At 45.2% G+C, this 69,943-nt stretch overlaps 3 protein-coding genes and 1 long non-coding RNA gene across 12 annotated transcripts; 3 read left to right on the top strand and 1 right to left on the bottom strand.

The window, feature by feature from the left end:
• Positions 1–4,794: 4,794 nt before the first annotated feature.
• HMGN5 (high mobility group nucleosome binding domain 5) lies at positions 4,795–15,056 on the bottom strand. 8 transcript variants are annotated; one of them, XM_030497920.1, is made up of 7 exons: positions 14,968–15,056; positions 14,080–14,131; positions 12,676–12,705; positions 12,148–12,177; positions 11,249–11,299; positions 6,812–6,955; positions 4,795–5,506 (listed from the first exon to the last, which is right to left on the bottom strand). In XM_030497920.1, the coding sequence occupies exons 2-7, from the start codon at positions 14,092–14,094 to the stop codon at positions 5,459–5,461; spliced, it is 318 nt and encodes a 105-aa protein (XP_030353780.1). In that variant the 5' UTR covers positions 14,095–14,131; positions 14,968–15,056; the 3' UTR covers positions 4,795–5,458. The 8 variants fall into 8 exon arrangements, with proteins under 8 accessions (XP_030353780.1, XP_030353783.1, XP_030353782.1 ...); XM_030497923.1 differs by lacking the exon at positions 14,968–15,056 and adding an exon at positions 14,804–14,964; XM_030497922.1 differs by lacking the exon at positions 14,968–15,056 and adding an exon at positions 14,378–14,747.
• On the top strand, positions 14,503–23,680 carry LOC115612972. The gene is made up of 3 exons (XR_003993216.1): positions 14,503–15,208; positions 18,173–19,736; positions 23,248–23,680. It is a non-coding gene; the product is annotated as an uncharacterized LOC115612972 (long non-coding RNA).
• Positions 23,681–25,575: 1,895 nt separating this feature from the next.
• On the top strand, positions 25,576–59,399 carry SH3BGRL (SH3 domain binding glutamate rich protein like). The gene is made up of 4 exons (XM_030497924.1): positions 25,576–26,036; positions 49,339–49,524; positions 52,766–52,846; positions 56,584–59,399. Exons 1-4 carry the CDS (start codon positions 25,992–25,994, stop codon positions 56,614–56,616), a joined length of 345 nt encoding a protein of 114 aa, XP_030353784.1. The 5' UTR covers positions 25,576–25,991; the 3' UTR covers positions 56,617–59,399.
• A 4,106-nt stretch (positions 59,400–63,505) lies between these two features.
• On the top strand, positions 63,506–67,447 carry LOC115612831 (protein CXorf21 homolog). Of its 2 annotated transcripts, none has more exons than XM_030497622.1 (2): positions 63,506–63,618; positions 65,751–67,447. In XM_030497622.1, exon 2 carries the CDS (start codon positions 65,828–65,830, stop codon positions 66,749–66,751), a length of 924 nt encoding a protein of 307 aa, XP_030353482.1. In that variant the 5' UTR covers positions 63,506–63,618; positions 65,751–65,827; the 3' UTR covers positions 66,752–67,447. The 2 variants fall into 2 exon arrangements, with proteins under 2 accessions (XP_030353482.1, XP_030353481.1); XM_030497621.1 differs by having other exon boundaries at positions 63,532–63,618; positions 65,783–67,447.
• Positions 67,448–69,943: the final 2,496 nt, after the last annotated feature.

The raw sequence follows: 69,943 nt of genomic DNA, 5'->3' as shown, positions 1-69,943 counted from the left end.
CCACTGCTGGGGATGCCAGCGCAGGGAGGGAGAAGTGGTCTTGACCACTCTGTTTTTAGGTTTCAGTGCAGCATTTTTGCCTGTGTTATTTATGCTTCTCTCCCCCTCCTTCTTTTAAGAACGTCTGGAAATGTTTAACATGCGTCCAATTGTATTAACATGCCTTTGAGGGCTTTATAGTGTCAGTTTGATTTCCACTCTTTTAGAAACAGAGCTTTCTAATTTGTGATTTAATTCCTTTTATATCACATAAGCACCTACTCCATTTCGCCGCTTTCAGGTGTTACGTCAGCCTGAAGTTCACGCTAACACATTTGGACATCACTTACATAGAATCACAGAATGGTTTGGGTTGGAAAGAACCTTACGATCATCCAGTTCCAACCCCCTGCCATGGGCAGGGACGTGTCACCCTGGACCATGTCGCCCGAGGCGTGTTTCCCTTTGACATGTTTCAAGCAATTCCCTCGCTGGTGCCACAGGAGAAAAGCAGCGTTGCATTCCTCTGCGATCCTCGCCCCTCGCTGTCCTCCTCCAGCAGCGCTGGCTCAGTCAGGGCAGATGAAGGCTGTGGGAGCAGCACACTGGTCCTCTCCTCATCCCCTCCTTGAGCCACCCCAAGCCCAATCCTAAGCACACTGCTTCAAAAGCATGGACGTGGCCAACGAGACACCACTGACTGCCATCACCCGGCTCCCTGCGCGCTGGTGACCAGCTCCCGTCTCTCAGGGGCACTGGGATGGTCTCTGGCCGGATGCCACGCTGACATTGTTCTCTCCAAAGGAGAGGCTTTTGGAGAGCCAGGCAGCGGCGGGGCCCAAGGGGTGTTCTCAGCTCTCTGGAGCCTGTCCAGAGCATCAGGTTTCAGAGCAGGGGCTCCCACACCAGCTGCATGGGGAAGGAACATCACCACTGGGACAATTAGAAAGAAGAGCCATCCGCTTCTATTCAGGGGATTCAATTTTCTTTCTGCTTCATCAGATTAACACCAGTGTAACTCCATTAACTACCAGGGAGTTGGTCTTGATCTGAAAATCAGACCTGTCGGATTTTCCGGCTCTTGCATGCTGTCACTTCAGTCAAAGGAGCAGAGGTGGATGCAAGATGTACCTAAAAACCTGCCTTGTATGTGGTACGGGGGGACTGGGTTGTTTTTTTCTTTCCCCCATTTACCCTTTTGTTTTAATCCCAAGTACCTCCCTGTGATTTTCCTTTTCTGCCATGCTTTTTCCCTTCTGTTGCTGCGCCAGCACATTGCTGATGGTGGACACCAGGAAAGAGTCTAGAGCCAATTCCTTTTATTTCAGACCTCACTTTCCAGGATGGTGATCCGTGTTTTTCAAAGCCTTTCATTGTTCTGACAAAACAATAAGCAAATGCTTGCCCAAGTTCTATTGAGGATCCAATAAGAACATGCATTATTGCAAGGAATGGGAAGTCTCAGCACTTTCTCTTAAACTTCAAAGGCATCTGAAGTTCCCTCATCCCCATGCTGAGCTAGGAGCCTGCACCAAGAGTTACATCGTGAGCTGTATTAATGCACCAAGCACTGCAAGAATGACAAAACAAAAATCCTAGTGAAGAGCCTTACTTGCCCAATGATTGCTACTAAATAAAGTCATTATGAGGAACCTCCTCAGCAGTAAGACGAGTCTGAAACACTAACATGATCCCCTCAGTGTGGCACTACAATGGGGTCGTTGTTCACTGTCAGCTCACTGTACTGATGTTGACACTATAGCTGTGCGCTGTCGGTGTTTCTATGTGACAGGGTAACGTGGCCCCAGGCACTGAATCCCACTGGAACCACTCTGCTCTCCTCTCACAGAATGGTTTGGGTTGGGAGGGACATTAAAGATCATCTAGTTCCAACCTGCTGCTCTCGACACCGTGGCATGTCCTGGGCCTGGCACTGGTCACTCAGGTGCCCAGCACTGGAATGCACGGCAGGCTGCACTCGCCTTGGGTTTTCTCTGCACGTAAGATGTGAGGATTTGCAGGGTTCCCAGGTAACAGCATCAGAAGTGCTGGCTGTCTGCTTGTTAAACAGCATGCAAGGTTTTCAAACTACTTCAAAAGAAGTATCTAAAACATTATAACCAGCAGTATTGCCTCCTTGCACCAGGTTTCACTGCAAAATCCAAGCCAACAGTTGCACCCATGTCTTGTCCAATAACTCATGAGCTACACAGGCATCTCACTATGGCAAGTTCTTGCCAACCTCATTGTAAATCTCTCCCCCTCAGCTAAAAACATCATTATGTCCCCTCAGAACCATCACTAGCTTTAGACTCATGAATCTCTTCACCACATCACATCTGCTAAGGTCCTGATTATTATGATTAATAACAATAATCAAGCTCCCACAGTGATTTTGCCTCCCAACCTTTCATAAACAGCACTGGAATGGGCAGACGTGTCCCACCCGCACCCAGGGCACTGCTGTGTGGCACCCAAGGATTGTGGGGAAGGTGGCTTCGCACATACTCCAACTGAACCCGAAAGTGGGTGCACCCAGCTGACTGGTCAGTGGAAAAGCATTCTCCCATCAAAACCTCTGCTTTTGGGACAACCATAAGCTAAGCAAAGCTCACAAGCGGACTTGGAGCTTGCCTTTGATTTAGTGTCTAGACATCAGGACCAACAGATGAGGAGGATTTGGCACAAGGCAGGAGATCTATTCAGTTGTGCAATTCGCTCAGTACCCCGTGGCTCAGAAAAGTTATGAATTTGAGCGAGGAGGTTTGTCTGAAAAGTTAAGCAATTTTCTGTACTTATTTGAAACAGGAGTCTGATTATAACAATAGTTATAGAATTAAGAACAACTCTCGCCTTGGCACCAGAAGAGGAAGAAATAAACAAAACCAAACACTCAATTGTATGTTTTGGTGTAACAACCTCCGGATCAAAATGGAGAAGTATGCCTTGACACACAGAACGACCTCAATTAGTGTATGAAGGGCTGGCGATACCTTGGCATATGGATGAGCCTTTCGATAAGAAGAAAATATCATCCATATTCATAGTGTCTGCTGTTATTTAAATAACAATGCTTGAACTGCTCGGTGACTAGAGCTAAAGAGAAATGGTTCAGTGGTACCAAGACTTGGAGAAGGAGCTCACCTTCCTTGCAGACCTGGAGCTGCTATTTCAAGCCCTTTTAGAGAAACCACTGGGGGCAGGGGGATACATGAGTATAAAACATTTCATTGCAATGTGCATTTTCTCCCTGAGGCAGTACAGGCCCACTGGTATTTCTCATCAGCTTCCAAACAGCATCCAGTCAGACCCTAAAAATGATTGTACCACGTATGCAGAACACGCTGCTGGGCTTGTGATTGTTCACTACTCAAAAGCAGGCTAAATCCAGTAAATCATTTTTAGATGTGAAAGTGTCGGGATGACATTTGAACTATTGTTGGATCATCTTCTAATGGGGACATTCTGAATCTCCCTGGTTTTACCCACACATCTCACCACGCTTCCACCAGGGAAGGGATTCCAGCTACTTCTCTCCATCAGCTTTCACTGCAGGAGAGACCAGAGCATGCCTGAAAGCCACTGCAGCTAGGGAATACCCTGCAAAGGAAAAGGCTCCTAAATACTCTCTCACCTTTGCTGCTGAGGGAGCTCTGGCCCAGTTAACCCTGGTGTGTTTAGAGCAGTTCTACCAAATGAAGGTGGTGCAGCAGGAATAAAAATCCCTGGTGCTTTAGGCCTTGAAAATTAAATCCATATTAAAGATCATCCAGTAGCTGATGCCCTGGGGTACTGATCCTGAAACACACATTTAATACAGGATGCTATGTGTTGAAATGCCTCGGTTTTGGATATCAGATGAAAATATGCAAGCTCTTGGAATTTCCTGTTTCTGGGCTGTGAAACAATTTAATGCAAAAGATAAGGTTTCTGCATTGCAGACATTTTTCTTCTTATGAAATATATAATGTATTATTTGGTCATCAGTGTGAAGAGACTTTATATAAAATGAGGCTTTAAGAGGAATATTTGAAGTGTCTTTGATAAAGTTGCATAGAATAGCCGTAGCAACAAAAATGAGACAAGGTAAAACCAATAGTAAAGCCCCACTTAACTACCTGCCAGCCTAGCTGTCATTTCCCACAATAATAAAGCTTGCACGGGTGGAAAGCACTTCTGTACACACGTTATCATGCTAGGAGAAGCTATGTGAGTCTAAGAAAGCATTTTGTGAGGAATACGTGGTTAAAGAATAAAACTATAAACAGCAGTTATGAAAGCATGGATGTTAACCAGGACTATGACCATTCCTACACCAACAGAAAACTATCCTGTACCAATAAGGGTTTAACGTGGTAGTCTCTGAGCTTCTGCAGTATTTCTAAGAGGAAAGAAGCCCCCTCAAATCACACCAATTAACAGGCACATAAAAGAAAAGCAAACGATGCCCTTCAGAGTTTACAGGAACGTCTCTACTGCTCAAGGCATGCTGGACCACACCAAGCATCCCACCTTGGCTTGAGCAAGTACTGGAGTTCACAAGCTCAGCCTTCACCTGGAAGCACTGGCTGCAGTTCCCGGGTGGTGTAACCTGGCTCATCCCCTCTGCCATTGCCTGTTCCCATGCCAGCTCCTGAGAGGAGCCACTTCCATAGCTGAGGAAAAGAGGGGCTCCAGCCCCAATCGTGCTGTGGCCCAAAGCGCTCTGGCTGCCCAGGTCCCCTCAGCCCTAAGCCCTGGACTACTGCAGCTCTTATGGAATTCGGCAGCATTCCAGCAGTACGTTTGCAGCACAAGCAACAAACCACAATCAGCTTTTGAGGAGTCTTTTTTATTAAGATAAATCCAGCAAAATTCCTAACAGTGGGTACATACAACCAACCTGCCCTTTTAAAAGAAATGTTTGTATTTCGTTTAAAAACATGATTACACTTTTATTTATTTTCTTTTTTTTTTTTTTTTTTTTTAAAACTGACAAAATAAAATTACATTTGGGAAACAACAGATTTCCAGCTCTTAGGTTTTTTGTTTTTTTTTTTTTCATGAAAATAGCTCACCTTCTTTATAAAAGCAACCCACAGAACCACTGGAATGTTTAACACGGTTATTTGTTTTGAGACCTCCCCACTTTAAGAAACCATACAACACATACAAGGGGAAAATTAAAATCTGGAGTCTGTAAGCATGACTTACACAAAAAAGGGACACACTGACAGAAGTCAAAAGCTACCACCACTTATTCTTTCCATGTACCATACAAACTATTACAATCACAAAATTTAAAAACAATGATTTTTTTTTTTTGTTTTGTTTGTTAGGGATTTAATTCCCAAGTAACCGAGATGAAGATGTTCCATAATTAAATTCATGCTAAAAAAACCTGCATTTATAAAATAGTTGATAAAAATATTCCTCTCTGTTAACAATACAGCATGGAGGTACGGATACCAAATGATGGAGATATAGGGCAGGGTTAACATTACTCGGACTTGGCTTCCTTATCATCAGATGCTTCAGCAGCTGGTGCCTATAAAAGTGTTTGGGAAGAATAGAAATATTATTGGTAATGCTAATCGGATTCCATTCTAACAAGCATCAAAGAGACTAGTTTGTTAGCACAGACACGGACAACATCTTGTGTAGATAGAAAACACACGGCTACTACAGCAAATATCAACACAACAACATGTCGGCTGAGAAATCTAAAAATTAACACTCAGATGAGTATTCATTAATATCTGAGTTAATTTTGGAATGTTAAGTGCCTCCAAAGAGGCAGAAGTTTAGAACGTATTTTAGATTAGGATCAGTCACACACCAGGGCAAGTTCAAGTCCTCATCTCTGTAAGTCACAGGGAAGTATAAGAATTACACATAAAACCATGATATTTGTCTACTGTCCAAACTTCAGGGAAACTGTTTCTCACCTGTTCTCTACAAAAACTGCTGTTACTTTTTAAGTCAACACATCCAAACTGCAAAGATCCTATCATAGATCCTTTAAAGTACATTACTCCCACATTAATTTTTAGCAAAGAAGCTAAAAAGAAGTTTAGTTTTAAAACTGAAAGAAGAAACAACCCGTTGACTGGATAACGATACTTAACACACGAAGAGAGACAACTGTCAGTCAAAAGCAACAGAGAACACAACAGGCTAGTCTGTGCCTACAGGGGCAAAGGGAGCCTGCAGCAAATGTTGCACTCCTACTATCAGCAAGAAATCTGCTAGGAAAAGGCCATCAGGAGCTGACTGAAGCTAGTAGCTAGTCCTAGCCGATGGCACCTCTTAGGTAAGCAGCTGATACAACAAGAACCTGTAAGAAAGAGGCTTGCAGATCAAGAGACAAGACTGAGTTTGTTTTGCAGATCTCTTGTTGAATTGTTCTGAGGCAAAGAATTGTTTTAAAGAATTGTGTAAAACTGAAAACCAGATTTCTGGCACAGTACCAACCTGTGCTGAGCAGAAGAGGCAATCCAACAGTCCAGAGAGTCTATGCATAGTCAGTTCAGGGTTAGACAGCAATCTTACTGAGCTCTATTGTTCCCCAAATATTCTGCATTGCTCTTGTGCCAACCCCGAGAGGGGCACTACCACAGCACAGGCCACCTGTGGAAGGGCTCTAGCATACAGCAAGACTGATTTTGAAGGAGAATGCTATTCTTTCAGGCTCTCCCTGAGAGATGCCCTGTGCAGATACTGCAGCTTGTCTGTCTGTACAGGACTGCAGTGAAACACACCACCTTCTGACAAGGAAGCCCAGCCGTTAGCTCCTGCAGCTCTATTACCAATACATCTGTGTTTAGTCCCACGTTTACTGTAGCTAAAGTACCTCATTAGTTTTGGTATCTCCGTTTTCAGAGTGGTTTTCTTCTTTAGCATCCTCTTGTTTAGTTTCATCTTTGCCTTTGGCTCCTTTTTTCCCTTTTGTTGCTGCCTTTTTGTCCTCCTTTTTATCATTTGCTGCCTTTTCTTTCTGTTAAGAAAACAGACCATGATACAGTTAACGCTACTTTCCACCATGTACATCTGCACGAGCACCTTCTCAGCTCCAAAACAGTCTACACAACCCCCTTCTACTCACTGAACTTCCTATTGACAAAGACGAGATCAAAGTTCCTAAGGAGAAGTGCTTTCCTTCTGTTCTGTCCTGAATGTGCTACTTGGAAGTAACTAATATAAAAGCAGCCATGGCTGGGGTTAAAAGAATTCCTATTTTAAATAGGCATTCAATTAAATTAGCTAAAAAATGTTGAACTGGCCTGTATTTCTGCTGTGCTGCTGAAAGGCATACCACAGAACAAAAAGAACATGTACAACTAGTGGAAATACCAGAATACTTCAGATGTGCTATTAATGCCTATTTAGAAAACTGTAACAAAGCTGTAGTCAAAGGACTTTCCCCCTTCCCTGCCAGAAATATTCCTTGTTATAATAAACCATTTGTGTGATCGACAAGTTGGGGGCTCAACAGCATCACTTCAGTAACAAGAACTTTGCATGTATTATCTAAGTGCGGATTCTCATACGTGGATCAGGCTAAATCAAAGCAAAACTTGATGCTACAACTTTGGTAGCAACAGTTTTCTATATGGCAAGGTCAGATCCCAACCACAGTATAGTAACGAGCACAACTCTCATCAGTTTCACTTCCAAGGTTCTGCCTCTTGCTGCCAGTAAGTAACTGCACTAAGCAAACCAGCTTAGTTCCTCACTTGATTAACCTAGTTCCAACAAAGGAACCATAAATATCTGCAAAGTTACTGCTCACAGGGAAGCGAAGATAACAGATTACTGAATATATATAGATCTACTCAGAAGATGGAGTAGCCTCTGTGACTAGAAGTTACAAAAAGTATACTTTCTTATTTCAACACCTTGCTTATTAGTGTACAAAATTAATTCATATTAAAAATTAGCTGCTTGTTAAAGGCTGAACTCAGGTATGGAGTATAATAAGGGGCAGAGTCACCTAATTCTTCCATGATACTGATGATTAAAAATTCACCAAAATTAACACCAAATCCTACAATAATGCAGCAAATTTAAGACGGGAGGTTAGCAGCACTCAAATGGGTGAGGGTCTCTTTCCAGTCTAACCTGCTCCCCAGGCTGACCTTGCTGAGGGATTTCAGTCCACCTGGGAAACTCTACTGCAATACAGTGTTAGGAGACCCCTTCTCCCAGGGCCTCATGCCCACTCCCAACAGGCCTCTCCTCATCCCTGGGGACTGACTTATCAGCAATATGGAGTGAATCCTTCCAAGAGAAGGAAGGGTCACCAGAGGAGGAAAGAAAAGAATATGCCTCCACTCACTCCTTTTCCCCTCCATTGGCTGAACAGTCCTCTGGTATTAGAGAGAGGCAGAAAAAAAGAGAACTATCACAGTAATATCAGCACCCAAGTATTCAGGTACTGTTTGGCAGTAAGATTTAAAACTGCAATACTCCTGTGGTGCTGGTTTGCTCTTTGTCACTTGAACAGACCTCATTAGACCTTTGAAGCACAAAAAAGGAGTCCACTGTGAAGGGTTCCTCCAGCAGCACCAGTATGCTCCATGCTCATGAGCACAGCTGTGTTAGTCACTTGCTCTTCCAATGTAAGCCATAAAGGTTTTGTAAAGGCTTAGGGGTGTTTGAAGAAGAGCATCTTTTCCCTTACCCCACCAAAAAAAGACAAAGCGTTACCAGAGCTAAAACTGTAATCCTCTGTAACCTGCTCTTTGCTGGTAAAGCCCTTTTTAAGAAAGCATTTGAGGAGAATCCACAGAAACTGGCTTCCATAGCTGGACTGACCAGAGAGAAAGTGTCTGGCAGCACACAGCTGTGAGTGAGGATCCCAGGATCTCTGCTCTGTTCTGCAAGATCCGAGGTTTCTGGGGACGTGTTAACAGTTACTCTGTAAGGGATCAAGTCCCCTTCCAGAGCTGAGTGAGTCCAGGAAAAAAAAATACCCAAGGAAACTATGTTGTTTTTCAATTTTCGAGCTCCTTCCATCCTCTCAGCTAGTTCTGAGCTAATACTATTGTATTAATTTTTCTATACAGATGGCAACATCAGTTCAGTAATAAGGTCACATGTTTTACAAAGTGACAAAACTTTTTTTCCCAGCCCTATGCTTTTCAATATGGCTGAGTTTAAAAGGTGGAATCTTTTCTGACACACAAAACATTTAAAGAACCTGGAGATTGTAAAGTAAAGCACTTAGGGGAAACTAAATTAAAGATGCCTGCACAATTCTTTCTACATAACCTTTTACACAGATACTGATCCAGTATTAGGAGCCCTAGAGAGCCAAAAATACAGCTCAACTGTCCTGACCTCAAACCAGCATGAAAGCCAATGCTTTCCAAGTCCAATGGGGGTACACTGTGTAGGGAAATGACCAAGGCAGCACTCCCAACAGAAGCAAACTGCCTATGAATGCAGAGTGAAACCGCATCATACTGCTTATGCAGTCAGGGACCAAACTAAGTTTTGACAGTCACAGTCCTTAACTTCAAAGAACCATAGAAAGGTTTGAGTTGGAAGAGACCTTAAGGATCATGTAGTTCCAACCCCCTGCCACGGACAGGGACACCTTCCACTAGAGCAGGTTGCTCCAAGCCCCTGTGTCCATCCTGGCCTTGAACACTGCCAGGGATGGGGCAGCCACAGCTTCTCTGGGCACCCTGTGCCAGCGCCTCAGCACCCTCACAGGGAACAGCTTCTTCCTCGTATCTAATCTAAATCTACCCTCTTTCAGTCTAAAGCCATTAACCCTTATTCTACCACTATTGCCTCTTATAAAATGAGTTCTGAATGCTTATTTTCCCAACTTTTAAGATTCAGTTTATCCAGCTTCTGTGTATAAACCCTGGGATGCTGCCATAAAAATAAAATTTAAAAAAATTTTAAAAAAGAAAATACCAACAACGTGCATTATGTGCAACTGCACCGACCTCTGCACAGGTCACCAGCAGAGGCTGAGGACTTTCAGATCCCCAAGCCAGCTCTCTGCCACTTGGGCTGGAAGAGCAACCACCTCTCTTCCTCCCAGGGGAGCAGCCACTAGAGGGAGATGCAATCCAGTGCGTGACAGCCACAGGAAAGCGGGGCAGCAGGGTTCCTGGATTCCCCGGTCCTCTGGAATGGGATCTAGAAATCTGGCTGCACCACAGAGACGCCAATGTGAAAAACTTGCTTTACACAGCACTGCGGTTACAGAGCTGAGACTTGGGGTCCCCAAAGAACAAGCAGGGTTCTCTGCCTTGTCCATGTCTCACGGCATCTCTGCTGCTCAGTATAGAAGGACTTGGAGGTGGAATAATCTTCATCACCTGGAAGTTTGCTGTGCCATATGCAATTGCAAGGGCTTTTAAATGTACAGAGCAAAGCTCCTGGTCCACAGCACATCAACCCCTTCTGCAACTATAGCATCTCCTGCACCTGTGCTTCACCCATATGACCCCCTGAAACCACAATGGAAAATGTATGATGGGAACAGGCTAAAAAGAACACTAAAGTGGGGTTTGGGGGATTTTGTTTGGGGTTGAGTTGTTTGGGTTTTGTTTGTTTGTTTTTTTTCCCAGCTGCAAAATCCTCAAACAATCTGAATATTGACAGATAGACCTAAAAAAAGCACTGCAAGCTGTGACTGCTGGGGAAGTTTGGCAGAAAGGGGGTATAAAGAAACACCTCATGGATTGCACAACTGTCCCCTTTTAAATTTCAAACTGTTCTTCCAAAGCAAAAAAGAGCTTTAAATAGTTTCTTTTTTAACTATACTGTCAGATATGCCAATATTTTTGACATTTCCAAATATATCATCTTAAGAAAACGGGCACGTAGAACTTTATCTCCAGTGATTAAAATCTGATAAACTGATAACTAGCTGAAAAATGTGCCTTTCAATGAAAACATGGTAAGAAACTGTAATTAAAAACATGATTTTGAATGCTTTCTCTATCTGACTCTCTGATCTCTATTCAAAGCATCGTTTTCCCAAAAATACGTTATATGAAACCTCAGAATGGCCTTGCCAGGCAAGCAGTAAAGCCTCATCAAAACTTATTTAAAGTCCATTCAGTTCACCCCATTCCTTCACCAGGAACTGGATAAAATTATCCTTACACCTTTCACGTTCTTTTAACTCACATAATTAAATCTTAAATCTTTAAAGAAAACGATGAACAAACAAAACGGTTAGTTGTGGATGTTTTTTCTACCTCTATAAACACTTTGAGAAAGAAAAGTACAACTTCAGTTAAGGGAGATCTTGAACACTTACCTTAGGTGCTGCCTTTTTGGGCTTTGGCTCCGGTTTAGGTGGAGCAGGTTTCTGCACAAAACATACACAAGAAACAGTCAGACAAATGCTATCAATGTTTTAGCAATACATTGGTAACTTCTGAAAACTATTCAAACAAAAAGAAGTTTAGAGCTGGCTGCTTCCTTCTGCATTATAAAGGAGAAAACATCAGAGACAGATCAGTGTGTTTTGCTATCCAAACCCATGTCTCCTCATCTGTGTTATGGTAGTCACGGTACAGATGCTGATAGTAGTAGTAAGTGGATCATTACTGTGTCTGGGTGTTACTGTCTGCTGTGAAGGCAAGTGTGTGTCAAAAATAAAGGTATTAACACTTGGACATAACTCTATGTATGAATGCACATCTTAGCTTTCACTAAAATTAAGTACCTCCTCTTTCAAATAGCAACTGTTTCCACTTGGCATTTCCAGGATGGCTTAAAAAAGGGCTGAGTGCACTGAGTGTCTGTAGAAAAGGATGCCAAGAACCTGTTTAAGGCTGTGACTTTGGGCTGAACCCACATGACAGATTTACACCCTCTAGGTCTCAGTTTACCCAACAGTTGGGTTTATAAAGGCATTGAGCAGATCACAAGTTTAAGGAGAGAGCAGGTAATTTATGGAGCTATGAGCAGGTAATTGCATGGAGACCTACAGAGAACAAATGCATCTTGACACATGTCTAAAGTAAACCTGTAATGCATTGATACTCAAGGACTAGAAACAGAGAACAAGAATTTTTACTTTTAAATATTGCAATACTCTAACCATGCCTTTCACAATATTGGTGGGGAAAAAATTAACGTTTTTTATAACTGTCCCCTAGAACTCAGCATCGTATGTGATGTAATATGAAAAGAGTAAATAAAGATACTTACAGCGGATAGTCTAGCTGACCTTCTCTTTGGCTGTGTAAAGAAAGATGTGTCACTAAAATTTAACAAGCATATACAGCAGTGCTTTCTCAGAACTGCAACCCAGAATAACATGGCACAGACACTACACCACGAAGCCCCATACAAATTCTAGAACTTATTAAATTACGATCATTATGGTGATGACTTCCACAAAGCGCAGCTTTGTTCAATAGTTTTCACTCAACGCTACCGCCCTTTTACCCCACTGTAAGTGATAAAGTTTCTTTACTTGCAGGAGTGGTACCATGAAGAGTCGTCACTGAGACACTGACTAAAGGGGACACGTTCCCACTGGACCCAATGGCCTCAGCCCAACGGAGCCACTGGCTGCAGTGGGGACACCCAGAGCCCACCTCAGGTGACAGGGCAATGGATGGGCACAGGCACCCCAAACCCACCCCTGCACAAGGTACGGGGACCTCAATTTATGTGGAGCACTACCCAAGTTCTTGGAGGAATGGGGACTAGCATGGAAGAAGCAGCTCCTACCTCCTCCTTTGCCTCGCCTTCAGCTGGAGCCTGCAAGGAAAGCGAGAGACTGAGGTGAGAAGGTGTCACCATCCCCTGTGGTCAGCTCCCTCACAGCCCTGAGGGGAGCCCAGGGGTGAGCAGGGAACCCCCAGTGCCACCCTGCAGCCATGAACCGCACCGCCTGGCTCCCTTCCCTGCTCCCACGGGGTGAAGAGATCGATATCTGGCGAAGGAGATCGATAACTGGCGAAAGAGATCGATAACTGGCGAAAGAGATCGATAACTGGCGAAGGAGATCGATAACTGGCGAAGGAGATCGATAACTGGCGAAGGAGATCGATGGCGGGCTCCCCCCCACACACCTCTCGGACTACAACTCCCACAATGCCTCGGGGCCGCCGGGCTCACGTCACCGCGCCGAGGCGTCGCCGCGTTTAAAAAGTTCCCGCCAAATTACCTGCCACAACAAGGTCGTCGCCGGCCCCGCGCAAGGACAATGCCGGACGCCCGGCACCGACGCGATCGCGACCGCCCGCGGGACCGAGCCGAAGCCCCGCAGGCGGGTGGGGAGCCCGGCGGGTGGGGGGCGGCCGCGCCACCGCCTCCTCCTTCTCCTCCTCCCTCAGCCGCGGGGCGTCGGGAGCGCCCAGCCCCGGTAGTGGCGGGTGGCGGCGTCGGTGCCCGCGGTTGAGGGGAGGAGTGAGGAGGGTCGGGGATGGGCGGCGGAGTGGGGGAACCAGTCGGTCGGTGTTGGCCTTGGAGCCAAAGTTCCTAATTATGGTGGTGAATCCCTTCCCCGCTTTCCTTCAAGGACAGTTTCAAATTCTGCGCCGCCTAATGGCTCCAAATTACCATTGCACAACCATCTGGTATGACAAGAAGTGGGAGGAAAAAAAAAAAAAAAAGGAGAACAAAGGCAAACGCAGGAGAAAGAGGCACCGTTTAAACCCAAATCCTCCCGGGGAAGGACCCGATCTACCCTAAAATACCCCCGGAGGTGCCCGGCAGGGCTGGGACCAAGGTTTGGGCGGTGGGTGAACGGCGGAGCCTCCCGCGCCGGGCTGTGCTCTCTCCACAGGGGCAGCGGCAGCACCATGGCTGTTTGTAATCCAGCATGGAGACACTGCTCAGCCTCCTCCTCGCTAGCGAAAACGGCCCGAAGTGAACTCGCGGCCTCCCATTGCCCGCCCCGGGTAGCCCTACACCCGCCGCAGCCTTCTCCTTCCCGTCCGCGCTCCGCTCTAGGACATGCACGGGAAATTAAAAATGCAAAAAAAAAAAAAAAAAAAAAAAGAGAGAGAGAAAAAAACTCCAAATCCACGCACACGCGCGCGCGCAAAACCCCGCGGATAATTCTGCGAACGCCGCTTTAATCGCTCCCCTTCTCTCTTCCCCCTATTTCGTTCTTATTTCCGTACTTACCTTTCTTTTGGGCATAGTTGCACCTTAATAGTTGATTGCAAAATATATAGATCTAGATAAGATATAAAAAAAAAATAATAAATGTAACCCCCGTAAAAAAAACCACAAAAAAACAAAAAAACTGTTTCAACCGTTCTGCAAAATCGAACAACAAAAAAAAAAAAAAAGGGGGAAAACAAAAAAAAAAAAAAGAAGATGTATAAAAGGGACCAAGAGTTAATTGCAGCAGAAACTGAACAAAAAAAAAATCCCCCCCTCTTTATTGCAAACAGTAAAATACACCAACACGCAACCAAACTGCATGAATGGGGAGCGCGAGATGGGCCCAGCCGCCGAGTGACGGCCGCGCCGGCCAATGGGAGGCCGAGCAGCGGCCCGGGGAGGCGGGGCCAGGGCGAGGAGGGGCGGGGCGGCGGCCGCGGCGCGAGCGACGCTGGCGGGCGGAGGGACGGCGGCTGTACGCTGTCTGCGCAGCGCCGCGGCCTAAAGCGCGCGGTGAATACGGCGCCGCCGGCGGTCCCGGCGCGGCCCGCGGCGGGAGCGCGGGGAGGCGGCGCGGAGCGCGGTCGGACACCGCTCTCCCTCCCCGGCCCGCCGCCTCCCCGAGTGGCCCCGCCGCGTCCTGCCCCGGCGGCCGCGGATTTCCCCTTCCCCCGCTTCTCGCCTCCGCCTCCTTCTCCGCGTTCCCCCCAGAGGCCGGGAAAGAAACTTCCCCGAAAGTTACCACAGGCCGCAGGACGACAACATGGCCGCCTCGGCGGCGGCCCTGTCCCTCCCGCCGCGCCGGGGGGCCGCCATGCCGCGGGGCGCTCGGCCTCGCCGCCCAGAGCAGGCGGCGGGGGAAGCCGGGCCAGCCCGCGGCGGGCAGCGCTGCCGGCTGTGCGGTACCTGTTGGAAGGGGCCGCCGCTCCCCTGGGTACCTCAGCCCCCGCGAAGGGGCTGCGGCCTTTGTCTGCCCCGGCCCCGCCGGGTAGAATCGCCGTGACCGCAGAGTGTAGCAGCCTCCGGGGCCGGGCTGCGGCTGAGCAGGGATTTTTGGGACCAGGTTGGGCCTTGAGGTGCCCTTTGGTCTGTCAGACCTCAGCTGAGGCGAGTGAGAGCTTCCTTGGAGCTGGGCCTAGAGTCTGAGGTAGGCCATAAAGTGAAGCCTCGGACTTTTGCAGGGATTAAGGAACATTCGCTTTTGTTTACGTCGTAGCCAAGTGTAATTTCTGTCAGGGTTTCTGCCATGTTTTGTGGAGGGAGAGCATAAGAAGTGTATTAATACCACCTTTAGGAGCAAAGCACTTGGTAGCTAAGACTTAAGGCAGGAGTTGCTGCTCTGAAATTTGACAATTCCTGCCAAAAGCCAGTCTAACCTCTTTCTAGAAACCTACCATAAAGGAGATTCTGCAGTCTTCCTACGCGGCGTATTTCAGCACACGACTGTCCTTAAACCACAAGGTTTTCCCCAGCATCTAAACTGTACTTTGATTGTGAATTTACGTTTCTTTGTCCAGTGTCCAGCAGATAAAAAGGACGATTAATAAGCATCAGTTTACACTTAGCTTTTTAGATCCTGTGTCATTGCACGTAATATTACCATATCCTCCCTTAAACTTCCTTTCTCTAGACTGAACAAATTCTCTTAGGTGTCATGACCTCATAGGCTGTATTTTCTAAACCTTTTTTCATTCTTTGCCCGCTCTGGACTCTTCAACTTTGCATTCTTCGTTACACCTCTATCCCATAAGCAGGTTAATCAGGTAACCTACCTCAGCGCGACATTTGCCAACTTTGCAATAGCCTCACCGTGTCAGTTCAGACTCTTTCTGATCCCCTGTAATCCCCAGATCCATTTCAGTGCTGCTTCTGAACAGCTGTTCCCCCTATTCTTGACAAATTCATGGTGACTTTCTGGTTTGTCACTTTTTACATTACCTCAAAGGGTTTATATGCCAATGGTTTATTACCTTCCTGGACTTTGGAGTTGGGCTGAGCTGTTTTCCATCCACAGGTCCACTTTTCTTTCCCTTTAGTCAATGTAGAACAATCAAACGCCATGATTTTTGACTGGCCTAAACACTGGGGAGGCTCTGCCAGCCTCAGTGTAACTGCATAACCAAATACAACCTAGTCTGTTCTTTCCTGCTGCTACCTGTTGCTATCGTCTTCCTAAAAAGGCTGTGTGGCAATTTGCCTTATTTGAAGGCTGAAGCGAAGGCACAACTTTTCTGTGTGTGTGTCTTCCTTTATTTGTTCCCCTTTTCTGCCAGTAATAAGATTTTGTTTTGTTTTGCTTTTCCTTCCAGTGTGTATCAATAGAACATGTTCCTTTATGAGTGGGTTTCTTTCTCTCCCATTACCTGTTAATGATGCCCCCTTCAAGTTCTTCTGTACTAATCAAGGTTTTAAACAGTGTTTTCAATGGTTTTCTCCATCTTATGGACTAAAAATTGTCTGAAACGCATTTCAAGTGCTCTTGGGCTTCTTTCAAGAGCCTGTGTCCAATAGCAGAAGTTCTTCATTACCAACAGGGTTTGTGCTGCTCTTGCTTTCGTCAGTGACCTTGAGAGGTTTCGCCTGTCTCCCTGCAGCTACTGTTTCATTCTTTCTATGTAGTGTGTGAAGCCTTTGTGAAACTTTTAAGGAAAAGGAACAGGAATTTGTTGAAGAGTCTGTCAACATCTTCTGAACAACTTGCTTGACAGGCAGTTTGGTTGAATGCTTGGATCAAAATGCACATGGCAAATGAAGCACAGATTTAAAATTCACTACCAATTTTTGCATTGTTTGCGGGAATGTCCTGCAGAGGTGGGAAGCCTGTTCCTGACATTGGAGGAAGTCTGTAGTACTTGATGAATGTTTTCCTTGATCACCTGCCTGACCTGAAGCAGATCAAGATACTCCTGAATAAAGGCAAAAGACACCAAAGTCACTCTTAGGTGACTGACTTCTAGCCTTCCCCAAATAGGCAGTTAGATACGTTGCTTGCTTATTCCTTTGTGCTAAAATTCACTCAAGTTTTGAACATTAGGAGATTCCACCACAGGATCTCGGAGCTCTCACAGCTCTTGCAGTCATGCTGTTCAGACCCAAGGCATTTTATTCCCTGATTCATTCATCTCTAATGCATGAAGACTTGGTTTTACTGAAGGGACAGTGATTGTGGTGTGCTTAAACACCGCTGTCTCTGGAATCAGAAGGGTCGATGAGACACGTGCTGGCAGCGCAGTGATGGCGCAGTGAGGCTGCCCTCGCTCCATGGGAAGTCTGCTGTGACGCCTCCTGTGAAACCAGAAGCAGGCAGGATGTGGGCTTTGGACACATCCAACCCTCAGCCTGGTTCATCTGACTGCATCAGGCCCACAATCATGAGTTCAGAGGCAAGGGAAATTGGGATTCTGTGTTTGTTCATAATCATGGCATGTACAACAAGTAATATTAATACATCATTGTTCTGTGGCAAAATATCACAAAACACATTTTCCTGTTATGCATTTGAAGTGCCTGTTGGCCTGATTTTACATAACTTTTGGGATGAGTGGATTATCGATCTGTAGATGATGTTTGTGCTTGGTTAATCTTATAGTTTGTCCTGGGTAATTTTATGGTTTGTCCTGAGTAAAAATTGATTTATGTGTCAAATTCAGTATTGATTGCAATGAAACAATCAATGCTTATTAATTTGGGAACATGAGGGTGTAACTCGGTTGGTTGGTTTAGGATTCTCATTGACTCTGTTCATTCATCTTTACTTCAATAAAATCTTTGGCTTAGCTACAGCTGCCTAGCTGGTCCCTGGTAGTAAAGGGATGATTGCAGGCACCAAAGTAAATGCAGACTTTTATTAAACAGATTAAACAGATAAAATACAGATTAGAAGAAGTTTCAATCCATTGCAGTCAGACAAACTGACTGTCAGCAGCAAGTTTGTCTTTTAGTTACTTCTTTCTTCTAGTTTTGGTTCTTTAGAAGAAACTGTAATTCGGAAAAGCAGTCAAAGCTAAGACTACTACTAAAAGGAAGCCAGAAAAAGCACAAAAGAAAAATGAGTAGTTTCATCAGCTGTTCAGTTGTCAACATGTCTTTTTATTTGCCTTTTCCTCCACAGTTCTTGCATGCTGTGTGCTGCTGTACAGGTCTCAAACGCGTGATGACTGCCCGCACGGTAACAGTCCTCTCTCTACAAAAATAGAGGATGTGAGAAGAGAAAGGCGAGTCAGAAGAGTGGCAGAAGTCATGTGTGTGGGTGAAGTGTTGCCAGTTCCTGGCCTTGCATGAAGCACTGTGTGGAGTCCTGTCCCCAAAACTACCTAGAACTGTGCCTGGGAGTGGGGTCAGAGGGATGCGCCTTTACTGCAAGGTCACACAGTGACAAAAACTGCGAATGCTGTACTGGGATGTGTAAATAATACAATGCTTAAACCAAGAATAACTTGCAGGGAGCTACAGGCAGGGTTTGTCTATCCAAAAGCAGATGCTTACATTTGAGTAAGTTGTCTGGGCACCCTGTCTTGTCCACAGGGAAAAGCAGGCACCTTCAGGGTCTGGTGCCCTCCGTTCTAGGACAGATGTTCATCTGGCATTATAAACCATAAAATATATTTCCTCACCTATCACAAGGGAGATTAACAGGTTCGGTGACTTCTCAACACAGAAATAAGTGGAAAAGTCTATTACCCTTATAACACAGGATTCACTCCATCCGCTAAAGAGCGATTAAGACAATGGAGGCTCAGTGGCAGAAACCACAACTGCAGTGGGAAATGTCCAGTGTCTCCATGTAGACCACAGAGCTGTTATGTCTGGGGCTGAAGGGTCAGACACTGTTAGCAACTTCTTATGGAGCAGCTGGTCAGGGAAGCCATGAAAGGAGAAGCAACTCTTGATTGAAGGCAGAGAACAGGACCTGACTACTCAGTCTCTGAATCAGTGACCATTACGTACTTAAGAGTCACCATGCTGATCAGAGCAACAAAAGCTAAAGAAATCTCCTGTTAATTTTGGAAAGGGGAACTCTGCAACAGCGAGAAGGCCTCTTGAAAAAAGCTGAAAGGAGTAGCTAAAAGAGTAAAAGGGGTTTATGCAACATGGAGCCAACTGAAAGGCATCTCATTGGAAGCTCTGACCAAATGCATATCCCCTGTCAAAGCATGTAAGAAGATCAAGTGTGGCTGAAAAAAAAATAGCTAAAAAAGTCAAACAGGGCAAAAGTCAGACAGGACAAGGGAGGCTATCAGAAGCAAGATGGCATTCCGCACAAAGTTGGACTTGGGTTCTAATGAGGAAAGCAGCAAGATCGTAAGTGAAATGTAAAGCTACTTGTGTAAAAAACAGTTTAACACACAACTTGCAAACAGATTTAAAAAGCAGAAGAAGTCATTTTTCAGTCTTGTCAGGAGCAGGAAGCCTGAGAGACGTTTTCTAGAACCAATCTGCTGTCAAGATGTAAAAGGAATATGCAGAAAAGACAATACTGGAGCAGAAAACCCAAATGACTTTTTTGCTTCTGCATTGATGGTGGAAGAGGCTGAGGAAGTTCCTGGACAGGAACTCACAAGCTCGCCTGAGGATTTGTCGTATGCTGAAGCATCAGTAAGGGTCACAATAAATCGACAAAGCAAGTAAGGAACCCCCAAGACCTCTGTGACAGTGAATGCATGGGCTTTCTCCAGGTATGTAAAAACTTCTCTTCAAACAGTGGCATGGTAGTTACCATATACTGATTTGCAGCTCCATTTCCCCTTCTTTCACCTTGCTCTGAGCTCACAGCAAGCAGGAACTGCAGGTTTCTTGCTGGTCAGTGTGAGGAAGGCAGGATTTAGTGTTCAGAGCACAGAACACTAAACACTGGGGTGGAGCTCAGTCCTGAGTCCTGAGGTCTCCAGCCCAGGTCCTGAGTCAGTGGGAGCCAAGGACCAGGCAAGGGTGTGGGCAGACTTCTGGATTGTGCCCTCTGCCTTTTAGGGCAGCAACTCTGCGAATGCCTAGTTCAACAAACTAGCCTAAATCGACATGAAAAGTGGCTATTCCTGTTATTCTGGCTGAAATCCTGGTATCCATAGTATTCCCTTCCATGAACTTCCCCCAGGTACTTCAGGGTAACTAAGTGCACTCCAGGAGCACACACAGGGCTTATCAGAGCTGGGCTGGGTGGTGGCTCGGAGCGGTAGGATGGATGGAGCGCAGAGAAAGGGAGAGACTGAATGCTAAGCAGGGACTTGTGCCCCTTTCTGGATGGAAGTCAGCGGAGGGACATGAAGGTGTTGGGACAGGGAACAGTGACAATCCCCACGCTGTCTGCTGTAGCTAAGCCGGGTAACACTGTTGTCAATAATCCTGTTTCAGCCTGCCTGGCTGTGCAGGCAGCAGCAGGGAGCCACAGCAGGATGTGGGGTCTGGCTGCTGACAGCCAGCACTGACTGAGCAGGCAGCCCTGGCAGGAGCATAACCACTGCTGCCACTCTACTGCCAGTGCAACCGTACTGCTGGAGCAGAAACACAGAGCCACTGGCCCTTGGACTAGCGGGCACCTCTGGCTTCAGTTTAGGTGGGATTTTATGCATAAGTTGTAGTCTGCTGAAAGTATCTGAAATTGGCCCGGTCTTTGTCTCGGATAAGGCTTGGCACACCTGCCCAGATCAATGCTGGCAGGTACTGGATGCAACAGGAACAAACCTGTAACGTGAAACAGCCTGTGCAAAGGCCCCACATGACAACACAGCTGCTCCAGTGCACTGGTGCATACCTGGAATCACCTTTCAGCTTAGTTTCATCCAAATGCCATCAAACGAGCCCGCTGCAAGGCTAGTCCGGGACTCTAGCACATCACTGCATAGGCCATATTGCTGGGAGGTTCCCTCAGAGCGTGCTGTCAATCCCCACCAGAGCACTGGTACCCTGAGACCCTGAAGTGGGTACTGTTCAGCAGCTAGAAAGCCCCGGGCAACTTTGATTCTGTAAATGCTGAACTGTTAGAACAGTATCACGTTATTATGAGGATTAAAATCATAGAATGATTTGGGTTTGAAGGGACCTTAAAGCTCATCCAGTTCCAACCCCCTGCCACGGGCGGGGAGACCTTCCACTAGAGCAGCTTGCTCCAAGCCCCGTCCAACCTGGCTTTCTGCCTTTATCTGCAAGCTGAGAACCAAGCTGAGGGCTCTAGTCTGCAGCCCCGGCACGCAGGCCGCTCCTCCGGCATCAGCCCTGCGCTCTGTCGCCCCAGGCAAAGTCCAGCCTTGTCGCAGGGCTCGGCAGGCGCGGGGGGACTGCTGGAAGCTGCTGTAACCCCAGGCTTCCCGGTTCACCGGCGCTGCCTCCTCCTCCTCCTGACGCCGAGCCGGGCCAGCAGGGGGCGCGCCGCGGCAGGCAGCGCGCGGCCCGATGGGCAGCGCCGGGGGGGACCCTGAGACCCCTGTGACCCTTCACGCTCCTGGTGCTGGTGCCGAGGGACGCAGCTCGGATGGTGACTGCCCGGCACCAGGCAGCGCCCCTGCGAGCGACAGGCACAGAGTAACAGGCTGGGTTGGGCTGTAAGGGACCTTAACGCTCAGCCAGTTCCCACCCCCTGCCACGGGCAGGGACACCTTCCACTAGAGCAGGTTGCTCCAAGCCCCTGTGTCCAGCCTGGCCTTGAACACTGCCAGGGATGGGGCAGCCACAGCTTCTCTGGGCACCCTGTGCCAGCGCCTCAGCACCCTCACAGGGAAGAGCTTCTGCCTAATGTCTAATCTAAATCTCCCCTCTGTCAGGTTAAAGCCATTCCCCCTTGTCCTCTCCCATCCCTACATTCCTTGTCCAAAGCCCCTCTCCAGGTTTCTTGTCAGCCCCTTTAGGCACTGGGAGCTGCTCTAAAGTCTCCCCAGAGCCTTCTCTTCTCCAGGCTGAACAACCCCAGCTCTCTCAGCCTGCCTCCATAGCAGAGGTGCTCCAGCCTTCGCATCATCTTTGTGGCCTCCTCTGGACTCGCTTAAGCAGGTCCACATCCTTCTTGTGTTTTTGCCCCAGAGCTGGACACAGGACTAGCTGCAGGTGGGGTCTCACGAGGGTGCGGTAGAGGGGAAGAATCCCCTCCCTCGACCTGCTGCTCATACTGCTGGTGATGCAGCCCTGGACACAGTTGGCTTTCTGGGTTGCAATCCAAGAGCAGTGTTGGTTTATATTGTGATTTATGTCATACAGGCACACTTCTCTACCTTACAGGGACTGCAGCATAACTCCATTAGTTCCATTGTAACCAACAGATGGAAGGCAATAACATGGAGGGCTGTATTGCGTGCAGTGTGGTTACTTCCTCATGCAAACCAACTGCCATGTGTCTTGAACAATTACATATAAACCCAAGGAAATCTGGCCTTGCTTTGTCTCCAGATGAGAAGGAGGAGGAGAAGCAGGTCTCCTGGACTGTCCCACCCCCTTCTACAAACATGTTGGAGCAGGGGAGTGGAGTTTCCACCCACCATAAATCACCAGTGCGCTGGCACGGGCTGCAGCAGGACACGGCTCTGGCAGAGCGTGGGTGAAGTCTGAAGACCTGATCTGGCCCACAGTTTGCGTCCTCGCTCCAATTATTGCAAGCTTGATCGGCTGGGATCGGACATGAAGAATGGATTTCTTACTTCCTTTTGAGAGTGCTGAGCTGACATCTCTTACCCATCACAGGTTCCTCCATTTCGGGAGTGCAGGCAGGTCCAGATCATCTTTTCTAGCAACAGTACAAGCACAGTCAGAGAACAAAACCTGGAGCAGGCTTATGTTACTAGAGAAATACTTGCGGCTGAATTCTAGATGTATTTCTCTTCATGTTTACAAAGAAGCCGTAGAGCATTTGGAGCACATGTGCTTCCTGACCTTTTGTACAGGAGGTGTTTTGCAGTTGATTACTGTGGTGCCTTTCACTGTGAGTTTCTACTACGTTTATTTTTTGCAAATGGCTTCATTTGCCAGTACTTAGAAGCCTCCATCCTTGTCCGCGGGTGAAATAAAAAGCAAGTAGATCTTTGCCATTACTGGCAACATTTTTATCTGAAATCTCTGGGTGACTCCAGAGTGACCATCTATTGGGAAGGATCCCTTACACTCTGCTGCCACTGAAGTCGGTGCCAGTGCTGATACTTAATAGCGCTGCTTTGTAATATATAAAATAATATAAACCAAAATCCAACTGTTTTGTTTTCTTTCTAGTGGCAGTAATAAAGGATGCAGCCTGACAAGATGGCCTTGTACAAACACACACTAAGCAGCAAGTGCACAGAGGAGTCGAGGAGACAGTAATCATCATGGACTATTATATACGGACTGTTTTGTTGTCTGAACAAGAACAGGAGATTTTCCTCTTTGCGGCATAATATCAATTTGTTAATTGTGTTTGAGGTTTTGATCTACCTTGAGAAGGCTAATTAAACACTTCACAAATGTTCAACAGCGAAAGCAAAAATAATACCAAGGATTTTACATGAGTAGCCTGGGAACAGAAAACATAGTGCTTTTCTGCCAACAGAGTAGAAAATTTACTATTATGAGTCAAGAAAGCCTTGTAGTTTCAATAATACCCAATTCATGTATTGCTCTTAACTTAATAAATCTTCTTTCATGAAGATAAAATGCTTTCTAAAGTGCACTTTTGAGACTAATGATTATATCAGGGTTTTTAGTTGGCAGAAAGGCTCCAGAAGAATTTTAACTCCAAGGAGCTGAGGTGCATTACGAGGAGAGGAGGAGAGCTGGCCAGAGAGCAGGCAGCCAGCCAGCGCCATGATGAGTGAGCCCAAAGTTCAAATAAACCTCACGATCCTGTTCTCCACCTGCATATTTTCATCCTCTCTGATAAGCAGTGGTTTCTGCCTCTGGTGTTGCTTGTCTTGAATCTGATTACAGACTGGCACATAGTGATGTGCTTTGGAGGAAAGGGGAATTACCAGGGCATTTTTCAAGCAGCTGTGAAGGCGGCTGTACAAACACATGTGAAGAAACATTCCCTGAAGAATTTTAATCTCCTGGACTTAACTTGGCTTGTTTTAAGGAGATTAAAAAGTACACAATTTATTTTTATTCAATTTTGAGATTCCCTGAACTGAGGGATTTCTTTTTCTTTTGTGTACCATCATCCAAAGTAAATTTTGGTTTATTGCTTTCTCAAAACACACATCCTCCTCATGACAGTCTCAAAGATTCAGATAAGTAGAAAGCTGGAGAGGGACATTTAGAAGGGTGTGTAGTGACAGGACAAGGGGGAATGGCTTTAAGCTAGACAAGGGGAGATTTAGATTAGACATTAGGCAGAAGCTCTTCCCTGTGAGGGTGCTGAGGCGCTGGCACAGGGTGCCCAGAGAAGCTGTGGCTGCCCCATCCCTGGCAGTGTTCAAGGCCAGGCTGGACACAGGGGCTTGGAGCAACCTGCTCTAGTGGAAGGTGTCCCTGCCCGTGGCAGGGGGTTGGAACTGGATGAGCTTTAAGGTCCCTTCCAACCCAAACCAGTCTGGGATCCTGTGATTCTATAAGTATCATAAGTAATATCAAAATCAGGCATCATATAATCCTCAAAATAGTTCTCTTTAATCTCCTATTAGAAATTAATAAACCAAACATAGGCCACTTAATAGACTTTTAAACTTTTTTCAGTAATTTCTGTGCTTAGAAGAACCGCCTGATAATTTGAAACCAGAAGGCTTCTTTTGTGTGAAAAAAATAATTTCGGAAATACCTCCCTCCTTTTTGCCATGAGCAGAACAAACATCTCTCATCTTAACTTGTAGGTGGTAAAATTTCAGCTTGCTATGTTTATCACTGTGAGTATTTCCCATTTTCTGCGAAGTTGCTGTCAGAATGCATAGTAAAATATGTATAGGGTAATATCTGGAGTACAAGAGGCAAGTGGAAGACAGGTGCTAAATATAAATTTCCCTAAATAACATGTCGCCATGACTATAACAATTAAGAACTCTTTGAGGCCTCATCCAGTGGTCCCAATGAATACAAGTGATGCTGTGGGATTGCAGCAGTGATGGCTGGCACCAGCCCTTTGCAGAGCCCGTGTCCTGCATTAACCAAGCACAGCAACAAGTCCCTGGCCATGGCACAGACAAGAGGTGGCCAGGGAAGGGACACGGAGGGGCAGCTCCTATCACCGGTGCCGATACGTGATTCTTTGGTGTTTTATTTGTCCTGAAGATCCTTAAAATAATCATGGGAAGTCAAAGCATTCAGTTGGATGCCAGTCTGTGTTTTAGCATGGACACATCACTTGGGCAGTTAACTTTCACGCTGGAATGAATTAGAAAAGGAAAATCTGAATTCTGAATGTCATTGCCCAGTAACATCTACCCATCCCAGGCTCCTGCCACCCCTCCGAGCGACCAGCCAAGGGAAGGGGCACCCGTGGGCCGCCTCCAGCCTCCCGCACCAAGGGCGAGGCAGGCAGCGGGGCACCCCGCGCCACTGAAGGAGATGGCGTGTTTCCAGGGGCTGCTGAGGGATGGGGGGAGCGGTAACGGCGGAGCCCGGCCCCTGCCCGCCTGCGGGGGCCTCCCAACCGCTCCTCTCCCCCTTCCCTCAGGCGCCGGGCCCCCGCGTCGCCTCAGCGGGGCTTCCCGCCGCCACGTCTCGCGTGGTTCATCGAGAACTCGCCTCGCCCCTTTCTTTCTTTCTCTCTTTCTTTCTTTCTTTCTGCCTTCTTTTTTTTTCTAACCATTTTTCCCCTCTTCCGGGCCGGGCGGCGCTGACTGCCGGCCCCGCAGCCCAGTGAGCGCGGCGGGGCGGGGCGAGCCCCGGACAGGCCTCCCGCCGCCTCCCGCCCTCCCGCCGCCGCTGCCTCAGCCCCAGCCCCAGCCCCAGCCCCAGCCCCAGCCCCAGCCCGCGCCTCGCTGCGCCTCCCGCACACACCCACCCGCCCGGCTCCGCATCCCGTCGCCGCCGCCTCGTCTCCCAGCATGGTCATCAAGGTTTACATCGCCTCCTCCTCCGGCTCCACGGCGGTAAGGGGCACCCCGGGAAAGTTGCACTGGGCGGGGGGCCGGGTGTGGGCTCCCCTCGGTCCCCGCCGGGCAGCCTGAGGAGGGGCTGGGGCGGGCGGGCTTCGCCGCGCTCGGAGGGAGCTCTGCGTGTGTGTGTCTGTGTGTGCCGCCGGCCGTCGGGAAGAGAATGTCATTTCCTTCGCGGATCCGCGGCTTCTGTGGGGCTCCCACACGGCGGCCGGGCCCCGGGGGTTGCGTTCGTGCCCCTCGTCCTGTGCCGGGAATCAACGCCAACCGTGTTTGGGGTTCCTGTTGGGGCTTATATTTATTTTTATTGGTTTTTTTGTCTCTTGTTCTTGAAGTTTATTTCTAAATGGTGTCACCCATCGTGTCAGTATTTGGTTTTGATGACTTTATTCCCTTTACATCCACTTATACATGGTGGCAGGCATGTGCGGCCACTCTCTGTAGGTAGTAACTGTAGATTCTTGCCCTGTGGGAATACCGGGTTTCGCTTCTTATGGCCCCGGTAGGCAGAGCTTGGTCAGGGGACTGCATTTTTCAAAAGGTAAATAAAGTAGCAAACAAAAATACTTGGGGGTTCATGCCTAAGTTCAGATGTAGCTCGGAGCGGTGGTGTCCTCAAGACTGTCTGATTTCTGTTTGAGCTGTGTCAAAGATGCTCCAAGTCTAAAATCCAGAGGATTTTGTTGCACTTAGTATGAATGTGCTCGAGAACTACCAAATGCCAGAGATATAGAAAATGCCAGCTATTGCAGTTAATGGTCAGTGACTTTTACTGCGAGCAGATCAAAAGACTGAGCTGTGGCTCTGTGATGACTTTTCATGCCACTGCTATGCTGTGTACATCAGGTGTAGGTTCCGAAACTTTCAGAGGATGGTGATGTACAGAAGAACACTCCCCCCCAAAAAAAATTCTCCTTCTCTGATTCAGTGCAGTCACTGATCTACAGTCTTCAACAGATAAAATACCATGTTGGTAAGCTTTGCTGTTGGATGGTTGTGATGCTGAAACCCCTTGTTTAGCTCTGGTGACAGAGGCTGAGCCCTACAGTGACAGAGTGCAGATGGCAGAGGAGTGTGTGCCTCGGGTGTCCCTGCTGTTGCTCTCTTCCCGAGTCTATGTCACCAACGTGCTGATGGTGAAAAGCAGATGATTATCTGATGCTCATCTGGGAAGTGTCTTGAAATCCCAAGTAGTTCATTCATGAGGGGGGGTCCAAAGGGATTTCTGCTGGGTTTATACAAAACGATCATCTGGTGGGAAAGAAATGGTCATTAGCAAATTGAAAAAGTAATTCTTTCTTTCTAATACAGCTGTTAATAGGTTTCAAGTTGGCTGATTCAGTTGCTATGGATTTTTATCAGTGACCTCTTAATGGCAGTTATTGATTTCTGTCTGTGTGGTGATGCTAAGCTCTGCGGGTGCAACCACTGATCTCAATCCTGACGACGTTTCCCTGTTTTTAAATTAGGCTTTTAATTATTAGCTTGGTGGTTTCTGCGATGCTGTCTCGTCCGTGTGTGGATTGTATACGTTGCAAGGCTGGATTATGATTTACTGCTGCCTTTTAGGCTCCTTTGTGCGTCCTTGACGGTGGAATTTGAATATAGCGTTGGCGTAGTCTGTTTTTGTGGAATTTGAGTGTAACATGCATATAATTGCCAGTTTTATGACGTCTGTGTGTACATATATATACACACATATATACTCGTGCCTGTGTCTGGTGCAGCTCAAGAAATCTTGTGGTAACGAGCAGGACTTGCACGTTCTCGGTTTACTGAGTACACCGAGGGTGTTTCTGTTGGCAGGGCTCAGCCGAGTACCTCACTGGGTGGCTGTTTTCTTTCTGGTATAAGAATTTAAATCAGTATTTCAACCTAAAGTAAGACAGAGAGGCGCCTATCCACAGGGAAATGTGCTCGATGGAAGTGAGTCATTTTCATGGGTCTTAAGCCATTGGTGAGACAGGCTTTGCTTGGAGGACCAGAGGAGCCTTTCCGGGTGCTCAGTTTGAAATAACCCACTCCAGGAATGGAAAATCCACATCAGAGGAGGTTGCTACAGAGAGATGGAACAGAGTCAAAGCTGTTTCCAGCAAAGTAACTGAACTGGCTAACATCAGCCCTCTAAGGGCTCTCACTCCTGCTAAGTTGGCTTTGTACTGCCAGTGACACCCAGCACTGTGTATTTTGGTTTTTAAAAGGTTAATTTGCTTGAGTAGAAGTAAACCAGAAATAAGTATAAAATCTCTTCCTTCCTAGAATACGATTGCCCCATTTCTGTAAGTTGGTGAAGCTTTTGTGAGACTCCAGAAACATTGCCTCCCACTGAAGGGAGAAGGGGTTGAGATTGCTTCACACCTCACAGCCTGGGGCTGTAAGTCTTGGAGGGTGCCCAAATTTTGTGGTCTTTTATTGGCTAAGTCGTACTTTGTTATGTGGTATAATTTGCCACATCACAGTATATAAAATGTTTCCCCAGGGCATTGTTCTCCATAGGTTTGTGTTCAGTAGCGTGTATCTGTGAGAAAAAAGTATCCAAAGAAGCTCATGTCTAAGCAGGGGCATTTTACAAGTATCTTTCAAGGGATTTCTGGTGAAGTTCACTTGATTCCCATGTAAATGCATCATTCAGGGCCTGGGCATGGCTTTTACAGGGGAAAGTGTGACTGCTGAGCTGCCCCTTGACTGGCTCAGTGTTTTCTTTGGTGTGTTTCACTGGCTGCAAAGTCCTGTGTTTGTACTTGGTCATGAGGTTTGCTTTATGCTCTATATAGTGGAGGTAAAGGTGACTTTGTGTTTGGGTGGTTCACTGCCATAGGTCTCAGAAGCAGAGATAACTGAATATCCTGGAAGTTTATAATTAAGGAATTATATTGCGGCCTTGGTCTGGCCTCCTATTTGAGTTTCACCCCAGAAGTCATCATGTGATAGTTACAGCACCAGTTTCCTGCTGTATTTGGAAGTCTCGTATGGAAAGTTGCCCTTTCTCTTTAATCTTTCTCAGCGTGAATGTTGTACTGGCAAGTCATGGGCCAAGGCATGGGGTGATTTGTAATTATGAAGGTAAACTGTAGACACCAAACCTGGAAATATGCATTTGTAGCTTCTGTCCAGGAGAGTCTCTGCATGACGTACAGTTGTAGTGAACAGTGTTAGTATGAGGCAGTGTTGGAGGCTAGGAACGTAAAATGACAGACCAAATGCCGCATTCAGAAGCACCCAAGCGTTGACTCGAGCAAGGACTGCACAGGCTGTGAGAGTGATTTGGCTGGAGGCTTCTATTCAAATCCTTCAAGAGACTTAAGGAAGAGAGGCCAAAGAGTAATTAGACTCTCGCTCCTGGAAGAAAAAGGGTACAAAGAAGGAATAAGCTGAATTGCACAAGTCCAGTCTGTGATTTTCTCCATTAGCGTTTAGGTATTCGTTGCTTTTTGGGTAAGAGATTGCTCCAGCTTCCCTGCAGCATCAGAAGCTCTTGTGTGTGTCTTCCTGGAGGCAGCTGGGTTCCCAGTTTTATTGATCTCCTGTGGAAAGGAGCCAGCTGTTAAAATTCTTCTCGCTTTTACGAGTGTGCATTTGTTGCCAGCAACTGCACTGGTCTCGCCTATGGACTTTGAGAGAATTGTGTTCATTCATCCAGCGTCCTCTTGCAAGCTCCAGGAGTAAGGATGAAACCTGGAGGCTACGGCTATGGAAGTGAAGTGCCAGCACTGGAGATGGTGGGCCGAGCTCTCCTCTGTGCCCCTGCCAGTGCTGCGGGCTGTGGAGACTCCAGCATCCAACCCTGGTGTCCAGATGCTCCTCAGAGCCAGGCACTTCGCCTCTGTGATCTACAGCCCATGCTTCCATCTCTCCAGGCTCTCCCCCTCACTTGTTTGGATGGCCCCATGGGTGGTTTTCCTTCCTCGCCTCCTACTGTGACTGCAGACATGGGAAAAATAAGAGGTGATTTCCAGAATCGGTGTCAGAGTCCCTATGTTACACATCAGGCTCGCTGCTGTTTAGGGCTGGTGTTAGAGAGGAAAGGAAATTTTAGTTTATTTTTTCTCTCATAAAGTTGGGGTTGTGAAGGGTTTTCTGTTTTTCTTGTATTGTTTCCTTGCTTGGGAAAGGATCTAGGTCTTCTCCCTGCCCACCAGGAAATACAGAGGAAAGTAGGCTGTAGTTTGGAGAATGAACATTTGCTTGTAATTACTCTTTTCTTTTCCCCCACGTAATCCTGTAAGGCACCAGAACACTTTCTGGTGCTGCTGGGGATATATAGCCAGTGGCAAATGCTTTCTAGAGCATTATGGGTTGCACCTGAGGGAGAACGGTTTTGGGGAAGATGTGCTGGAAACAAGCAGAACTGCACATAACCACCAGCTCTTGTCCCTATTCAGCAGCTCAGGGCTTTGGGAGGGCTGGTGAAGCCACTTCATCCTTCGAAAGCAGTCCCACTGCTGAAAACATGGAGAGGCAGATATCGTACAAATAAAAAATAAAGTTATCTTTTGCATTTAAATCCCTCGAGGGCAAATATTGCCATCTGAAAACAAGAGTGCAGTCTGCCTGCTTTCTGTTTTGGTGGTGGTTGAGGTTTTTGAGCACTGTTATTTTCCTGTGTGACCTCCCGGCAATGGAGGCTGCAGCAGGAGGGGCCTCTGTGCTGAGCCTTGCTGAGGGCACAGGCAGCTATGGCTGGGTGGTCCTTTGCATCCCGTGGTTTATGGGTGTGTTTAATGAACGTGCCTTGTGCTGCAGTCGTGTCCAAGGCTGCAAATGTGTTGTCAAAGCCCGGATGCGTGTGGTCACAGTTGTCATCCCGGAAACCCCGAGCAGTGGCAGCAGATGTTGTGGAGCTGCTAAAGAACTTCCTCCAGTCCAAACGGCGATGAATATCGGTGCAGTTCATATGAGAAGAAAACACTGATGTGAATCTTTTATGAATAGTCTTGTCATATGATGCAAGTTTAGGTAAAACCAGGTATTATGAGGAAAATAAGCTGCATCTGTAGTTTTAAAAGCAATCTCGCAAGTGTTTATGTACTTTTGTGATACTTAGCTCATGCAGTTTATATACTGTGGGTGAAAACTGACTTGTTTTCAAGGCTTGGTATTGATATTTTAAATCCATCTCTTGTGTAAACATAGATGCATCAAGTACTTTTTTGGCTACCCAGTTAAGGAAACTTAATTTCTCTCCATAAAATGGTATGAATTGTTCTGAATTAGAGCTCTTGGGGTGGAAGACTAAATACATAACACAAATCTAGCAAGGCATTTAGCTAGGATACATTCCATCTGCCTCATGGGTTGGGGTTTTTCCTTTAAGTCATTGTTCCAAACTGTAGACAAGTCAAATATTTCTCTTAAAATATTACATTGAAATTTTTAATAGAGCCAAAGATTAAACTGCCTACAGTTGTTGCAATAGTTCTAATATATAAAAACAAAAACCATTCTACTGTGCTTAAATAAGAAGCTTTCTGACAGCATGAGAAATTACACTCCACAGTTAAGACTGGGAAAAGCTTTCTGCTGAGAATTTCTGTAGATTGTATATGCAGGTGTGACAGTGTTTGCTTTGAGATGGTCCATCAGGATTATGTCTTTCTCATGCTCTGCTTGAGGAGAAAAGGCTGACACGGGGAAGAAGCCGTCAGCTTGCACCGGCTTTGCTTGAACCCTGAACCGCAGCACTTCTTGAGATATGATCCATCCAGTGTTATGTCAGAGCACTTGTGCTTTTTTTAATAAATATTTGTAAAGTTGAGCAAGGAACTTTTCTTGTCCTGAGGCATGAAAGTTACACTTGGAAAATTCCTGAAAAAGGTCAGTGAGTTGGTATGTGTGTAACAAGCAGAGGATGTAAACCCCAAGTCTCTGCAAGGTTATTCTTATTTGAGGAATTGGAGAGAAAAGAGACAAATGGATATGAACAAACATTGATAGATTTCAGCTGTTCAAGCTCAAAACAGAACTAGAATATTCCCCTATATGATAAAAAGAAGAGCTAAGGAGGTGTCATTGTCATAGCTGGAGACAGATGAGCTCTGCTTTCATGCTCCCCAGCCCTGAATTGCTGCTTTGGAACCACTGATGTTAGTTCCTGGGACTAACCAGTGATCTGGAAACCTGAACCAAATCCACAACTTGTATTAATATTATGCTATTCAGACATGAAAATACAGTGTTAACAGCATTTGTTTAACCCCAGCCATATTCAGGGGAGACCTTCAGTTTATGCTTCAATATAAAGTACTTTTGTTGGTCAGATATCTAATCAAGCCTGGAAGAGTTTTGTGATGCTTATCCACTATTATTTGTCCCAGAAAAAAAGCCTCCATCCAGGAGCACGTCCTTTGAAGGACTGCATCTCCAGCTGACTATTAAGGCCCTTTTCTGAAATTTGGAAAACAGTAAAGTGAGACAGAAGAAAATCTGGAGGGTTAACATCAGGCTGTGGACTGACTGAAGTTGATGCTATTTGGATACAGCTGAAGTAGTCTTTGCACCTTGACTTACAGCTTCTTCCTGTTGGACTTGGTTTCCCCAGTGAGAAGTGGATGTGGTGATTTGATTTCTTTAATTAGCTTCCTGAAGCTTAGTTTTATTGGGGCTCTCTTTCCATGCATGAACTATTACCTGTCGAGAGACCTAATGTTTGAATTGCTGTGGTGGGGTAGTGAAGAAAGGAGCCAAAGGTAGCAGTGGTTTAAAAAGGGATCTTGGGGAAATCTGGAAGCTATGAGTTATCTTCTTGTGCTGGGCAAATTGATGTTATTCTTTGTTAGACTTCTTCCCAGTGGATGGGTGGACAAAGACAGAGCAGGGGAAGAATCAATACACTGTTGGAGAAGAAAGCTGTGCCTCACAGCTGATTTACCTGGAGCAGCCATTGAGCATAGGAACAAGGGTGATCTCTTAATACTGAAACGCTGGACTCATAGAAAGTTTTGGATAAGCTTTGGCCAAGTTAAAAATCTATTTATTTATTTAAAAAGAAACTAAGCTACTGTGGGATAAGAGGAAGGGATTTTTTTCTTTCTTTTTTGCTTGTACAGTTGATTACACATCAGTTATAAAAATGGATAAGAATCAAGACTTTGGAACATATATGCAGCTTTTCCAATATGCAGAAGTTACAAGAAAATCCTACAGAGATCTGTGCTGACACAAGGCTGTTGGTGAGGTTGTGCAGTGTGACAGCAGCTGTAGCTGTCCCAGGTGGGAAACTAGGAAGAAACAATCATCCTCCTGTGCAAGAATGAGGTTTAAGCTAGCTGATAACGTTAAGCAGGGAGGTTTTGGAGCCATACTAGGTAATTCTGCAGAAATATCTTATTGGTAGCCATAAAAGACAAAGAAAATGTCAGGAATTTTTAGGATGGGAGAGGGCAAGGGGAAAAAAACCCTACTGCTGTATGAATCTGTGGTGCATCTTTAATAGACTGGGATTGTTGACTTTAAGTGATATAAAGAAGTGAGAAGATACATTAAATAGGGTGAGGTCATCATTGTAGGAGGAACAACCAAACAAGGTAGAATTTTGCAACTGAGAAAGAAAGAGCTGAAAGGTCTGAGAAGCGGTGAAATCCTGTCAGGCATATAGGAGAACACATAGGAAGTCATTATTCATCACTTTTCCTAATGCAGTGATTGTGGGGAGCAAGTGAGACTAGCAGGTGGCAGGTTCAGAATAAATGGAGTGCTTTCTTTGACAACCTGTAGTTTAATAGAGAAACTTGCTACCGGAGAACATAATGTATACCAAAAATTGCATGGCTTAGGACGTAGTGAGACAAATTAAGGGGGAAAGTCTATTAAGGGCTATTAAACATAATTACTACACCTCTGACTCAGAACTGCGGATTATTGGAGTCTGGGAATGTATAATGCGGTGTGGCCCTGCACGCTCAGTCTGTTGATGTGCTCTTTCCTGGGATCTGTGGCCGGTGGAGACAGGATACTCAGGTAGACAAGTGTTGGATCTGACCCAGTAAAGCTGTGCTTCTGTTCTTGGGTGAAACTGGCTCTGCTCCCAAAATTATCGTATAAGTTTTCATTCAAAAATTTCAGAATGTGTTGTCCAGGAAAAATGTTTGATGGAAAAGAATGTATCTGTGTGTTTGGGATGGGCTGGTTTGTTTTTAATGTGGTGGTTATTACAAACGCCTGCAGTTGTAAGAAGGCTCTGAACTTTTAGATGTAACTAGAATTTTCCTCTGAAGTGCAAACAGATTCTGTAGCTGGTTTATATTCAGACGTACCAGTGTGACTGAAATCTTACCTCTCTCTGCAAACTCTCTGATGCTGGGAGAGACTGCAAATAAGAGAGGAACTTTAACTGTATTTGTCCCTTGTATCTTAGAAACAGGGGCGGGAGGAGCAGAAGTTATAATAATAATTTTCCTCTTGGTTTCCTTCTGAACAACTGCAGCTCAGTTCAGGAGCCGAGGACAAGGCTGTGATAGATGTTTGTATGAAGCTCTTTGTTATGCTGGTAGTCTCAAAACTTTCTGCTGAGAGATAAACACTGAAATCTCAAGGTTTGGACATTGAGGAAGACTTTGCATAGGGAAGACTTGCCATTAGATCTCCTGTTTTACATATAATGAAATGTACCATGGGATGCAGGTGGTGATTGGGATGTTTGTAACTGCGGCAGTCAGCATGAAGCAAGCTCTGCCGGGTGACACGCAGCCTCTCCCTCTGAGGTTTGAGCTGGATGCTGTGCTTGGGTGTGACTGGGGAAAGGTTTCCATTAACCAAAGCTGCAATGTGACAGTTTTCCTGGGCTCCTGGCCGGGCAGGGAGACATGAATGAGAGCTTGAAGGAATGAGCATCGCTGTTCTTCATGCGCCAGTCGTGATCTGAGCATCTCTTACATGTGAAACATAAGCATTGGGTGATACGGACAGCAGGTGATTCCAAAACCAACATGGTTTTGTAGCATGAACTGCAGATGCTGACATACATCATGTTTAGACCTAGCTAATAAGGTGGGTGTATCAGAAACCCCTCCTGCCTTTGGGATAGGTCAAAATAAACTGGCAAAGCCCAGTGTAAGCAGCATCTGGGGAAAATAATAATACTTCTCACACATACCCACATTTTTATGAGGATAGCAGTTTCCAGGCAGGTTTAAACAGCACATCTGTATTCGCCTCATGGGATCAGCCTTTGGCTGTGCTAGTGTCACTGGGAGTTTTGCCATGGACTACAGCATGACAAGATTTTACTCCTTAGGAAATACTTAATGCTGCTTCTCCAAGATCATTCCTGTGCACATACTGCAAATATACTCAGCCAGAGCAGCAGCTGCAGAGCAACTGGCAGAACTGGAGAAGAGCAGGATAACCCTGTGAATGAATTGAAAATATATCCCAAAACATTCTCACTGGGCATGGTAAGAAATGAAGTTCAAGTGAAGTTGCTTTATGGATAATAGATGTGGGCAGGAAATACAATATATGTGGGTAGAAATAAAGATAAAAAGGGGCAGGTCTGCAAACTTACTTGGTAGTGACCTGATAATCCTGATTAAGAACTGGAAATTCCTTTCCACCCTGTAATGCAGATAAGCGTGTCTCATGGTTCTGGTGGCTAAGTCCATGAAACCTTTGTGCTTGAGCAGTCTTTCTCTAAATTTCTGTTTCCTTTCATCCCATTAAAACGTACCAGGAAGTAGCTGTGAGAGGCTCCATTTCATCCGCAGAGGACTGAAGTTTGAGTTGTGCATGCTGTGGAAAGATCAACTTAAAAAAAGCCATCTTTGGGAATGCTCCTTCCAGGAATTTACACCTGTATAAACTGAGGAGCAGCTGGACAGACAGCTATGTCTTCCATATAATGATTTGGGATCAAAATTAGCAGCTTGGAAGGTGTTAGGATAGCCATCACCTCACACTGCCAGCCATCAAGCATTAGGCTGAGACTGAAGAACATTAGGGGAATGAAGCTATTTTGGCTGCTCGCCCAGGACTGGAGAACTCCATCCTACAGCAAATAAACAGCTGGGGGACTTAATATTTTTAAAGCTAAAATGCAGTGTGAATTTGTCATAGTCTCTGGTTGTGGTAAGCAGATGCTAGCTTACCAAGAAGGAAGGGAGGCAGAAGGAAGCCTGTGGTTTAAAAAAGACAGACACAAGGCAGGTGGCATGGTGACAAGAGTGATATAAAAACCTCGAGAAGCCAGTGGGGGTTTGCAAAGTGGCCTCCAGATCAGGCTCTGTCAGTGGCTGTGCCTGCCACCGAGGCATGGGCAGCATCTGCATTAGTGCTCCTGATGTGGGGTGGAAGGTGGCACTTCCCTTTGAGGGCAGTGATGTTCCCATGTTGATGGGAAGGACCTTCCCATGTTGGAAAATACTCATTTTTTTAAATTCCTGTAAAGAGTGACTTCAGGATGTGTCCTGAGGAGTCCTCTTGGGAGAAACCTCCAGGTATTGGCCTTCCTGGCTGCTGCAAGCACCAGTTGGCCACTCCTGTACTGCTTCAGCTCTACTGCAAGTATTAGAAACTGCAGTGTGGCCAATTCTTGTGAGCTTTCTATTTATCTCCCTTTCCCCCTTCCCCCTTTAAAGACACAGTTTCTGAAGTTACAATATTTTGTCCAAGTCTGCACTGAAAGAAAGAGGGGACCTGGGGCTCCCAGGTTGATATTGCGCTTGAAATGATACCCAAGAAAATTACCCAGTCAGAAAGCTGGTCTATTATCTATTGTCTGGTAAATCTTTCATCTCTGGGATGCTTTGGTGTGGCTGTACTGACCTGCTGTTGTATCTCGGTTCAGCCTGACTCTTTTTGGAAAGAGGAGGAAAACTTGTATTTAATCCATAGCTTTTCTCTTAATTCCCTCTTCCTTTATATTGTGATATTTAGTTATTTTAGTTCAGGAAATAAAAGCTTTCTTCTCTCAAAAAATTTATTTGGTTTAGTTTTAGAATAGCAGTCATCAAAAAGACTTTAGCGAAATAATGTCTGTGGTGTACGAGTTCTTCAAAGAAAGTAATACAGGTCAGAATCACCTGCATGTAGCGTAAGATCCCTGAAGTCATGCTATATTTCTTCTTAAAGCAGTTCTTTATTTAAAGACAATAAATGCCAATATAAAGGCAGTGAAACAACTATTAATGCTGTAAACTTTTAGTCTTGCCAGTTAATTTAGTCTCTCTGTGTGCTAAACCATAGAGGAAATAAACCTTTTTATTGCAAACCACAGGAGCCTCGTGCAATACTTGTCTGTGCTTTTAACTCCTCTCCTAGCCAGAGTTCATCTCTCACCAGACAAACAAAGCAAAACAGGTTTTTCCTTTCCGCTCTCTCTGCCATGCAGGGCTCCTCATCCACAGATTCTGACAAAGAATTACATTAGCAGCTGTTCAATAAACACCCCAAATGTAGCCCCCTGAATTTTATAGTGCTCCCTCAGTAAATACCAGCCAAGTGCTGTGCTGAGTGTGGAGGATGAAGTTTCAGGGTGGAACGAGGTAGGACCTGTGCTGCTCTGTTTTAATTAGTGTAACATGACAGCCAGCAGTTCTCACAGGGTGTAGCTGCTGCCAGCATTGTGTGGATGGGCTACTATGACCTGTCCTGGAGCCCTCTATGGAAATCAAGATAAAAGAGGAATAATTCTTTTGGCTTTCAGAGAGAGACTGGCTGAAAAAAACAGACTCAGAACCTGAAACAGTGGTGAGGTCCAGACTTTCAGGACTTAAGCCCTTTTTAAAGCATCTGGAGCAAGTAGTCAGGTTTTCAGTGGCACTCTAAGGGCCTTTCCCCCCATTTTGCTCAGCCACATTGAGAACTCTTGAATATCTAGGAATATGTCATCATGTTCCAGAGAGTTTTCTGCATCTCAGGTGATGCTGAGCCTGATTGTCTTGTTGGAGAGAAGTCTTCTGTGTGTTAAATTGTGTTCTAGCCAGTGTGTAAAGCCTGTATGTGAGGCTGGGCTGTGGTGTATTTGCTACTGTTTGTAGAAACACCCAGAAATGATCTCAAACCCAAATAACAGAGTAAATAAGCAGTGATTTGAAAAAATGATGATTCCTGCTGGCTAGCAGCTTAGGAGAGGAAGTTCTGAGAGGCGAAGGGTGCATTCAGAATTGTTCAAGGAGTCTGTGACAGAGGTAGCTTAGGCTCACGGGCTTTTTTTGTTCTTCCACATAGCAAAACCTTCTGTTTCCCAAGACTGTTTTGTGTTGCCTCAGATAAGAGAGTGCAGCTAAGGCAGTAGAGGCACTGGCAATACACTGGCCAGTCATGCCAGGAGAAAAGGTTGTTGCTGGAGGCCACCCTCTGTTCAGGTCCTCTCTGGGTTGCCCATTGAGCATCCCAGGTCTGAAGGACGGGGTGAGCACAAACAACTTTACCTTCTGTCCTGGCCAACACAGCTGGCACTGCCTGGAAAAGGGGGCGTGAAGTGGTGATGGAGAGCCCGGTGCTGGCTGGTGCGTGGGGAGCGGGTGGCTGCGGGTTGCTCCCAGGTCCAGCCATGGTGGGGACATCTCCTCCTTGTGCGGATGGACTGGTGCAGGCACTCAGTACTAGCACTAACCCGAATGGATTCATTGATGTTCAAGGAGGAATGTTACACAAGGTTTCTTGAAGCTTGCAGTTCTCTGCTGCTCTGCCCGAGTTGTGCCAGACAGTTAACTCTGACCATCAGTTACGATTAAGGAGGGAAAGTTCAGAAGCTGTGACAACAGGTTTGTTGTTAGATTTCTGTTTTCCTGCTAACCATAAACCTTGCTTAGATAACTGGAGTTTTGGGAGATGCTCTGGCCAATACACCATTCATTTCAGACCCTGGGGCAGATTTTGTTAAGCTGGCACTGGGTTTTGCACTTCTTCCTCCTGGGTAATTTTGGAAGCCTGGTGGTCGCTGCAGGATAATGCAATGTGCGTTTGGTTCCTTCGTCTGCTTTTCCTGCCACTCTCATGTTTGTGATGTTCAGGAGTTATATTAGTTTTGTACCGGTTTATACTGGTGCAAACCTGTTTGTTTTTAATTAACCGGGTGCAGAGTTTGGATGCAATGACTGGGTGCACGTTAGACATCTAGGGAAAGAGAGCCTGCCAAGCTCCAAGTCTGCTGCAGAAAACAACTGTGCGTAATAAATGAAGAGTTCATATTCTGCTGCTGCTTATGCTTTGTTAACGGATAACCGAGATAATGGAGCCTGTATTCCCGCAGTAGGAAGCTGCCTCTCTGTTGGTTTTGGACCAGACAGGCAGTTTTCAGGCTTATTGAAAGTCAAATGGCACAAAACAGACTTAGAAAATCGCCACGGGTCAATTTATTTTGTGTTGTAATGGTGGTGTTTTCCTTTTGATTATGACAGTTCCGGGTGCTGCTGTGGTTTGTGGGTGGTTTCGGTGCACATAAAGCTATGGCTTTGCATTACATCAACATTTCTTTACATTCTCATCTAAAGCAAGGTAAGGAGAGGCTTAGGTCTGGAAGCTTGGTTTTGCAAGATACATTTATTTTGGCTAACTTCAGTAGTCTAGGCACAAAAGAAACTACAAAAAAACCCTGATATGTGAATATTTGCACTTGCAAGTCCTTCCTGTTGCTGGATGAAATAAAGGCCCAAGATGGAAATGGCCAGAGGCCATGGTTTGATACATGCTGTCAGTTGGAATACCAACTGCTGGGAGAGGTGTCCTGCATCCCCTGGCTGGTTTCCTTCCCTGCCTTTCCTTGTGATGCCACGAGTATCCTCATGTTGGCACAGTGAGCTGGGTTGAGGCTCCCCAAAACAATAGTGCTGTGCAACTGGAAGAGTTGGTCCAGCTCTGACCTCCATATAGCCATGCCAGGGCAAGACCTGCTCAGAGACAGGCCTTTGGAGTTCAAGGCAAAGGTCTCTTTCCATAACCCTGGTTTAGGCAGGTTGAACGTATATAGTCCCAGTGATGACTGTGCTTCCCTAAGGGTCATTCCTGGATAACCATCCCTGGACCCGGTGCTGAAGGGGAGCAGCCTGGACAGAGTGAGCCTCTGTGCAAGGGTGGGCAGGTTCTGGATGCTGGAGAGGCCTGGGCTCAAGCTGCTGCCAGCCAGGGCTCAGAGACACCAGGCTGCTTCCAGTACAAGGTTCATCCTTAATCAAACAGTGCTCCTGGTGGGGCTGTTTGCAGAAACCACGTGAAGGGAGGGGAGAATTGTGCTGCAGTCACTCCTCCTGGGGCCGCCGGGGCCTGGAGCGCAGCATGAGCAGGGAGTTCAGCAGCAATCAGGCACCCACCTTGTTTTAAATCAAGCACAGATTCTTCCTTTTGAGAGAAGACAAGTGTAAGTCTGACACCTCCCCAGATCTGAAACACTTTGCCCTGTGCTTAGCAGTTGGAAGCTTTTGTTTGCATTCACTGTTTCTCGCTGTTCAGGCTATTAGGTTGTCTACAGAAAGCAGGCATGTAGAGAGGTTTGGTGCCTCTTCTAGTGACAGCTCTGGTGCCGTCAGCCCATTCTTGCAACTTCTTGGGGTTTAATTCCATTTTCATGTACTGGAACAAAATCTGAAGTTTATTAAATGGTACTTTTATACATGGTCATCAGGTGTTGCCAATGATAAGATGTTCTGTGTTAGAAACCTGGTAACACTGCAATAGTCCTTGATAAGCAGGTATAAAAGGGTGAATAGATTCACTTCCTGTGACCCCAGTGCTTGGATATTATTTGTGAAAAGCAGAATTTGACTTAAGCTGTGATAATATGCTGATGTTTAAGGTGCCTTCATAGAAGGTAAACTTGAAGCACATTAAAAAGCAATCAAGGCTTCATTAGGCAGTGCTGCTACTGCTGTTTGCCAGAAGCTGGGAAGATATAAATAAGGAAATGTTACTTGTCCTCATACTTGACTAATGGATAAAGGAATCTGCTTTTGGCCACTGCTGGAGGAAAGTAGCTAAACAGAGACTGGATGCAATGCAGCAAGTCAGTTCTGACCTATTTATGGCCTTTTAGTATCTTTCTTATTAGAATTTGACTGTAATAGAGCTTTGGTAAAATTGGCTGCACTGCATGTCTGACACAGAACTAGTGACATTCAGAAATCTTGCTGCAACATTAAACTGGAGTCCTGTGTACATTTAAATGAAAGAATCAATACCCTTTGAGTCAGAATATTTTTGACTGTTCATACCATGCAACACTGACAACGGTGGACTCCTTACAGATTTGCTTGTCAGCTGCTTGTGTGGTTATGCCCACGACATGATTAAAGGGTTGCATAACATACTCCAGCCTTGAATTTTGCTAGCAGATGTCTAATTTTGCAGATACCAAGTGACAAGTACCCCAAATCACCATGTAGTGTAACTGTAAAGAGTTTTTGGAATCCTATTTCTGAGCAGTTGCTTTCCATGACCGTTGACTCCTGACGCATGCTGTTCTCAGTGCTGTACTTACACCTCCAGCTGTAGTTGCCTGGATCTCCCCTGGGTGGGAGTAATGCTGCTCTCTGTGCATCCAGGGGTGATGGAAACCAGGTGCTAGTGGTATTTACACCATTATCTTTCCTAAGTGCGTATCACTTCATGAGGTGCAGAAGTCCTTGTCTTGAGCATACACAATGTGCACTGTCCCACCGTTCACATACGCACGTGCACGGCTCATGGTCATAGTGTGAAGGCAGCATCCAGCTGGGTGCTGAGTGCTGGAAGAGGAGAAGAGCTGGAAGAGGAGGAAGGAGTGGGCAGCTTAGCAGCCTTTCAGAGGCCGTGAGCCTGCGTGGGTTACTTCAAATCTCAGTGCTGTTTCACAGCCTAAGTGAATGTGTGAGAGCCTATATTTAGTATTTTCTTGTGCTTCTCAGCAGAATTAGGCTGAGGTTAGTTTTGTAAATTAGTATCTTCCAAATGGTGATGATATTACTTTATTCTTTCCTTTGGAGCAATAGAGAAGAGGTTTCCTATTTTGTCTGAACCAATTCCTTGAAGTTCAGTAGCAAGGCAGTGACACAGCAATTGGGAACCTGCTCTGCAGGCTGCTTTACTGGGCTGTACCAAACGGAGGAGCCAGGCCTGTGTCACTGGCCAAACTTCCCAAAGCAGGCTGAGGGGACTAAAAGGCAAACTCCCACTGGGGATTTCATTCTCTTCTCAGATTGTGTCAAAGAGTAAATGAATAGTGAGTGGGAGCTGGGTCCGAAGGGTCGTTGGCTCTGCTGAGAATCCTGATCCCCAGACTTCAGTACAAGGAGGTGACATTAATTTTCATCCTTGGTTCTTCTGGTGGGAAATAACTTGTTGAATGCACTGGGATCTTTAGAGTTGGGTTTTGTTGGTGTGGGACTTAAGAAATTTTTAAGCCTTGGGTTATTGTATGAGTGCACTTACAATGGCGTTATAATCCATGAAAGCAGCTTTTCTTTTTGTTCTCATGAATCAACTTTTCCATTTATGTAACTTTCTATGTTTTCTGGAGCAAGTTGTGGTCTTGTTTTGGGAAGTAGAGACTTTGTCCTTTGTTCTAGCTATATTCTTGGCTGGTGCTGCAAAACCTGATCTGTGATGTGGTACCTTATGCCTGGATAATGCCCTGCTGCAGTCGGACCACGTGCTTCCAGGCGTGATGCAACCACCAGGTTAGGTTGTAAAAACCTTTCAGAAGCCTGGATTTTCCCCCCATCCTCATCTTGAGAGGTCCTTCCTTTCACCCCAGGACCTTTTCCTGCTTTTAAAAAGTATCTTCCAGAACCACATGTGAGCAACAGGAATCTGGTCACTGCTCTCCCTGCGAGCTGGAGCCCGGTCCCTCCTGCCCTGGCTTTCAGGCTGCACAGGACACTCATGCAGCCGGGGTCAGTGAGCGCCTGGTGGGGAGAACCATGGCCAAATAAACAACTTTTCAGCTGTTGGGGGCAAACCACATGAAGACAGGGCTGCTGTAGCAGCTATGCAGGATACATGGTGATATGCCATGGGCCATCCCAAAGGGCCCTGGAGGGAGAGAGTAAGTACATATGGAGTCCATCTGGATGCTGCCTGATTTCTGCAAAACAAAAAAACAGGCAGCATAAGTAAAGCCTGAGCTGTTCCAGCCTCCTGTGTTTGATTTAGGTCACATAAGTTCATGGTGGTTTTGCTGTGTTTGTCCTCGATCTCATTCCTTACAGACCAGAAACCAGGCAGTGAGTGAGAGAATGATGATGTTACTACATGTAATGCTTGGCAGAACAAAGAAGTGGTTCTCTAATGATAATTGCCCAGACCTAAAAATAGGTAGATGTTCTAGCAGGCAGGCAGAAGTAAGAATGAGACATGAATTGCTGGGAGACACCTCAGAGGTGGCCTGCAAAGCTCTGACCAAGCAGGTCGTTGCTGTAAGTGCCAACAAGTTTCCCACCTTTTGACTAACATTTATAGAAGATGGTGGCCACCAGCACCACCAGAATTGGCACCTCTGAATTTTATGCCAACATAGGGGGAGAAATAATCTGACTTGTTCATATGAATAACCCAATATTAGAATAAAACCTGATGGAGACTAGGACCAAGCCTACTTGGAGGTGTTTTGTCTCTGAAGGGAGCCTGTTGTAATGTCCTGGTGGTGGAGAACAAGCTGGAGGGGCCTTCAGGAATCCGTGACATTTCACTGCATAGCTGAGCTGCCGCGCTGTGTAACTCCTACATATTATACTGCACTGGGAGGTGAAATTTCAGCATTTTGCAGCTAATTTGCAAGTATTACCTTCTGCATTAGCAACGCAGGGGAGGAAGGCAGCATCCTTTCAGAAATTAGATGAGAAATGTAAAAACAATTAAAAAAACCCCCCATCTTTTTATTAATTCCCCAAAGTGGCTGTGAGCTGCTGTCCTGTTCACCAGCCACAGCAGCAGAGGTGGTCAAGTCCTGAAGCCACAGCGCACAGCTCAGCCTGCAGGATGCCCTGCAGCAAGTTAATTTGGCTTGGCAGCAGCACAGCATTCCTCGTGCTGCCCCGCTCCCTCCAAAGAAAACCACTTTCTGGGTATTTTCCCCTCGGCTGCAGCAGGAGTTTGCTGCAGTTTTCTCCCACTGCGCTTTTCTCGTTCTCTGTTTAAATTTGAGCTTATCTATCTTTTAAAAGGTACTGAACCGTTTGAAGAAGTGATGGTTCTGGCTACAAATAGCAGCATCATCTGGGGATTTGAACTTCTTCACCTTTCTGCACAAAGCAGATATCCCCTCTGATTTAAAGAGTTGCCTCCCTGTGATGAAGCAGCTTGTCTAAAATAATCAGTGGCTTAAAACACAACAGGTTTAAAGATGTAGTTGGTTTTTCTTATCTAGAACCCAGAAGTCTGGAATTGGAAATGGTAAAACCCTTTAAAGCTGGTTTTGTCTTTAAACCGAGAAGTGTGCAAGGTCTGAATCCACTGTGAGGGGTTGCTTCTGTCTTGTCCTTGTTGCTGCTCCTGGTTGTGAGGTTGGGAGCGGCAGCTCAGGCTATGCGTTCAGCAAGAGCTGGGTGCTATAAGCAATGATACAACCATGGCTTGGGAACTTTACAGGAAATGTCTTTAAAGTTCTTTAAAGTCCTTACAACAATGTATGAGCCATTTAATCACATCTTTTTGGGGATAAAAACAAAACTGTGTTTTTTTCCCTGCATGGAGGTCACTGGATGCAGAGAAATGGCAAAGAAAACCCCATGCCAGTGCTGGAACAGCAGAGCTGCAGCTGCATTACTGGCATGGGGAAGTTTCTTGTGTGATCAAAACAGCAGCACTCAGACTATAAACTTGCTTTGGGTTCCAGTGGTCCATAAATAGCTTTCCAAAAAACATGTCTATTGTCCAAAAAGGAATTTATTTATAAACTGAAAAAATAACAAGACTTAAAAAAAACCCCAAACCACTCTTGGCCAGCAGTGTAAACTAGATTGTTCTTTTGTATGTGCATGCCTGTGTATACCAAAAAAGATAGAAACTTCTTTGAACTTCATTACAATAAAATGTTTAACACAACTGTTTCCTTGCAGCGGGGTAGTGCTGAGAGGCTGCCTGTTGAGCAGCCAGTTTACAGCCCTGGCCAGAGCTGGGGATGGAGTATTGCTGCTCGCTGGACCAGGGTCCTGCAGCATTGCCCCTGCCTCCTTTCTGCTTGTTATCTTTTAGTTGTGGGGCCTTGTTTGTTTGTGGTTTTTTGTCCCAGTGAGTGAGGATTTGGAGGAGAAAAAAATACTGATTCTAAAATGTTGCAACATTTTCTGGAAAGTTTTCTGCCCACTTTTGGCTTAAAGCTCCATTTTTGACAGCAGTTTGTTGGAAAACATCACCTGTCTCTACTCCTTGCAGCCCTGATGCGGTTTCTCTTGTGTTACTGGCATCATGTGCTGATGCGAGTCAGATCTTAGAACAGTACATTTAACTTGTGATGTGTGTTCAAGTAAGAGACAATACTTGTTCATAATTCTAAACTACTTACTTTCATCCTGTTATTCTGTGCACATGCTCTCTTGAGAGCTTAATGTTTCACGACTGGCTTGTAACTGGAAAGGAAGAGAATCTTTATACACAAAGATACCTTAAAAAGCAAAAAGTCTGCTGGAATCATCAGCTTCTGATGTTACTTATGCGGATTTTGTATGCAGAAGATTGCAGCTTGGTGGTGAGACTTCGCTTAACCACTGATAACTTGCTATAAGCTATTTCTGTCTGGAACAGACCATGAAGGCCAAACCAAAGTGAAAATAGATCTGTTTGGTTTAATGCTTCCTTTCAACATTATCCTAGGAACGTCAGCAAAAAGTATAACGTTTCCACTCGCTTGAGTAATTTTAGCTGGTTTTCCCCAGGAATGGCCTGAGAAGCATGAGTCGGTGCGTTCAGGCTGAGAAACCCGGTGTGTGTTCCTGGGGCTGGATCTGTGAACAGAACTTGAGGGCATTTGTGTTTCTCCGAGCAGCACAGCCGTGAGCTCCAGCACATGCAGCCCTTTCTTTCAGCAGCACTGACATCTGCTGCTCCCCACCCCAGCCTTTCTCCTTCCATCCCTTTCTCTCCATCCCGCCTCCACCCCAGGATCTTCCCTCCGTCTCCATCCATCCATTCTGCCTGTTTCCATCTGCTCCTGCACGCAGCCACTTTCCTTCCTTGTGGTTGTCGACCCATCCCTGTCCTTGTGTCCTCTGTTGTTCCTATGCTTTTGTGTCTATCCACGACTGCTCATGCCGCAGGGCCGTGCCTCAGCAGCATTGCTCTCTGCTCCCCAGCTCCTGCAGTGGCTGTCGCATGTTCCTGGCATTCCGCTGGTGCTCTCTGCCCTGCAGAATGTGTCAGGAGCACTCGGTATAAACAAGACTTTTCGTGTTTGCAAACTGCAGTTAGCTGAAGCTTATAAACCAAAATAGCTTTAGACATAACAGTTGTTTGCACAGGACGAGGTGCGGTATCTGGAAGGGCGCTGGCCAGTGTCCATGCCTGGTTAGGCAACTGGGAGAAGTTTTTTTGGGAAGCGAGTGCTGCGTGTTGACAGGCGCATCCTGAAGCAAGGCTCCTCACTCCTTCCCAAACATGGGCAGCAGGAACCATCTCCCAGGCTCTTGTCCTGAGGAGAGCGTATGCCCTTTTGAGTGAGACAAAGTACCCTGAAGCAGCAGCAGGCGTCTCTTGCTCTATTTTAGGCACTTCCCTCCCTGTGGTATTCCCCTTCCTGAGATGAACAGAAGTTATCTAAACAAAATCCCATAAAATAATGCGATCTGGCAGCTCGGAGTCTGCTCTGTCTGGTGGTTGGTGCCATGTTTCTCTGAAGCATTTAATGCTCTTGCGTAAGTGCTTGTCACTGTGGTCGGAAGACTTGTCTGAGGAGCTGGGAAAAGACATCACCTCTTAATCTTCCAACTTGGGTTTTTTTTTCTTTGGCCAGAAAACTAGGGTTTCAAACTGATACTGCTCATGCATCAACACCAGCTCCTCACTTTTCTTCATAGTGCTTTTAGAGATTCACCTCCTTTGACCACAGACAGACCGAGAGCAGCACAGCAACCATATGGCCATGCTTGCCTTCCACACAGTGCCTTTTCCAGCAGAAAAGAAATCCATTTCCAGCTTTGCTAGCTCTTCATAAACAAGCAGAGAAGGGCTATTATCTGCTCTAATAGCCCTTCAGAGCCATGATCATGAACTTGGGATCTGGTTGTGTTACCTGTAGCTGAAGATACAACCCAGAGACTGTCCTTGCTCTGTGAAGCTGGGAGAATGAGCAAAAATAGAGCAAAATGGGCAATGTGGCAGTGTATAGAGAGATGTTTGGCATATGTCTGTCTCAGAGGAAAACTCTCTTTTAAGTTCATTATATGAAATAATGGCAACGTAGGGTAGCCAGAGGCGTTTTCTTCATGCTGAAGAAACTTGATCTTAAAGGCCGAGATAGTACAGCCTGGTCAGATTGAGGGCTGCATGGAAGGACTGGGTATGCAGAGTCTGCCTGTGAAGGGGTTGCACTGTGAGACTGAGCTGAAATGCTGTAGGGAATGTGAGGATGTGTGTATAGCTCGGAGGCAATCGAATAGTAGAAATGATTTCAAGAATAAAGAGACCTCAGGAGATGAAAATGGTAATAACTGTCAAACAGAGTGTTTTACATGGCAGAATGTACACTTTAATAGTAGATTGGGTAAAAACTTGGTTTTCTTTTTTTTCTTAAAAATCTGGGAGAACTCAAAGTGTGTTCTCGCTAAGCAGCAGATTTGGGACAAGTACCTGAGAGTGGTGAAAACTCACTGGATCTGTAATTTAGAAATGGTTAATGAAAATGTCACTAGTCCAGGGTAAAAAACCCCACATTTATTACCAGGTCAGATGCAGCCATGAGGGGAGAGGAGGGGCAGCCACGAGGGGAGATCACAAGGGGAGAGGAGGGGCAGCCATGAGGGGAGATCACAAGGGGAGAGGAGGGGCAGCCATGAGGAGAGCTCATGAGGGGAGAGGAGGGGCAGCCATGAGGGGTGAGTCGCAGTTGTGAGGAGAGAGCAGCAGCAATGAAGTCAATGGATGCTTAAAGACTGCCAAGGCACAGCCGGGCTGTGCTCTCCCAAGCTTCATCCTTCCAGGGCTGCACTCATCCTGCACCAGCACCCTGCAGCCTCCCCACAGCTCCTGGTCCAGCTCTGGGGCCATGTGAGCTGGGGCTCCAGCTCTGGCTCCGTATTTGGCTCTCGGCTGCTGCGCCCTGACCCTGGCGCTGCTCAGGGAGGTTTCCCTTTGCCGTATATGGAGAGGCTGCTGGGAATGCTGCTGCGGACCTGAATTAGCAGCAGTACAACATCTGTACGAAGCACTGCTTTTGCTGCACTGAGCTCATTGGGTTAGAGCCAGGCCTTGGACTGGGTTTGTAGGGAAGGGAATAATTTGAAGAGACCAAATTTCCCATTAAATCCCATTTTTTTTTTTTTTGTGGTTTGCCAGGATGCACATGGTTATAATTTCCTTTATGGTGGGATAGTCATGCAAAGGAAGAACAGAGCATAAGCAGAACATCTCTGTATCAGGAAGTCAATAATTCATATTTGGCAGTAAATAAAAACCACCTCTCCTGTAAAAAGCCAGCAAAATCTTTGCCACACAGATCCTGCTTTTCCCTTGGGTGCTGTATGAGTATGCAGAGGGCAGGCTGCATCAGGTGTGGAATCTTGTCCAGCCTGTGCAGTCAGCACCCCCAGACTTCTCCTTCAGATGAGCAAGGAGAGGGCTTGTGGGGTCACAGCTCTCCAGGGACCGTACCTTCCACCAATGAAACCCAGAACGTAGCAGAAGAGGGTCGTCTGGCTTTTTTGTCCCAAGAAACATAAGCCAAAATTGCTTTGGGGTCTTACTGCCAGTGAGAACTCAATGAGATCTCTAACAGGGAGTCGCCGCAGTGAGGTGGGACTCTGGTCTCTAGGAGGGTGGGTTCAGCCTGTGCTTCCAGGGGCACAAAGGAAGCAGATTATGCCTCAAATGGGCCTCCAGCAAACTTTACTGCACCTGAAAAAGTAACATTCCCCTGACTTAATTGTAAAGCCCGGCCAACACAGCCTCTGTGAAGGGACTGCTCCCACCTTTGCTGTCCGTTAGAGACTTTTAAGATTCACAGTGTCCACATGTCCATAGACCTCAGCCTGTTCAGATATACAGGAGCCCAAGTCAAGCCTCAGATACAACTCTTTAGAAGAAATTTTTATTGCAAGAGTTTTCTTGTCATTTCAATTTTCAACCTGTTTTGCACCCCCTTGTTTCTGCATTGAACCCTGGAATTGCATAATCCACAGCAAAAAAATGGTTCGACTGATTTCATTTGCTTTCTCTCTCCTTTTCTCTTTTGTGACAGATTAAAAAGCAGCAACAAGATGTGTTAGGTTTCTTGGAAGCCAACAAAATTGAATTTGAGGAAAAGGATATTGCTGCCAATGAGGAGAATCGGAAATGGATGCGCGAGAACGTCCCTGAAGACAGCCGGCCAGCAAGTGGGAACCCCCTGCCCCCCCGGCTCTTCAACGACAGCCGGTACCTCGGGGTAAGGAATGGCTCCAGGTCCCCCTGTCTTCTCCTCCCTCCCGGTCCTCTTGCTCGCTCCCAGTCCTGTGCTTCGCTGTTGTCATCAGCAGGGAAGGACTTGGCCAGCTGTACGTTCAGGCGTGCATGCTGTGAGGGGCATGGAAGGTGTCAGACATTCATCCCTCCTCTTGGGCTTGTAATAACTGATTCCAGGTCCACCATAGAGGAGAGATTAAAGCTTGGATCTCCTGATTCTTAGGTCATTATGCTACTTACTGGAATGAGTCTACCACCGCCTTGCAGTGTATATATATCCTCCCCTCCCTGTGTTTTTTTCTCTTCTCTTATGGCTCTGAAAGTTTACAGGGTTTTTTAATTCTCATGTTCACCATGATGGTGAACTAACACTTCACAGAGATCTGGCACTGTTGCACCAACCTTATGTTCTGTAGCAAGTTCAGAGGTCTGTTCTGACTGCGTGGGGTTTGCCCATATGTGTGGATCCCAGAAAACTCTGTAGTCTCTTCATCTTCCAAAAGAAGTGCTCCTATGAAGTGATGTCTGCCGTGATCTTAAATCAGTTTTCTGATCCTCTTACCAGTTTTTGTGTACTGCTTGCAAAATGAAGGCTCTTGCAGCCCGCTTACTCCAGTGCCTTGAACAGATTAAACTCATGTTGTAAATACAATTCCTACTTCTAATTATTTTAGTGCTTGATCAAAAGTAAGTTGCCCTGCAGCACTTCTACTCAGCAGGCCATGCTTGAATGATTATTAGATTAACTGTTAGTTTTATTTTTTAAACTTAATATCTTCTGAAAAGAGCTCACAGTATGAGATTCTCTGGTGCTTTGTGTTGGATTTCTAAATCATTCTGCAGTCTGGTTCTGACCTGCGAAGTCTAAGTCAGAACCTGCCAGTTCTCGACCTTTGTGAGGCAATTTTGTGGCTACTGAAAAATTACTCTCAAAGTACCAGGAAATTTTTTCTTGCTTGTAATAAAAGCAGAACTTGAAACAGTATCCACAGTGAGCTAAGCACTGCTCGGCGCTCAAAATTTTACTGACTGTGCTTGTGACATGGAAGAAGGTTGGTTTGAAGTGACAAATGTAATGATCAGTAGTTGTCTGCAGCAGAAAGCTGAGAAGGAGCTAGTCTCAGAGAGCTGAAAATCTCTGTTCCTTTACCTCTCTTTAAAAACAAACAAAAAGAAGAGGCAAATATTTCTGTAGCAGTAGGAAGTCCAGTTGCAACAGTATCGCCTTTCTTCCTTGGTGTACCAGAGCTTTAGGGATGCAAGCAGATCACTGTATGGTTGTCCTTTACCAGTGCAGTGTTGCCAGATTTCTGCTGCATCGCTGCAGCTGTGCAGCAGAATTGGGCTTTACCATGCAGTGATGTGGGACAGCAAGAAAAAAGCTGTATGCACCTAGATCTGGATGCCTGCTTGTCAGAGGTGCTTCCCCAACTGCAACCCACAACAGTTCTGAATACAGGAGTTTTGGGAATGGGGGTTTAGATGCTTTAGACCAGTTCTTGCTATGGGTTTATTTCATCCCCCTAATTTTGGTTGGTGCCACTTTGAACTTTTTGGATTTCAGTCAGTTTGTGTAGCTGGGTTCAAATTACTACAGTTTAGCTTTCAGGAAGGCCAAAGTTAATTCTGTACCCGCAGACTTGAACCTCTTTGTCTTTATCTGATCCATCTCAAGCATGAACTTCCCTGTATGTTTCATCTGATGCAGCATAGCTGGCAGAGGAATGAGCAAATTGGCTTTTATTGGCCTGCGCACAGCAGAAAGGCTGTAACTGTTGGTGCTGTGCAGGCTGGCATGAGCCCTGCTCCTTAGTCACAGGCATTCCTTTCCTGGGAGATGCTACAAAGCAGACTGCTGGACTATGCACTAGCAAGATAAACAACCCCTTTGTTATCAAGCAGCCCCAGTACTGTCAACAGAAGGGCTTCAGGGAGGATTTAACTTAATTGTACACATTTTTATCAAATTAGCACCTGAATGCTGCATGTACAAATCGAACAATAACTCGATGCCCCTCATCTTCTAGGCAGCTTGAATCCTCTGTGCCCTGTAGTTTTTTCTGTTTCAGCTGCAACTGCCTCTTTTAGAGCTGCCCCTGCTCTGAACATGCTGCTGTTTTCAAATGGCATTTGCTGTTTCTTAGGCTTTTGCCTACCAGACAGACAGGCATGCAGAGCAGCATGCCCCTAATGGCAGCTCTCTTCCTGACTTCAGCCCTGACTGAGCCTGCTCTGAGCTACTGCCTTGCCTTAGTTTTCTCGGGCTAGACTCCTGCATCAAAACACTCCCCCATAAAGCTGGAGGAAGCTGTTACTGTTGCTTCAGTTAAAAAGGGAGAGAAGAAAAGTCATAGGACAGATATGTGCTGAGTTTGGAAATCAGGGTGAGGAAAGTATGTGGTAACTGGGACGACAGTGGTCTTGCACAAACCTCATGGGTTCATTTGGTCGGTGTTTGGCAACTGCTGTTGCTGAGCCACGCTGTGCGCTTTTTGCTTGCTCCTTCCTAATGTAGCAGACAGCTAAGTTGCGTTGTTTGTACCAGCACCTCATTCTGCCTCAAATATAAAAAAGGGCAGATAAGGAAGCATTGATATTTCTTCTATTATTTCGTTGTTTATACCTCAGTTTTCCTGGGAAGTGGCTGTGCGCGTATTTAGAGGAAGTGTAGGGCCCTGTGAGAACAATGAACAGTGCTACCTGATTTCCTTCATTTGCGTAGACTAATCATTAATGAGAAACATGATGGGAAAAGGTGTACTCTCAGTTTACAGGTTTAAATTTAACTTTTAACAGGTTTAAGAGTTAATGTCCATAGTTGCACAGTTGCCGTTTCTCCTCAGTAATTAGCAATGATGACATCTGGGAACATCAGTGTTTCTGACAAGAAGATACAGGCTCAGCCTGCTCCTGTAGGAGGGACATCCAGGCCAGATCAGTGACCATAACCGCCTTGCTATGGAGGCTGTCCCTCTGGGAAAGGCAGGAGCACCTCACAGCAGCATCTTCATGCTTCAGACAGTGATATTCCCTTTTCAGGCAGTACAGTGGATATGGGATTAGTGCTAACAATAATTAGCTGAGGTGTCACTGAGTTTTGCCCTCAGCCACAGGAAGCAGCTTGCTCGGTGCGTGTTGGGTAACACAAATTGAGCTGTGATTATTTCTGACAACTCATGTTCTGTCTTTTGTTTTCCCCTCCCTCTTGGACTCCTTTGGTGAAGGACTATGAAGCTTTCTTTGAAGCACGAGAGAACAACGCAGTATATGCATTTTTAGGCTTGACTGCACCACCTGGTTCAAAGGTAGGTGTGCACGCTTCTCATAAGAAACTACAACCTGTATTCTACACCTTGTTCTTCTCTGCTCATAGTAGGATCGTTTGTGTTCTGTGTTGTGTTCTGTGTTTGCCCCAATCAAGCTACCCACGGGTCTGATAACTTTCAGGCTCCAACATCACAGCAACACACTTGGTATGTGCTGGTTTATTTGGAGGATCCGGTGTGCCCTGGAGGCACCTTCCCTCCTTCTGCCAGAAGAACTTAGTGTTCGGTACAGATGCTTTTTTGGTGTCCTCACTGCTCTTATTTAAGTTAATGGAAGAGCTTTCATTGCTTTGGAAAGAAGAGCTGGGTCAAGTTCTTCACTAGCAATAATTGTCTTTTACCGTTGTTTTGTTTTTGTTTTTCCCCTCAATTGTTCACTGAAGAATGGACAAGAAATCTAGATAAAAAAAATTGTCACAAAACCAAAGGATTCTTTCAATTCAGCGAAAACTTAATTCATGTGAAGTTTTGGTGAGATTTTTGTACTAGAAAATACCTTGAAACCAGAGTCACTGTATTTGAAATAACGTGGTCTTGCTTCAGAGTAATTTTTTCCTCCAGCTTGTTATCCAAAGCCTTGTTTTGCTTTGCCAATTACAAACTGGGTTGCTGCTTTGCAGATGCAATGAGCTGGAATTCTCCATTTGATTTTGATAGGATAGGACAGGCCTGCTTTATGCGTTTCACTTGACAACAGCAGGATCCTCCAGGTCACTTCCAGCTTTCTTGTTCCAACGGATAAACACGCCGTTTCCTTTCAACTTTATTCATGTAAGAATTGAAGGTCATGCTCTGCACATCACTAAGAGACCTAATTTTAAAGGCGGATGGTGATCTGTCAGTGATGAGCGTTACAAGTTGTGGATCAGACTGAAGCAGTTTTGGGAGCCAGACTGATTTCTAGCAGTAGAAATGGTGTAGTGAGGAAGAACTCTGCCTTGTACAGAACTGCAGAGAGCAAAACCCATGATATATGCCCCAGTATCATGCATTGCCGACATCAGAAGGCCAGCTGCACACAGTGCCATAGCCATGTCAATCTTCCTTAAGTTTCTGGGAACATCTGCATAGCACTGCACAAGAGAGTGTGCAGGATGGAGCCAAGGAGTGAGAAAGCAGCCCTGAGATCACAGCAGGAAAGCTCATGTGTTTCCATTCGTGGGAAGTGCAGCAGTACTGGGGAGCAGGTGCTGCCATAACAAATCAGGTCATCTGTGTCAGTAATGTGTATGAACATTGCTGCTTCCTTAACCTGCCAGCCTGCAGAACCAGTCAGCATAGCTATTAGTTGCTCTGATTCAGTCCTCTCCTCAGGAAAAGGTGAGTTTTCAAAAGGAGAAACAATGCAGCTGTACCATGCTGAATTTTCATATTGCTTGCTGCAGCTTGAGGAGACGCGTTTGAGCTGATGAAGATAACCTTTGCATAAGTGACCTTGTACCCAGTGCATTCTGCTTCTGGTCTGACTTTTGGTATCTGTCCCACAATTACGTGATGTAAAATCAAGCTGACTGCCCAATGCTGAAATTGGCATTTACAGCATAGCTGCATGCAGCTTGGATGTAATGTTGTAGTTAATGACATTGCGTCCACATCTGTTGCTGCGTAAAATGGAAAGTCTGGGATCAACCTGCATGCGAGTGCAGGAGGGGACCTTGACAGCAAACCTCCATTAAATGTCATTAGGAGAGATTTGGAAAGGTAGTTGACTCTCAGCATGAAGATCCAATATTAATGCTAAACAAGAAAAGCTCTGAAGTGAGCATGTGAAATGCAGGTAACTACTTATTGAGCCCTGGTGATTTGGTTTGTGCTTTGCGCACTGAGAGTACAATTAGACCTACAAACCCTGAGAAAAGTTGGCGTTATGTTTATCTTAAATATCCCTACTTCAGGCAATATGGGTGGATCTTAAGGGAAGAGGATTTTGTGAGTTAAAGGCTGTGATTAATTATTTAAGGGCTGAGAGCGTGCTCAGTGAGGGCCCTTGAGGGGGAAATAAGGAAAAGCATGAAAGAGGCGTAGTGTCAAATCTGAGAAGCCCAGCCTTTCCCTGTTAGCTTGGAGGACCACGCCTGAGGAAATGGAGTTTGACCTTCAAGATAGATAGGTTAACATGTTCTTGGAGTTCCTTGTACCCACTTTCCTGGGGATGAGGGAAATAACCAGGAATCCTCCCGGGTTTGCTACTGCTTGTTTTGAAGAGAAGTACTTTGTCTTGCATTTTCTGAAGAGAAAAAAACCAAACAAGCTAGATGTCACTTCAGTAGTGCTTATGGCTGGTTAATGGAGTTGTTCCAAAGCCAAAGGAACCATCTCCTCTTTCTTACCATTCAAAGAGCCACTTGTCTTTTAGAGAATATCAAACATCCTTTTTTTTTCACCAGGCTTCATAGTTCTTTTTAACCTTTCCTTCATTCTTCACCTGCCTTTTCTGCCATGAACGGACCAGATGCCCTCGCACGAGCAGTGGTGACACCCGCCTCTGTTCTTTGGCCTGTGACATGTGGCCAGAGGAGCTGAGCGCAGTCGCTGAGCACTGCAGACCTGAGCCAGCGGCCCAGCGAGGCTTTCCCAGGCCCCTGAGTCAGGAGGCAAGGCCCTTGGGCAGATAGCCAGGAAAACCAGAGTGATCCACCACGTGTAAGATAAGGGAGATATGCGTGGTACTTCCTGCCCTGCAGGCTGGGGTCACCCACATGTCCCCTCTCTTGCAAGTCTTACAGGCTTCTTGGAAAATTGCTTCTTAGTCCTTCCTCCTCTTGGTTTTTATTTGTTTAGCATACTGGCTCATGTTAGCAATGATATTGTTGTGTCTGTCATCTTCAGTATTTCTTTGCGGTCACAAAAGCAAACAACTCCATTACATAAACGTTTAGCAGATGTCAAACTTTTTCCTTTAAAATAAACCACACTGTCCAGCCTAAAGTGCTGCAGTGAGACCACTGGGACTCTGTTTATCTTCCTGTAGGCCATGTTGCTGCTAACAGGTGATTAAATAAATCTTCAGTCAAAAGCACTCTTGTAGAAAACATCTTTAGGAAAAAAAGAAGTTCATTTTGCCTTTCTTCTGTTGTCATTCTGTTTCCCTTTGTGACCTCCCTACAAAGGCTGAAAGACAACTGAATAATGCAGGTTAATGTTTTTCCGTGCCCCTGCTGGCTCCTGTCCCCCTGCAATGCAGCAGGGAGCTGGGATTACTCAGCAGTGCTGGTGCCAGAACAGACCTGCTGCCAGGACAGACCTGCTGCCAGCCCAGAGCGGGGCTCACGTGTGGGTCTTGTGCTGGAGCAGCTCTGGGCTGTGTCCAGCTGAGGACTCACGGCCTGCTCCGATCACCCTTCTGGGAGGTAGTGGCTAAATGCTGGCTCAGTAGGGTTTGGTTCAGAAAGGAAACAGCATCTCTCCTGAGACGTCTTCCCCCCCTTTTTTGTTTTAAACTTTTATGGTCAAAACCAGTCGTGGGCACAGGTTGGAATATTCCTGCAGGTCTTACTTGAGGAGGCTCAGAACCAGAGTTAAAGCCAGCACCGTATGGGACTTGGTTTATAATGTAATTATAGGTGTGGGGACTCTTCTTGAGTTGGGTTCAGGGCTGCTCACTTCTTAATCATGTACCACTGCAGATTTTGTTGTGTCATACGCTGACACAGGTACATGTAAGTTCTCACCTTTCATGAAGTACTAATATCTGTAATTCTTTTCTGCTATTTCAGGAAGCTGAAGCCCTGGCAAAGCAGCAAGCATGAATTTCAACTGCCTTAAACGTTCTGTAAAGGGAATTTCCACAGCTTTTTATAAAATAGTACAATTGTCTCTGCTTCAAGAAACGTAGATGTGATTTCTAACATTTGATTGGTGCTTGCAGCATTCACCTAATACAAATTCGAACACAAGATGACAATGTGAACATAAAGTTAGAGAGTGCGGGGTGTGTTACTACCAACTTGGAAGCATAGGAAATGAAGCAATTAGACATGAATGATTTTCACTTAGTTCAAACTGTCTTGGCAATTCATCCATTTTGTGTAAACTTAAAGAAACTATTTTAGTACTAATAATACAGATGGGGTTATACCTAGGGATCCAAGTATTTAAAACATGGAAAACAGCATCTAAAACCTTGTCAGATACTAACTTTAGTGCCTGAGTTGCCTCAAAAATGTTACTGAATTACACAGTAATTCTTTAGCGTCTTTTCTGGTTTCAGATGAAATTGTAGGCGGTGTTGTGTAGTATAGCCATTGTAGTCACTTTTGAAAGTTGTGTTTGTTCTTTTGTAGAGTGGATATTTAAGATTTGTATTGTAACACACTGTACAGATGATAAAAACAAACAAAAAAGCCATGTTTTTCTCATGTAAGTGATCCGCGTGGGCTCTTTTGACAAAAAGGGATTTGGGCAATGGATGGCCTTTCCGTTGGCAAGTTCATCACACAGCTGCCTAAGCATGACTCGATTACACGTCCGTGTGCAAGGTCCAATGCACCTCAGTGACGACTGCGTTAATCCCCAGGCACTCCTGCAAATAAGCCAAAACAGCCAGAAATGGCATTTCCTTACCTGTGTAAGGGTGAAAGCCTTTAATGTATTTCTCTACAAAAATACCAGTTCACACTGCTTACAGCATTAGGCATCGTATTGCATGTTCAAGTAGTCGTTAGATCCATATAGTATTTTTTCAAAGGAGGAAATAAATGTTTGAATAGCAAGAATATTGTAATTAAGCAAGACTACTTTTTTTCTAAGGTTTAAAAACTTTTTTTTCCATTGTTATTGCTGTATCATGAAGCTATTACAGCAACTGCAAATCCATTGAAGTGTCTTGTATTGGTGCAATATTAACCTGTCTGTTGTCCCAGTGTTCCTGAGATAGTCTGTGTTTCTTGGCCATATTCTGCAACAATACAAATAATTACAAGTGCCCTGAAGGGTGAGAAACAGGTTTTGAAAGCATGTGGGTAACTTAAAATGCATTTTGCACCACATACTTACTCCCCAAAAGCATCAAAGAAAGATAATTAGTCCTTGCCATAGTTAGAGGCTCCTTCTACTGGCTCCACACACGCACATTTTGATTTTCTTTGTTCTATGAAGACGGAGAAACAAAGGGTATGGATCAGCAAAAGGCTGCATCACCATTTGGTTATTTGACACTGATGCTTTAAAATCTGGGCAGTGCTTTTTGAATACTTTCTGAAACTGATTGGAGCTCTTAGTTCCAAAGTCTGAAGTTAGGAATGGGATAAAAGTCAAAACTCAAGCTGTTCTAAAGTGCAGTAATTGAATACTTCTCCCACCAACGTTCCTTTGGGACTTTTGTTCCCTTCACTACCACTATTGATTTTGTCAACGGCTGTTAGAATGCAGCTTGTTGCTGTGGCTGGAGAGCAGCTCTGCTGCCAAACAGCTCATGGTGAAACTTCTGCTGGATCTAATGTTAAAGTGAGTTAAAGTTAGTTAAAATGACATTTAATTCATGTTTTATCTCTTCTGAGCTGGGAGCCTGGGAGGTCATTTTCAAGCTTGTGCTTACGTAAGCAAGCAGAGTATCAAAAAGCACAGGGACAGATTAATGTTGCCTTACCTTCACACACCTTTGTGCTTTTTCATCAGTGGCTTCATCAGTAATTTTGTTAATTAAATAATAGTTCAGTAATTACTGAAATTCTGTGAAATTTAATTCTGAGATGGTTTGAGGATGGAAGTTAGGTTATGTTTTAAATCCAGTGTCTGATTTTTGTTGCTCACTATGATTTCACCTGTCTGAACCGAGGTGATGTTTCTTTCTTAATATTGGCACAATCTTTATGTCTAAACTAGTCTTTAACTAGATTCTAAACTCTAAATGAGTTTCTTTGAAAGTATGGAAGTGAAGTCTTGCAAAGAAAGTGGAATTTGACACGCGAGTCATTGTGCTCATGCCTGTTTGCTATGTTTCCTGTGTAAGGAAAGTAATGGTGTAAGTTTTGTGAATTGCAGTCATTATTTTGGAGAAGCTGTAATTGAAAGCCTCTGCCAAATTCTGACAGTTCAGCGACCCAAAACATGCAGAAACGAAGTTGATCTCTGCTTCTGACAGGCAAGAAAATCGCCAAGTTTAAGAAAGCAAAGTCACTTCCCTCGCCTGCTCCCCCAGCCTCGCCATATGGTAGCGTTCAGACTGTGTCAGCATTCCTCAGAAAGCTCTGTTGAGACAGACTGAATTATTTCTTTGTCCAGGGAACAAGGCATCGGCACAAACTGAAAAATACTGAAAATAACTCCCTGTTTGGGGTCTGTGTGTAAAACCTGCATTCATTCTGATGCAGATATCCTGCACGAATTTTGGAGTGCTGGGAATCTGCTGCCTGTTTGCTGTTTTTCTGTACTATACCTGTGTTGGGTTAACGATGGGCACAAGAACGGAATTTGTTCATTTATCTTTTATTTTGTTTTCCTATGTAGAAGGCAGGTGTTGAGGATTTAACCTGTATATTAACCATTCCTGTATCATTCCAATAAAATCGTTTTAGAATGCTTTCTCACACGATTGACTTGTTCGCATGGTTTGTTCACGGTTTGAAGTGGTCCCTTAAGTTGGGTGAAGCGGAGCTTTCAAATGAAAACGCTGCAAGCTCTGTGCAACGAAGTGCATGTAATGCATTCACTGCTCCTCTGTTATGTCTCTTGGGTTGGAGCTCTTTACCTGTTGCAACTAGTGGATTTTAATTACTTACAGTACACCTACCCAAAATAGTCTTTGGAGGCTTTGGGGTTTTAGGGGAGCACTGAATACACTTCCTCATTAACCTGCTTCCCCCTCGTTCCTCAGGGCTGTGACAAATGGGAAGCGGATGAGGCAAATTGGGTTCACCCCGTGCCTGCAGAGCCTGACTGTGCCAGACAGTCCCCGTTGCTTTTTTGGCAATGTGTAATTAATTAGCTTTTAGGGAACTATGTTATTAAATATTTGTGTTGCCAGAGGGCAGTGTAGGATAATTTTTAAAACTAAAACTATTACTTTTTTACCTTCTGTTTGTGCCTGGTAGATCCAGCAGATGATACATTATTTTAAGGTTTACGTGCTGAAGTTTTGCACCACCTGAAAGATGTTTTGTAGGGCCCCAGAAGATGCATTCTCAAGCCCCTAAACGGCCCTCGGATTTGCCCAAATCTCAGTCTTCAATTCACATCCTCCAAAGGAAGCCAGTAACTTATTTCTTTCAAGAGTGGCTTGTAAGAAGGCTGCTTGCTTGCCATTTATATGATCAGCTTTTTTTCTGTCTGAACAACTAAAGCACAACTGAGAACCACCAGTTACGCTGATGTCTGTTAATGGTGTTCATTGCTAGTCTCTCGCATTGACTTCCTCTGCTTTAGCATCTTAAAAAATGGTCCATCGTGTAAGATAGGGAAAGAGCTTTGGATGCTATTTCTAGATTACAGTGAATCCCATTTACCTTTCCTATATGTATACTTTACTTGTAAAACCCAGAAAAAACTCCAGGTTTCTTGTTTGTTCATAACAAGTCACAACCCCATGTTGTTATTCGTTAATGTAAAGCTCAGTAATAACAGTTTTTAAAAACCTCTTTAGAAAGCAAACTGCATGTGTGCATATAATGTTTACTTAACTTGCTGTTTCAGGTTACCATGGTGTGCACTGTAGTAATAAACTTTTCTACCAGTTAATGTGGGACTTTATTCTTTTTTCATTTAATATTCTTAACCTATATCTCATGGCAAATTCTGTAAAGTCTGGTTGTATCATTAAGCTGGTGTTGCACAGGTTTCAAATACCAGAAATGCCTTGAGAGGTGCACAGTGGAGGTAGGTGCCTGCTAGTCCCTTACCAAAAGGTCTTCTTCAGAGAGTGTGTTCAGGTTAACTTCACAACGACAAAGCCCAGAATGGGTTAACCTGAGGTACAGCAGCAGTCGAGGAGGGGCTCTGGAGCAGTTCAGATGCTGGTGAGAGACTGTGTGTGTATATACATATACACACACACACATATATATATATACACAAACACACAGAGTATACAACGATCTGTGCCTTGGTTTTCTGGGGTTTGGGTGGGTTTTTTCTAACCATGAGGAAAAGGCAGGGGCTAATCCTGTGCACTCATGCCCACAATTTGATACATGCAAGAAATAAGGCTTACCAAGAACAGTGTAATTAATGTGGGTTTTTTCAAAGGACTAATTTAAATCCATTAACATAACAGATTCAGACTGATCAGTAACCTGTGTTAAGAACTTTTATCAGAGCTGATCTGTGTTTTCCCCATTATGGTAAGAGAATTTTAATAACCAATTTAAAAAGAAACAGACAGCTCATTACCTGGGAACGAGCCATTCAGGTTTCCTGACTCTGCGTTTTCCTCTTTCGCCAGTCTTGCTTTTTCAGGACTTTGTTGTGATGTGGGAATGCATGTATGACACTGCCTAGCAGGAGGCGGTCTGTGTTCACATTTCCCCAGCCTCTGATGTCGAGTTGATTGAAGGAGTGAGGGGAAAATCAAGGCATTTACTTATTGCTGACATCCAGGTAGCCCATTCCAGATCCGAGTTCTGGTGTTGCATTTTTGCCACGTTCCTTTTTCCCTCCTTTTCTCACAGAGATTGTGACAGCCTCTGTGCTTGTTCTGGAGATGGATTACACCCATGATCCATGAAGCCCATCTGAATAGGTCAGGTAGCACTAACTGCACAAAATAACCCCTGAACAAATAAGTCATTAACAGGTAACTATCTTCTAATGAGTTTCCCTATGGAATCATTCTGTTATTTTTCTGTATGATGTGATCTTGGTAGAATGTTTTAGATTGAAAAGTTCATTATTAACAATTTTGAATAGTTTATTAGTAACAATTTTGAACTGGGTTGGTAAACTTTCAAAAAAAAATGGAAAATGCAAAAGGATTCTAGAAGTCGGCTTATGGTGACGAAGTAGAAAATTGCTGTGTCACTACAGGAGGTGAGCACCTTGAGTATGAAGTACTCTGAGTATGTAAAATACATGTATTTAATATGTTGCATTCATGAAGCAGCAAAACTGGTTCTATATAGAGCAACTTCTCTCACAGGTTTGTCTATCGAAGACATCTGCAGGAACTCGGTGACACTTCATTCCGGGTTGCTCTATAACATTTCAAAAGCCTTATAAAGGAAACGAGCAACATCATTAATGTCACATCAGCTGCGATGGAATTCCCCCGTGACTCCGTTCCTCCCTGAGCCCTTTCCCAGCCCAAAGGGGAAGTTATTTGCTGTTTGTGCCAATAACTCCTGGCACTACGACCAGTGAATCCCGGTGGCCGCCGCCTCCTCAGGGATCCGCTGAAGCCCGGTGCCGGGACCAGGCAGGGCGGGATGGGGCAGGACCCGCCGCACCCCGGGTACCAGACCCTGATGGCGCCCGCGGCCCCTCACCGGCCACCGCCTCGGGGCGTTGCTGTGACAACACAGGGACGGAGGCGACCCTATCCCGCCCTCCCATTGGGTGTTCCTGTTGTCAGTCAGCGTGAAGCCCCGCCCCGGTGTGTCCATGCGGGGCTCCGGTACCCGCCCTGCGTGCGGCGGCGCTCAGCGCGGCATCCCTCCTAGCGCAGTCCACCGCATCAGCCAGCGGCCCCACCGCAGCCTTCTCCCGGCCCGGCCGAGCCCAGCGCTGCGGTTCGTCCCGGCCGCCTGAGCCTGCTGCTAGGGGGGCTCGGGGGCTGGCCCTGGGTGTCCGCTCCGGGCTGCGGACGAGCCCCGCGCTGGTCCGGCCACGCCGGCTGCTGTTACTCCTTGTGCCCGCCCGCCGCCGGGCGCTGGAACGTGTCTTCTCGGGGTCTAAACCGTGCTTCTTGGGGTTTAAAACATGCATCCCAGCCCCGTGAGCACCGTTCGGCTGCAAAAGGCTCCCTAGGAGCGAACCCGTGTTCGTGGGGCCGCTGGCTGGAGCCGAGAGGCTGCTGTGCCGCTGTGTCATTAAACCTGGCAGGAGAGGCATCCCCGGAAAGCTAGAACTCGGGTTGGGGTGAATAAGGAGTTGCTGTGGGAGAAGGTATTTGAAAACTCGAAGAAGTTGTGGTTTTAAAATGAAATAGTGCTGGATTAAGAGGAAAATAAAAGACTTTCAACAGCTGGGCTTGGAAAAAAAATGTAGTGAACTTCTCTTTCACATTTATATGTATCAAATGCATAGGCTGAATTGAGGGACTTTACGTGCTGCTATAGTTCATTCAGAATTCTGATGAAGTTTTGTACTTCCCCATCAGAAAAAGGTCACAAGACTGTAAATCTGGCTATTTGTTTCAAAAGGGGAAATGTAAATATCACCGCCTCTGTAAGTCAGGTGGGTGACAGCACGAAACTGAACTTCTGTAGATGGAAGTGTTGGGTGAAATTCAGTTTCAGTTTTGAACAACCAAGTGAAGTCAGACATGCTGATCCTTCAGAAGACTTAGTTGGTTTTAGGTGATGTACTGTGGCAGTTAGCAAGTCATCAGCATTGCACCATAGTCAGAAAACATCTCAATTCGTTTTTTAACATCCTCTTTTAGACGTGCTGTCACTTGGTATTCAAAAACCACACCCTTTGCCAGTGGGATCACTTCTGTTTTAAAAGGAAAAAAAATGGGGAACTAAATCATGTGTACAGGTTTTTTCCACAAAGACAGCAGTGAAGAAAGGGTATGTAATAATCTGTTCTTGTGCAGCAGCTGTAGTAGAGAGTTCTGGGCTATGTGACCATCTGCCTCCCTTACCTGACGAGGTTTGGTAAGTCTGGCCTTTTTGTGCCCTTTTTCCTTACTCTGTTCAGAATGAAGGCACCATTTGCTTTACTTAAAGAGAGCAGTTTTGCTAGGATATCCGTATTTTAGCTCTACGTTAACACTATGACCATTTTCAAAGAAATACAGCAACATTTTTTAACACATAAGGATCTGGGTACCTAGGTCCCAGTTTTTCAGAGGCACATGGAGCATATGTAAATGATCCTGTAGATAAAGTAAATGGTTGTGCTAATGTAACCAGGAGAAGGCATAGTGTACTGCCTCACTTGCAGGCATATCGCAATTGCGGTGTTACCTTCAGCTTCAGGGAGGGAACGGCACCTTTCCAGCCAAAACAGAACCCTGAAAAATCAAAAAGCAAATGGTTGTAATGTGCTAACAGGAGGGAAATAAAAAAATTCCATCTCTCTAGTAACTAGAGTTGTAGAACAGCTTTCTGGAAGGAGTATTGGGATTAAAAAAATGACTCAATGGATCAAGTTTGGTGGCTGATAGAAGCAAATGAGTAAAGTGAGGAGGATCTTTCTGGTTATATATCAAATATACTAAATCTTCAGTGGTTTCATTGGTGTGGAGGGCTAAATAGTGACATGCACGGCATCACTACCAATGGAAATTGCCAGCCTTGTGAAAAGTATTGAGCCTTAGTTGTCCATGATGCAAGTAGAGTTTGGGTGTATTCTCGGCAGCATGCCAGTGTGTCATGTCCTGTGTGAGATTTGCTACGTACTCTGCAGTAAAGCTGCCTCATCCCTTCCCTCTTCCCCCTATTTCAAACCATTAACACACTAGAGGCATGTAAAGGTACTTGAATTACGCAGAGATTAAAAAGGCATTTGACGAACAGATGGATTTTCTTGTGTTCATCTTCCCATACCTCCGTAAGAGGAGAGCTGAGGATCTTTTCCTTAGTGAGTTTAGGTCAGACTTGGCACTAAGTGGAAAGATTCCCACTGATTTTAACAGTAGGTGAATTGAAAAGGAATGGTAAAGAATTGTTAAATACGGTAGATTATTTTGAGACATATTGGCCAGCTTTTAATTATTCATGTGCATTTAGTAAAACTGTGGAGCCTATAGATACACAAGCAGACTACTCATCACCATCGGGGAAGACAAATAAATATTTCTCTTTTAAAATCTTCATTAAGAGGAACTCTAAAAACATGTTGGATGCAGTTTTATTGTATTTGAACTATCAACATCTTTTGAAGGTCCTTGGCAACACAGTAGGCCTCAGGCCAATTCAGAATCAACCTCTAAGCCTGACTTTGATCTTTATTTCCTTCCTATGTCACTACTTCAGCTATTGGAACTTGTTATCATAGAATCATAGAATGGTTTGGGTTGGAAAGGACCTTAAGATCATTTAGTTCCAATCCCCCTGCCATGGGCAGGGACACCTCACACTAAACCATGTCACCCAAGACTACATCCTACCTGGCCTGGAACACTGCCAGGGATGGAGCATTCACAACTTCCTTGGGCAACCCATTCCAGTGCTTCACCACCCTCACAGTAAAGAACTTCTTCCTTATATCGAATCTAAACTTCCCCTGTTTAAGTTTGAAGCCATTGCCCCTTGTCCTACCACTACAGTCCCTAAGGAAGAGTCCCTCCCCAGCATCCTTATAGGCCCCCTTCAGATACTGGAAGCTGCTCTGAGGTCTCCACACAGCTTCTCTTCTTCAGGCTGAACAACCCCAGCTTTCTCAGCCTGTCTTCATATGAGAGATGCTCCAGCCCCCTTATCATCCTCATGGCCCTCCTCTGGACTTGCTCCAACAAGTCTTTTAGTGGAAAATGATTTGTAACTGATGGCAGTGATATACACAAGTAAAATAATTTTGTTGATTTTTACAGCTCTTAGGTGTGATCAACTAGCCACAATGCAGAGAGGTTGCTAGGAACAGAAGTCATATTACAGATGAAGAACCCAGTTAATGCCCTTCCTATACCTACTGAATGACACTTGTTGTCATGGTATAGAGGTTAAAATTATAGAAAAGCATGCAGTTTGCTAAAAATAAATATTTTGGAGAGAGAAAAAAATCGCAGTCTTTATGAAAAGCTCATTGTGAATTTTTTATTATTATTCCTGTTTGTCCGGATAAGGTTGAGGTACTCTGCCTGTCTGTCACTCACAGGACTACATGGAACTCTGCTGATCAGGCTGTTACTCACTTGTCGTCATGTTGGCGGAAGGCATCTTAGCTAGACTCATATATAAAGAAAGCTGTCAGCAAGATAAGCCTCGCAAATCTCATGCATCCAAAAAGGATAAAGAGGGAATCTGGAGGCAGAAACTTGTAGACAACCCAAAAATCAGAGGCTTTGCTGATGGACATGAGAAGCAGGATGAGATCTCTGCTGGAAGTATCCAAATGGAACACAGGAGCAGTCCTCAGCGGAGATCCGTAGAAAAGGAACCTGCAGAAGAACAGAAAGTGCTTGTTAAAGGAACTGTGTCACCGGCTTTACATATCCCCAGAAGAGAAGAGAACACTGATCAGGTGGATTTGTACAGGTCCCGGTTGTGCAACAGCATTTACCAAAACTACCCTGACCTGCATATTGGGGGAGACCGCGTGGGTGACCATGCGTGTGATTCAGGTTGTGTTTTGGACCATGTGTGGGATGAACTTCCCGATGGCCCTGTTTTACTGTCGGCAGATATCCCCCTAGGTCAGTCCCCTCTGTGTGAGCATCCCGAAAAACCAAGTGTGAAGTCTCTGTCTGGAGATGAAGCTGGGGAAAGGAGTATTGTGCTCTATAAGGAGCCCCTTTCAAACTCCATGCTCAACAGGTACATGGAAACAAAAGTGGCAGAGCTCTATAAACAGGTTTTTGAAGAAAACCTGACCAGATGTGGTTCTGTAACAAACCTCCTCACCTGCGGCTGGATAAGGAATAACCTGACTCAGATAAGCTTTCAGCTGTCACAGGAGCAGAATATCGAAACATCAAAAGCCAGAGAAGTGCTCTTGCACTCTTTAGCTTTGTTTAGTTTGTGCAACACTACCAATAGAAATAGCTCTGAATTGAGTACTCCAAACTTACAAATCTCAAACCCAGCTTGCACGAGAAAGAGCTGCAGGATACAGTTTACATCGTGACTGACCGACTTAGCTGGAGAGGAGGTGAATATGGTTTGGATACGAATGTTTCACTGTAAGGATTAGGTTGGGAAATGAAAACATTTACACACTACAGACTTTTCAAATTAATATATTAAGGCTTTTCTACTTTGTTAGCAGAGGAAGTAAAGGTCACTGTTTTCCTTTTTCCTAATATAGAATTTGAAATTAATTTCTCTCTAAAATACTAGTCAACCATATTTTCATATTATATATGTCCTCCTAAGAGTCTGTATGAGTAGTCACGGACCATCGGATTTCCTCCTGCAAGAAAAAAAATAAATCGAGACATGGCTGGTAAAACTTTCCTCTAAGAGACTGATCCACCCAACCAGATGGTGAAAGAGTCAGGTTGTCTTTGCTGGACTGGACTACGTAGTTGAAGCCCAAGTTTGAACTATTGGGGTTCAAATTTTGCTCCTGCAAAGCTTGATCACAGTGAAAAATGTTTCCTTGGTTTGAAAATCTTGTCAGCAGATGGAGGTGTGCAGGACTCGGGGATTATTTTGTGTGTATCATACATGGGAAATACATTGACACAATACATGAATGAAGACACTAATATTATTGCAAATGTACATTTGTACTGTGTAGGTGGAGTATGTTACAATGAAAATCTGGGTGATAGTTGATCAAGATTGTAAAAGTGGTTAATTTTCTTTAAAAAATGGTTTTCTTTTAAATAAATCCTTACCTCTCTGATGAAACCTGCGCAGCTTTCTGTCAGTATACCATTGGTTTATGTTCTACTTGTGTTTTTAGTAAATGGACTCTGCTTTTATTTCCTTGGAAATGAAGCACCTGCACCCTCAGCAAGGTAAGATGACTGCAACAGACAGGCAAAACCAACTCCTGCCGAGCATGTAGCAAATAAAATAGTTAAATCAGGCTCATATGTGTCCAAGACTGAAGTGACCATCCTTGCCGGATCAGAAATTCCCATTGGCCTCAGCGGTGTAAGGAGCGTAAGTGAGACTCAAAAAGTGAATAATACTTTTCTAAGAGGGCAATAAGAAAGGATAGTTTGCTTTTACTGTGCATTGCCCTGATTCCATCTCAGCATTCAAAACCAAGTCAGGGGTCCTTTGGAAGAGGCTGAAGGACTGCACTGAATTCTGGAGGAGTTTGGAGTGGGCAGCACACTGAAGTCTTCCTTTTAGTAGAGATACAGAGAATAACTTAACTGAGGGTGAGAGGAAAAATATTCCAGAGGGCATCAGTAGGCAAAGGGTTTGCAGTTAACCATGGAAAAAAAGTGCTCTGTGGCATTTGTGCTGCCTTGCCCTTGCCTTTGATTTCCCCTGGGATATATTTATAGTTCAAACTGAAGTCTTGAAAGAAGTTAATTGCACAGGGTTCTTCCTCAGGAATTGTGGAAGTCAGAGTTACAGCTGAGGTTTAGACTGTGGTCATTTTTCTGTCCTTCCCAGCCCTGAGAAACGCATGAGAGGAGACCTGTTCTCTCCTGCTCACCTCTGAGTCCTGGCCCTAGGTACTGAAGCCAACATTCAACACTGATGTTCATAGATGCTGCTGGTGTCCCTGCTTCTCCCATCACCTGTAAATAAAGGCACAGTGGAAGAATGGGAATGAATAGTCTGTGTGTGGCAGAACCCACAGTTGCTGTGAATCTGTGTCAATCCCGTACTATTTCAGGATGGGGTTCAGAGCCCAGTTTTTAATTAGTTTTATCAAATATGTGGACAATTTTAGCTAGAACAAAAAGAAAACACAACACCACAAGCAGCATTATAGTAAAGGTTACAGACACAGGCTGTTCTCATAACTGTAGTATGCATTACAACCCGATGGAGGTGAGGAGCATGTTACAGAGTTCATGATAGCAGCTGTACCAACACCAGCCGTATTATGGATGTGGATGAAGCAAGGATGTGTCCAGCACCTGTAAGGATAATACATTATTACTGACATGCTTTCTGGTTTAGTTTTTCTAATAGAAAAACATAAGATGACTTAGTTTTTAGAATTTTAATGAACAGTTTGGAGGAGGGAAAGGGAAAATGATTTTTTAGTACTTGGTGTAGCTGCGTGGCACAATAATACACATTTTAGCAGTGCAAATGAGGATGTAGATAAATGCTAATGTAAAGCACCACAGACCTTATTTTGTTATTGCTGCTCTGCAGTTTTGCCCATGGAAAAGTATCATGTATGTTGCTGCAGAATACATTTTAGGAGCAAATCTGGTAATTTCTGGAAATATAAGACAAATACATTTATTACATACTTAGATACTATTTTTATGTCAGTTTTATTTAGATTGACATGTTTCAATCTGTGACATGCTTTGGATTTATTTATATTTGAAAAGTACTGAGTCCCATTGTGACTTTGAGTAGAACTCCATCAGCTGCACTGGAACTGTGCCCATTGAGCAGGAAAAATGGCTCAGCGAACTCAACTTACATAGGGAAAACGACTTCCAAGGCATGCTCTTCTGGCCTGCTGGAGGACAGCAGGTGTATTCTGTTACAGATGAACGCAGTGCTGTGTTTTACAGGTCAGACACAGAAGGCCAGATGCTGGCTGGTGGTTCTTTTCATCCGCATGCCAGAAAGTCTGAAATCAAGGGAGAAATGCTGGCAGGCAATTCTTGCTTTCGTATCCAGTTCCCATCTCATATCCTCATGGAGAACTATTTGCCAGGTAATGGGATGAGGACACTGTACTAAACTGGGCTCTTCAGTTAAATCTACCCGATTAAGGAAAACCTACAGTTAGGACAGCCTGCTCTGTCATGGGAAATAAGCCCCTATAGAATTCAATCCACCTGGGTAATAGGGATTTTTACATGGCAGATCCACGTTAACAGTTTTTCTGCTATCTAGTAAGTAGTCAAATGGTGATATCTAGTGGTGGGTTCCTTTAGTACCTTTTAGTTCAGGATTTCCAGAGCTTTACAACCATTTTGCAAATAAATCTCAAAGTCCACCTCTCTTTGGAGGGAGGGTTATTTCCCACAAAAAGGATGCCCAAGCATGCAGAACAACTGCTTCTATCAACTCATGTTCTATTCTGCAGGTTAAAATCTAGAAGGATGGCAATCCATCTTTCTCTGCAATAGTTTATACCTAAAAATGCAATACTGATTTTTGTTTTTTCTGGTTTGCTCCTGTTTTACATATAGGGTTCCAAAATTTAGCTCTTTGA

The sequence above is a fragment of the Strigops habroptila genome, chromosome 9 (genome assembly GCF_004027225.2).
Source record: "Strigops habroptila isolate Jane chromosome 9, bStrHab1.2.pri, whole genome shotgun sequence".
Lineage (NCBI taxonomy): Eukaryota > Metazoa > Chordata > Aves > Psittaciformes > Psittacidae > Strigops > Strigops habroptila.
Note: the sequence above shows the minus strand (reverse complement) of the source record. Positions and strands in the feature narration are given on the sequence as shown.

Excerpts from the sequence above, each read along its gene's own strand:
- LOC115612831 (XM_030497622.1), top strand. The coding sequence starts at position 65,828 with ATGTTGGCGGAAGGCATCTTAGCTAGACTCATATATAAAGAAAGCTGT.
- HMGN5 (XM_030497916.1), bottom strand. The coding sequence starts at position 12,747 with ATGGTGACACCTTCTCACCTCAGTCTCTCGCTTTCCTTGCAGGCTCCA. Across the intron at positions 12,178-12,675 it reads AAGGCGAGGCAAAGGAGGAG|CCAAAGAGAAGGTCAGCTAG; the intron begins GTAGGAGCTGCT and ends TTCTTTACACAG. Across the intron at positions 11,300-12,147 it reads GGTCAGCTAGACTATCCGCT|AAACCTGCTCCACCTAAACC; the intron begins GTAAGTATCTTT and ends TGTTTTGTGCAG.
- SH3BGRL (XM_030497924.1), top strand. The coding sequence starts at position 25,992 with ATGGTCATCAAGGTTTACATCGCCTCCTCCTCCGGCTCCACGGCG. Across the intron at positions 49,525-52,765 it reads ACGACAGCCGGTACCTCGGG|GACTATGAAGCTTTCTTTGA; the intron begins GTAAGGAATGGC and ends CCTTTGGTGAAG. Across the intron at positions 52,847-56,583 it reads CTGCACCACCTGGTTCAAAG|GAAGCTGAAGCCCTGGCAAA; the intron begins GTAGGTGTGCAC and ends CTGCTATTTCAG.